Genomic DNA, 72,089 nt, shown 5'->3' on the forward strand with positions numbered 1-72,089 from the left:
ATTGTCTCAGCCTGCCATAGAGATTTGTACTTGCTTGTGCTTTTCATTTATTAAAAATTGTGTCTTCTATGTCTGTAACATGTTCCAAATGGCCAAAAATTGAAGAAAATTATCATCTACAAGAGATCAAAAATCAACAAATTTCTAAAAAAGTGTGATCAAAAGGATAAAACAAAAAGCATTCCAATGCTTGAAACACCAACTCAAAATCAAAGTATCAAAACATCAAAATATCAAAATAATTCTTGAAGTAGGTTTGTCTCTAAAACATCACGTATTTTCAAAATAGCTCAAACAACTAGGTTGCTAATCCTATAGGTTATTCCCAAAAGGTTCTATAAACATCAACATTCAACAAGCTATTGATTCAAACATCTTAAGTGCAAAAATCAACATCCTTGTCAAGTCTCTCATCAGGATAATCAAATCCTCTATCACGAAGCTTGATCAATCTATACTAGGTTCCTAATCTTGGATATATCTTTCCTATTTTAAACTTAGGTTACATCAAAACCAAAATTGCACCAACATTGGAATCAAACTTGTAAACTGTCAAATGCTTATATGACTTTTAAGTATCACCTTAAGAAAAGAAAACCCAGTTACAAAGCTACTCAGAAGAGAATAAGATTCTTGTATATCAACTGCAAGATCTTGTTGAAACATAGGACATTCCTACATCGTTTTCGTCACTACTGATGTGGCTGCGGTATAGAATTTGACGATAAAACTCTACAAAGATGTGCTTTTCAACAAAGAGACGCTTTATCCCAATGAACAAAAAATAGTGGTAAGATCAATAAATAATACCTTCCTAAACCAATAATCACCTATTGACCCTGTCCTTGGGAACTTTTGACAACTTTCAAATAAGCACATGCCAGTTTGGACTAGAGCCCAACACGAACAACTTAGAAAACAACAACAAATGGAGGAAGAAGATACTCTTGTATTCCACACTATTGGATTTACCGCTATTGACAAAGAAGCAGTCAATAGCACCATTAGAGATCTTGAGCAAGATTTCAAATTTGATAGGCTAAAGGAAAAATTGTTGGAAAAACAAAAAGAAAAATATCTGTTGATGTTGGCAAAATCTAGGGCTAAATTACCACAATACTTTAACATGGAAAGCTTGAAACAAGATGCGGAGACAAGTAACACCCAAAACATAGATGAGCAAAATAATGAAGATGTGAACAAAGAAAGTAATGGAGAAACAAGGAAAGAAAGGGATGATAAAAGAAAAGAGTGTAGTGACAAAAAGACTCATGAAGAAACAAGGAGAGACTATGTAGATAATCCCTTATCAAACCTTACTCAACAAATACAAACTCTTCAACAACAAATACAAGACATGCAAAATGGGACAAGTTCCAAGAAGTATTCATTAGAAGACATATGCCCATATCCCTTTGATAAAAAGTTAAATATGATACCATTTCCGCAACATTGCGAGATCCCTAAATATGACAAATATGATGGAAAATCTGATCCTCAAGATCACATTAGGGAGTTTTGTACTATGAGCATGGAATTTTCTCACGAGGAAACTTACCTTATGCGTCTTTTTCTTAGGAGTTTAAGTGGACAATCAATGGAGTGGTTTTCAAGGTTATCATCCAGAATCAAATCCTTTGAAGAACTTGTGAATAGGTTTATTTCACAATATTCCTACAATATAAGGAATGAAATAACAATGCTAGATCTTTACAACGTTAAACAAAAGAATGGTGAATCCTTTATGATCTTTTTACAATGATGGAAACACATGTTTAATACGTATCCTCAAGATGTACCTGATCAAGAAAAAATGGACATATTCATTGATAATCTTATTAGTGAAATGAGTTATCGACTAAGGATGCAATGTCCTCCCTCTTTTGCCAAAATGATCGAAAATGGTCTAAAAATAGAGAACGCAATGGTAAAGAAAGGAGAACTAAAACTTTACAATAATTCGTACAACAACAACAACAATGACAAACTGAAGTTCTGGTCAAAGAATAGGAATGTCAGCTATGAAGGAAATGATGATAACAATACTGCGAAACAACAACAACCAATTTTCAATCTATCAAGTCAAATCCCAAGCAACAACAATCTAGAAAACAATAAAGCCAAGTCCATTTTCTCTAATCCTCGGAGAAAATTCACAAATATTGGAGAATCTTTAGAATCAGCTCTTAAAACTTTGCTTGCCAATAAATTGATTGTTTTACCCGAAGCAAGAATTTATGAACCACCAGTCAAGCCAAATTGGTGGAATGGCAATCATTTTTGCAATTATCATCGGAATAAAGGACACCTAACAAATGATTGCCAAATATTGAAACACATTATCCAAGATCTAATTGATAATGGAACCATCATGGTGGATAGCCATAAGATGAATGAATCACACTTGGCTTTTAAAACTCTGCTTCCAAACTATGATAAAGGTGAATCATCCCAATTGGAAAATGACAAAGGAAAAACCAAAGTAAATTACACTTATACATACAATGATGTAGTAAATGTGATCATTGTTAACGAAAAATCAATCTTCAGAACCAATCAATGCTATCACAAGAAGCAAAGCAAAGGTTACCTTTCCAGGTATAGAAAAAGACTCAACATCCACATCACAACAATACAATTTAGTAGAGCAATTACAATGAATACCCGCTCAAATATCAATTATGGAACTTCTCAAGATTTCACCTATGCATAAGGAAATTTTGGAGAAAGCTTTAGTGGAAACAACGGTTTCAAAAGATTTGGATATAGATCAGTTCCAAAACATGGTAGGATATCTTATAGCCCCTCATTGCTTACCATTTTCTGAAAATGATGATGCATCCTTACAACATCCTCACAATGCTCCTTTATATGTTGAAGTCTCCATTAATAAAACTCGTGTCAAACATGTACTCATTTATGGAGGAGCTAGCTTAAATATTTGTGCATTAAGTTTGATAAAAGCTTTGGGATATTCAGAGAATGCAGTCGACCCGAAAAAGAAAATAACCATCAAGGCTTACGATGAAGCAAAACGTTCTTCTAAAGGAATTGTCATGCTACCAATAAAGATAAGACCAGTGGAAAAGGATACATTGTGTCAAGTTTTAGACTTGAATCTCTCCTACAACATTCTTCTGGGAAGACCCAGGATTCACAAGATACAAGCAGTCCCTTCTACATATCATCAATGTGTAAAATTTCCTCATGAAGGGCAAGAGATCACTATAATTGCAGATTCTAGTCAATATTGCAATAATTTGAAGCCAACTCAAGATACAAGAATTCCACATAATAGAGAATTAGTATATCCTACTAAAGAAGTTCAAGCAAAGTTATGGGAAACTTTTGAAGAAAAGCTCAAGTTAAATGATGAAGGAATGGGAAAGTATTCTTTGAATAATTTTCCACTCTCCCCTAAGTCATATGGAAATCTTGCAGATATTCAATCACAGACATCAAGCAAATCAAAACACATGTTTAAAGGAACCTTTGTTAGTGCTGGAACCCTTGAAGAGGAAAATGAAGACAAAGAAATTCTTGGTTGGTTATACAAAGATGAAGATAAAACTATAGCAACAGCAGCAAAAATCAATATTCCCATAAAAAAATATGGCAAAGGATATGAAATCATGCAAAAGATGGGATATGAAGGAAAAGGACCAATTGGTAAGCAACATCAGGGTATTTCAGAACCTATTTGTCCACACTCCCAATCCACAAAAGATAAATCCAGTTTGGGATACCAGAAGTCTAATCAAAAGCAACACAATACTCAACAACAAAAATGGAGAAAGAAATCAGTTTCTAAAGGAGACAATTGGCAAGAAAAGCTACATCAAGCAGCTGAAACAGTAACCAGTAAGCAAAAGAAGCAAGAAGAACATGAAAAGAAAGAGGAAGAGATTATCATCCCAGGTAATGAAAAATCTTGTCAACAAGTTTTGAAAATACAAACAAAGAAAAAATCTAAACAAGATATTCCAGAGGCAGTAAAAATATAAATGATAGAAATCAAAGAACTTTTTGCACCATACAACATTCCAGTATGGTATAGTAGAGTAATCTTAGATCAGGATTTAGAAACAGATTCCAATGAGTATGAATGGGGACCAGATGACTTATCTACTACATCAAGTAAAGAACACAATGAAGATCAAGCAACTATCACAAAAGAAGACTTGTCTATTACAGAACAAAAGATAAAATTAGAAAGAAGACAAGAGAAACTCAGAATTCAGAGAAAAGAAGTGTATACAAAAAGAAAAGAGAATGACAAAAATGGTGACACAATACCACAAGAAGCACAAACAAGGATCAGATATGCAAGAACCATAGAAGAAATAAGAGATGGTTAAGTTGGATTAACTATTAGTCCAGAAGAAGCCGAGTTTGAAAGGAGACAAAATCTATTAAAAGAATCCTCTTTATCATGTACACAAGTATATCAACTCCAAAATGCAAATGAAGTCAATCAAGAAGAAATTTGCAGTACCAAAGATGTGTGTGTTGATATAATCCATTCATTTAAGGGACAAATGTCAATTGAAGAGCCACTTGAGTGTGAACTACAAAATGCTAATATTAATCTTGTTAAGACTAATTCGGAAACGCTTGAGAAAGACAATCCTCAAAAACATCTAATCTATTATAATACCTATTCTATGCTAGATTATGATCATTATGTCATGAACATTGAAACACCTAATGATGACAGTGATTATGATTACCCCTTCTTCATCCTGAACTAATTGATTGGGATAATTTAGACAACCTCGAACTAAATGTCTTTTCCAATGATCATGACTTAGTTGTGTACCTTAACGCTGTTGAACCCATCCATCCTAAGATATCTTCCACTACAAAATCAAGTGATGTTTCCCATAGTCAGGAGAATGCCAAACTTTTTAGTCACAAAAGTGAAATAAAACAAGGAAAGAGACCTATTGTTGAAAACCATTTCATGGCAACATTAGATCAATCAAAAGAGAAAATAAAGGGCGTATCTGATGGTGAATATCTCCTTGAGGCGCCAGAAGATGAAAAGTTTGACATTTTTCCTACATATTTTCAAGAGAGATCTGCTATCCTGATAGAACCAACAGAAGCAGTAAACATTGATACATCAAAGGATCCTTAAATACTTCATTTTGCTGCCTCATTATCAGAAAGAGAGAGGAAAGAATACATGGAATTCTTTAAGAAAAGACAAACAAATTTTGCTTGGTCTTATGCAGATATGCCAAGGCTTAACCCAGATCTTATCATGCATCATCTTAATGTAGATTTAAAAGCAAAACCTATTAAATAAAAGCTAAGAAAGATGCACCCACATATTGCTCTCCTTGTAAAAACTGAGCTTAAGAAACTATTGGAAGTGGGTTTCATAAGACCAGTGGCTTATCCAGAATGGGTTTCAAGTATTATACCAGTATCAAAACCAAATAAGAGCATAAGAGTCTGCACAGATTTCAGAGATCTGAATAAAGCATGTCCAAAAGATAATTTCCCACTACCAAACATCAATATCATAGTAGAATTATCAGCAGGACATGAGATGTTTTCATTAATGGATGGCTTCTTAGGATATAATCAAATAAGAATCGCACTTGAAGATCAAGAGAAGACAACTTTCACCTATGCATGGGGAACGTACTGCTGGAATGTTATGCCATTTGGGCTTAAGAATGCAGGAGCAACATATCAAAGAGCTATGACGATAATTTTTCATGACATGATGCATACATTCATGGAAGATTATGTTGATGACATACTCGCAAAATCTCACACAAGAAAAGAACATTTGAACATTCTAAGCAATATTTTTGACAGGCTGGAAAGGTATCAATTGAGATTAAATCCAAAGAAATGTGCATTCGGGGTAACCTCTGGAAAGCTCCTTGGGTACATTATATTATCTCGTGGCATTGAAGTTGATCTTGGCAAAGTTAAAGCTATCATGGAGATGTAATCACCTAAAAACATAAGTCAATTGTGATCTTTACAAGGAAGGTTGCAATCAATCAGGAGATTTGTGTCCCAATTGGCTAATAGATGTCTTCCATTTACCCATCTTCTACATAAAAATGTTCCATTAAAATGGGATCTAACATGTGAAGAAGCTTTCTTACAAATAAAAGAATATCTTATGAGTCCTCCAGTACTGATATCACCAACCAAAGGGAAACCATTGTTACTCTATATCTCAGCAACACGTTTATCATTAGGCGCTCTCCTAGCTCAGCATGATGATGAAGGAAAGGAAAGAGCAGTTTATTATATTAGCATAACACTTGTTGGATATGAGTTAAATTATTCATCAATTGAAAAGATATGTCTAGCAGTTGTATTTGCAACTCAGAAGCTACGACATTATATGTTGATTCATTCTGTAAAACTAATAGCAAAGATAGTTCCTCTCAAATATTTGTTGAGCAAGTCAACATTAATGGGAAGACTAGCCAAATGGGTTATGATATTGAGTTAATTTGACATAGAATATGTTGACCAAAAAGCTATCAAGGGACAAGTTATCGTTGATCAATTGGCTGATGCACCTCTACAAAATAACATGCCTTTGCACATCGAATTTCCTGATGCAGATATCTTGACAGTAAGTACAAACTTTTGGGAATTGTACTTTGATGGTTCTTATACTCAATATGGATCAGGTGTAGGAATCTTTTTTATCACACCTCAAGGACATACAATTCTGAAATCGTATAGACTGCGATTTCCATGCACCAATAATACTGCAGAGTATGAAGCATTGGTTATAGGGCTCAAAATGGCCATTGAATGGAATGTTAAAGAACTATATGCCTATGGTGACTCACAACTTGTCATTTATCAAATAAATGATGAATATCAAATAAAGGATGATAACCTTATGCCATACAAATAGCTAGTGGAGGAATTTAAAGGACATTTTAAAGAAATCACATTCACCTAGATTCCTAGAAATGAGAATAAAGCAGCAGATGCAATGGCTACAATAGCATCTCTCTTGCAAAATAAAGAGAATCAACAACATTACGAATTTCTTGTGGAAGCTATCTTAACCCCTACCATTCAATCCCAGTATACCTATCGAATTTGCCATATATCAGGAACCAGTCAATCTTTATACGGTCAAACCTACCAATATTTGAAAGATCATATCCTTCCTTTGGAATTATCTCATAATCAATGAAGAAACTTTATCCGTCAGTCCTCTCGCTATACCATTATTGCTGATATCCTATATAGGCATGGTCTAGATAGTACATTATTGAGATGTCTTGAAAAAGATGAATCTGAGAGAGTTCTTAATGGCATTCATGTGGGTATTTGAGGTACACACTCAAGTGGTTTAACATTGGCTAAGAAACTTATTCGTATGGGTTACTTTTGGCCTACTATGGAAAGAGATTCATTCATCTATGCTAGAAAGTGTAAACAATGTCAAATTCATGGAAATCTAATTCATGCACCAGCACAAGAGTTATATCCTATGGCAGGATCATGGCCATTTTCATAGTGGGGCCTGGATTTGGTAGGAAAGATAAATCCCTCATCTTCTAATGGACATAAGTTTATTTTGGTTGCTACTGAATATTTTACTAATTGGATTGAAGCAGTGCCTTTAACAACAGTGACAGGAAAACAAATATCATCATTTATTCTAAATTATATAATCTGTCGCTATGGAGTTCCAATGACCATTATCACTAATAATGGAAGACCATTCAAAAATCAAGATGCAAAAGAGCTATGTGAAAAGTTTCATATCCAACATAGGTTCTCTACTCCATATTATCCACAAGCTAATGGTCAAGCTGAGGCATCAAACAAAACTATTTTAAAAATCTTGAAGAAAATAGTCAATGAAGCTGGAAAAGACTGGCACTTTCAGCTAAATCCTGCTCTTTGGGCATATCGAACTAGTGTCCGCACTCCAACAAGGGCAACTCCATATTGTTTGGTCTATGGATCAGAAGCTATATTACCTATAGAAGTAGAGATACCTTCTCTATGAGTATCCTTACATGGTCTTATACCAGAAGAAGAACAAGGAGTCTCTCGACTCTAGGAACTAGAACTGATTCAAGAACATCGCCAAAATGCAACAGATCATTTAAAAGTATATCAACAAAGAATGGCAAGAAGCTATAACCACAAATTCAAGTTGTGCATTTTCCAGATTGGAGACATAGTTCTAAGGGAAAATCCAAGAAATCAGCAAGATCAGGAAAAGAAGGGCAAATTTGAACCAAATTGGCTAGGACCTTTTGTCATAGTAGCAACATATGGATCAAGAGCATACAAATTATCTACACCAGAAGGTGATTGGTTTGATGAACCTATCAATTCTATCCATCTCAAGAAATTCTATGCTTGAGATATAAAGTCCTGAAAAAATCAATAAAAAGCATATAAAGTCTTGAAAAAGTCAATAAAAAGCATATAAAGTACTTAAAAAATCAATAAAAAGCATATAAAGTCCTAAAAAAAATCAATAAAAAGCATATAAAATCTAGCAAAAATGCAATAAATTTAGATGGTGAAAACCTGGTAAACAGGCACTATCTTAAAAGTGAGTTCCTCCATCTATGAGATCGCTTTACGCACCTATCCGCTCCATCCTATCGCATCTATCGCTTCCATATATCCTAGCTTATCCATTTCTCTGAACCATTTAGCAAGAAAAATGCAGCTTACCAACAGTTATCAATCTTTGACATACTTGCCGTAGTCACTGTCAACATCTATCAATCTGCATTTCTATCCTGTCATGGTTTGGATCTTGATCATTTCATATATCCATAATAATTTTTGTTTCCGCTGGGGGAAAAATCCTAATTCCTTTTGCTAAGGTGATCTTTTGAATCTTTGAAAAATCCAAAACATTCAGAAAACTTAGAAAAAACCAAAAACACCTAGGGTTTTGAAACAGATAACGAGCAACAAAGCAACAAAAATCAAGGCATTTCATCAACAACTGAATCATGCAACTCAAAAACCAAAGAATCAACTAACAAGTAACAAAGGGTTATCAAAGATCATTCATCAAGATGATTATATCAGTTAATGACCATAAGAACATGTGAATGATATACAAGGTTCAATGTTTATATCTTGATTTTATTGTTAATCATGTACTCTATGCAACTCAAGGATGTCCATGACTAGAGAAGCTATGATGGGGAATGATTATTTTCTTTGATTGTTGTCTGTGGTTTATCTCTTACTACGGTATGAACTTGTCTCAAGATATGATCAACAAAAGATCAAGGAGGACATTCCAAGTCATGCATGAAAGGGGATAATCCTTGTCTGTTATGCAAGCAATACTCAAGTCAACTTGATCCATTATATCAAGTTACTTGTATTAGCTTGCTATATCAAAATCCATGTAAGAAATACTCAGGTCATCTTGAATCATTATGTCAAGTTGCTTGTATTATCTTACAACATTTTAAAGCTCAATGATGAAATCAAGCACTATTACAAGATAGCATATGAAGACTAGCAGTATCATTTTTAGTTAGATCATTCCATTAGCTCATTAATCATTTGCATTATAAGCATTCATTTGGCAGTTGCATTATAAGCATATCATTTCATTAACAGATCAACGGTCATAAATAAAGATTGAGTATAATTGGACAAACAAAAACAATTTGCATTTAATCATTGTAGGTGCATTCATTTTAATCATTATCCATTTCATTTTAGTTGCATTTTATCATTACATTAATTGCATTCAATTAAGTGCATTTCATAAACCATGTAAAGTATCATCATTATTATCTACATTGTCATTTCATAAAGATCATTTAGTTGCATCTTTTTCACTTAGATTCATAATCATTATAAGCATAACATATAAATCAAAAACAAATCAATCATTCATGTGCAAATCCATATAAATCATTGTATTAGTTTGCATTCAAAAAAAGTGCATTTTTATACATCATATAGTAACACCATCATTATTCCATTTATCATTTAGTTACATGCATAAAAATTCAAAGGAAACATTTCATATAGATCATTTGTATGTACATCATCATAAGCATTAAGCAATCATTCATTTGCATTTTCATATAGATCATTTGCATTTGCATCATTTAAGTTAAGTAATCATTTTTATTTGCATCCAGGATAAGTAAAATCAAAAATCAAAAACATTTATCATTTGCATCATATAGATCATAAATCATAAGGCAAGACAATTATCATCATTATTCATCTACTCATTGCATCCATAAAATCAAAGCATATAAGCATATAGAACATCATCAAATAGAATAAAAACCATCATCATATAGAGTCCATGCCTGCATATAGATCATCATAAAACAATAAAAGTCCAAGTATACAATGATATCAAATAAACAATACAAATGCTCCAAATCAAGTCACAATTGTCTTGTACCACTACCACTTGACTCTGTCCATCTCTGTGGCTGTGGGCGAGAAGATCCTCCAGATGCATGTCTCCCATGCTCACCACTCCTCTGAGGAGGTCCCATGATCCCACCACTGCTAGTGTCCATCAACACGGTGGTTTGATAACTGCCTACTCTCTGGCTCTTTGCAACTGCCTCCTCATATTGTCGTCACCAGTAAGAAGTCTCCTTCCTAGCCCAAAATAATGCTCTAACAGTGTCCGCTGAGAGAGTACCTGATCCAACCTGCTGAATATGATCAATAAGACCCTGAGTATCTTGTTGTCTCCTAATAGTTGTGTCTCTCTCATCATAAGAGTTTGTATCTGTGCTCGAATCTGATCAATCTGTGCTCTCAAACTATCAATAGTATCATGGCCTGGCACATCATGCTCTGGTATAACTACATCTGGCATATCCTACACTGGTGCAACCTACTGTAGTAGATCCTGCTATGGTGCATGAACCCCAATCCCCTCACCACCAACCTATCTAATTGCTGGAGTCTCAGTCTGAGTAACTCTTCGAACCCATCATCTAATCAGGGGAACATGATCCTCGGGATCCTCATCATCACCACCATGAGCTGCAATAACTCTAGGATCTAGCTAAATCTGTCAAAAATCAAGGCCTCTCCCACAACCCCCATCCAAGCCAGTCACCCTACCTCCTGTCAATGTCAATCCTCTAGGTGATCTCATCCCTACCTTGCCAGTATCCCTCTCAATCCGTCCAACATCTCTCCCACCCATAGGACGAGATCTCTCAATCCTGCCAGCCGGTCCAAATGGTCCTCCGCGGACTCTCAATCAATGTCCTCTCTATTCGGGTCTCCTACCACCACCACCATCCCCACCATCATCTCCACCTCCTCCAGCCTCATGAGTAGCTCTAAGCTCTCATCTATGTCTTCGTCTCCTAATAGCAGGATCATCTGAATCATCATCATCATCTCCTGAGCTAGGAGGAGGATCTGTTGGATCCATAATTCGAGGAAATGGATGCGCTAATATATACTGAGCATACTCTACAGTAACCCCAGGATCCAAAATGTGTAATCTCATATCATATGCCACTCTCGGAGTAGTAATAAACTCTGCACAAGCAATCTCAAATTACAAAGACAGTCCCCAATCTCGCCTATCTCTGTATCACCATGCATATACCATCACACCAGTAGGCATAGGCTGAATGATACCAAACTGTCTCAAAATCCAACCAATCAATTGTCGCTCAACAATGAAAGGTGTCTAACCAATAAGATATCTACTCTGCATAATAAGTGATAATGTCTGTGCATCATCCATCCATGGCTCACAATCAACATATGGTCTCCAAGTAATGCTATCTAAAGAATCAAGCACCCAATGCCAATACTCCATCTTACCCAGCTTATGCTGAGTAAGGATACCTGCATAAAAATAAACATATGGTTGTCTCTCTCCATAAACTCTATGATGGATAGGCCGTGTAATAGAAATGTGCTCCCAACACCAGATCAGTAATAAAGTGCATCATGTAGATAAACTAGCACTCTCATCATACACAACCTAGTGAAGATCATGATATAAATGTGCCAACATGCAAACACCCCAAGCATATCATGTCTGATGCTGCATCATGCTCAGAAGAACCTCACCCCATCCAATAGAAAAACCTCATGATTGCCTATCAGGACATATGAATCCTCTAAACAAACCAGCCAGAATAACAGGAAGAGTCTCATAGTACATCACCATATCTACCCATCAGATCTCTCCTCTATCGATTCTCTCATCAACAAACATGACTCTGCAAGCCTCTATCCCAACTCGATCCTGATAATCATACTACACTAGCTCACTAGTCACCGAGATGTGTAGAATCCTGTAGACATCCTCAAGAGTCACACTAATCTCACCCGTCGGCAGGTGGAAAGTGTTATGCTCATTGTGCCATCTCTCAACTAATGCAATCAACAATCCTCTATTATGTGTAATCTTAGGCATAAATAATAAATGGCATAAACCACAGACATCTATATGTCTAATCTCAACCTGGGACAACTTTGGAACTAAATGACGTATGGCCGGTAATTTCTCCCGACATTGGAGAACATCAAGTTTCTCCTATTTTTCAAGAGAAATCAATCAATCAAATCAAACTGAAGCAATCATTATCTATCAATCAATCAAATCAAACTGAAGCAATCATTATCTATCAATCAATCAAATCAAACTAAAGAAATCATTATCTATCAATCAATCAAATCTAACTGAATCAATCATCAATTATAAATCAATCAAATCAAATTGAAGCAACTTAAGCTATCAAATCATTTTAAACCTATCAATCTTGGTTTACTATCAATCACTAAGTTTAATCAAAAACTCTATTAAGCTCTTGCATCAGAAACTAAATCGGTTTCTTAGAGCTACTCAATCATCAAATTTATCAATCAAGCTAATCAGAGCTACTCAATCATCAATCTATCAATCAAGCTAATTAGAGCTACTCAATCATCAATTTATCAATCAAGCTAATCAGAGCTACTCAATTATCACATCTATCAATCAAGCTAATCAGAGTTACTTAATCCAGTAATCAAAGCTATCTATCAATCTATCAATCATACAATCACTCAATCATGACTCTATTTCATCATACATGCATATCAAACATGTTAAATCTAAACATCAAAGTGATTTTTAGCTTTTGTATCAATTAACAATCTCAAATTTAAGCAAAAGCGCTATCTTTTTTTTTATCATATGCTCTAATCAACGATGCATATGCACTGCTTTAAGCAAAAGCACTATCTTTTAGAGCATATGCGCTAACCAACCATGCATATGCGCTGCTTTATGCATTTGCGCTATCCTATTGAGCATAAGCGCTACCAAATGAAACATAAGCGCTATCATAAGTGTTTGCGCTAACATTCTATGCAAATGCGCTAACATACAAAGCATATGTGCTAAACAATTCATTTGTGCTAAACAAAATTGCATACACGCTAAACCAAACTACAAAAGCGCTAATCTAAAATCAAAAAAATCAAAAATTTCAAAAATTCAAAAAAAGCGCCTAAAACATGAAATTTTGAACGAAAACTTGAAAACAAAGGTCAGGATAAGATACATACCAGTTAACCATACTCGACTAGCCACTGATATCGTCGAACTCGCTCAAATCGATGACACTCTGCTGGAATCACCATTTTGCCACCTCAGTAAGAATATTCTCTCCAAAAGCTGACAAGGATAACAATGAAGTTAAAATTAGCCTTGGTTAATTTTATATTTACTATTTGAAGAGTAATTAATTTCAAAAATGGGGCAATTTAATTTTTATTTTTTTTTACAAATGAATTTAATTGACTGAAATTTTTATCACATTATCATGAGATTAATCATTCAAACTAAAATTTTTGACAATTTCATGATCAATCTCCTGAGGGGGCACACAATCAAGATTTTCAATCTCTATCTGGCGCACTATCAAGACTTGATTTAATCTTTGAAACAATGTTGTCTTGACATTATTTCAAAGAGGGGCAAAATGTATACACATAAAAATTGGCTATGAGCAATTAAATAAATGTTTAATATTTATTTAATAATTATTCTTCTATTAAATAGTTAATTTGAAAAGATTAATTTCTTTAATTCATTTTCATGTCTTTCTATTAATTAATATTTTATTAATTAATTCATTTATCCTATTCTTCTAATTTAATTAAATATCTAATATTTAATTATTCCTTCTAACCAAGTTAATTAAATATCTAATATTTAATTATCTCCTCTAAACAATTAAATATTTAATATTTAATAGTTATTCTCCTATCCTATAGTCTCAAAAATTAAATAATTCTTAAATTATTTAATCCCTTTTCCAACTCATCCCTCCATCTCCACTTCATCTTCCCTTTGCCAACTCATCAAACATGTGGCTAAGGAAATTAATATTTCTTAATATTAATTCATGATTTATCTCCAACTTCCAAATTCAATGAAAATTGTGTACGTACACATATTTCATAACCATTTCCTATATTCTCTCCAACACCCCCTACATCTTAGGAAGGACTTGAGTCCACTTGTCCTCTCATGCCTAAATTTCCTCCAACCATCCCTAGATTCTCTCAGTCAGCAACCCAGTCAAGGTGAGATGAGTGACACTTGTCTTGTCCTTCCCCCTTTCTCTCAACCTTCACCTTTGCTCATAGCCATTCAAATCTGTAGATCTGATCATGACCGTTGATTTGAGCCACATCATCTTATCCTCTCAAAATCTGTAAAATCAAGAGCTTTAGTTGAGAGAGAAAAATCTTCAAGTTAATCTTCAAAATAGTTTTCAATCAGTCACATACATCCGTGAGTTTTTGAAGCAAATAGCAAATATCATTTTAGCAATATAATCATATAGCATTATCATTTTAGCATAACCATGTATCTTTGCATGTCATGCTATCAGTTGACTACAAGTTATCAGTCCATTCTTCATATGCCATCTTGGAAGCCAACAGTGCATTGTCTCAGAGCACACCATCTACAACTAGGAATAGTGGAGTTAGGACACAATGAGACATAAGCCATGAAGGTAAAATAATGATTTATTTTAGTATGTATTTCATGCAGTTTCATTGGTTGATTTTGGATTTCCTGTATGCATTTTCATTGTATTTTGTGAAACTAACTTATTACAAGTAATATTCTAAGTATGAAATTCATGCTCACACAGTATGTTCATTTTCTTTATTTTCTCTAGGGTATTTTGGTGGGCATTACATTGCGAGGAGTAGATAGCCAGGTTACCCGGGGTCTGGATCACTTGAATATCTCATTGGGAGTTTACCTTGTAATAAAGTGATAATTTGATTAATTGATTTTAGGAGGGTTGGGTAAAAGTAATTCACCATAATAAGATAAGAAATGGTTATGGTGGCCCCAATGCCTTTCCCAAGTGTGGTAATCCGAGATATGATGGGGAAGGCCTTGGTGAATCAGGTAAGCTAATCTCCCTTACTCCTTCAAGGTTGAGAGAAGGATCCACATGTCTATCATGGTGTTGCATTATCCCCTTCTATGTGAGGATAGCGTGTGATAACACACTTTCCCTACATGTAGGTCCTAGCACCTTGAGTCTTAATTTTGTTGAGTATCCTCTAGAGGTCTTATGATTCTTGAGTCTTGACTTAGCCACGTAATGTGTGGAGTTTTATCCCTTGGTTGTTAAGTGTCAACTTAGATCTAGAGTATGTGTGGGATCTTGTGTCATCTCCTAGCATGAGGGTTGGTTTCTTATGGTTCCACATGGTCGGGTGGTTTGATGCCTTCTTACATTGGGATGTTCTTCATTGGATGCTCTTGTGCATGGATGTGGATTCTTATCTCTTCAGCTATGGATGGAAACTTGTACCGAATGGATGCATATAATTCATATGGCATATATATGTGTAGAATTCATGATGTATTTGTATTGGTAGTTGAGAGCTATGCTCCTTGAGGTAAAATGGTTGATGTATAAGTAATGGTTGATGATATATTAGGTGAAAATATTGATGTATCTTGTTGTATCTTGGATAATGCCCATTAATGGAGTTGCTTCTATGGATATGAATTTAGTGTTATGTGAATGTCTATGATGATTAAGTAAAAGGATTAGTAATGTGGTAATTAGCATTTGAAAAGGAGTAGTGATGCTAGGATGTTGAATAAGTGATTGGGATTAGGAACATTTGGAATTGGTGCTTTAAAATGAATCTAAGGGATTATTGGAATTTTCATTATTATGAATGGAATCATGATGGATAGTCTAGAAAAAAAATCATATGTATGCATGAAAAAAGATAATGATAGTTGAGTTAAAATGCATTAGATGATGGTAGTAATTATGACGATGTTATTCTTATGATGATATATTCTTGATATGATTATGCTTTATGGATAGATTAGGTACTGGCTTTGAGATTCCCTAGGAAAGATTAATTGGAGAGTTGTATTTATTTCCACTTGTGTCTAATTATTTTTTGGTTGTTCTCATTATGAATATGTGTGTACCTTGTAAATGGATGTTAAATGTATATGAGTAGTTAGTTGTATATGTTGCATTAGTAGATGTTTAAAAAAAAAAATTATCTCTATTTGCATATTAGATGGTTAGTTTCTCTAGGGTATTTTGATGGGAATTATAAGAAGTATGATGATGATGGTGATTATAATGAGCATGCTATGAACTATAATTCTATCTCTCTTGTTTTCTCCTAAGTAAAAAATCGTTGTTACAAAGATGTTTTGGTCTCTACATATTGTTGAAGGAATAACAATGCAAGATATTGTACTGCTAACTATATAGGATAATGCTTTGTATTTCTCTACAATTTAAGATATGGACTTGCATTATAGTAATTAGATTTTATGTGTTGGGAATGATGTGTATTTCTCTTTTTAGGATATTAGAGTTATCGTAGATGATTCTAGTAGTTGTAGTATGTAGATAGTTAGGTTTAAGGTTTGACCAATTTGAGAAATGACCTTCATTTGTCTACTCTTTTATGTTTCCTACTACCAATTGGTGGGCATTCTTATGTTGTATTTATAATGCCTCAATTCAATTTTCAAGTGTTGAAGTGTATTGTGTTGTTATTTGATGAACGGGTATGTTGGCACATGATGATATGATAATAATGTATGTTGTCATTAATGTCAATAAGTATAGGTCAACTGGTATGAAGATTGGAAGAAGTTGTTATTGATGATCAAGTTGAAGAACCAATATGAAGAGATGTAGTGAACCGATGTTGGGATTTCACTAAGTGTGACTACCGGTTGGTAGTCTCAGCTCTAGGGTTTCCGATTTGGCAATCTAGCTTGTACGCTGAAACTGATGATATTCTGTGATGAGTTAGCTAAGAAATGAGGATGAGATCAAGATGCCACGTTAGTTTTATGCACATGAAGGATTTCCTTGAGGATCTTGAAAGTGAAGGATTGACTGCATTAAATGTCTACCTCAGGAATGAACATTCTTCTTAGCGGTATGAGAAGAAAGCGTGATGGGTTACTGATTTTTATGTGTGGTGAAGAATGGATGATGTAGAATGACTTGTGATCTAGTTGAGATTGTTTCATTCTATGAAAAGTATTTGGACGGTCAGGATTGGACCGCCTGTAATTGTAAACCTAAATGATTAGGGTTTAGGGTTTATGCTACTGACCTAATTTTTTGTATGATGTTTGTTATTGTAAGTTGTTGGCAAAAGTTCTGTATGTATCCGAGTGATGAGATACTTGCCAGACCAATGAGAGAAAATTGTAGAGTGTGATTGCAGAGTAGAGGAACTGAAAAGGATCTGCCTTAGCATATAGTGTTGTTATCAGATTAGAGTTTTACCTATTGTCTTCTAATCATTTCAACAGAAGGAAAATCCCTTTGTCGGGTAGCTTTAACAAGCTTACTGTAAATCCTCTAACCAGGTGACTCAAGTTCATTGAGTTCTTTAAATCCTCTAGCAAGGTAACCTTTAATAGGGTTTCAACCTTTAACAGGGTATATAGCCATCCCTTAACTGGGTGATCTTTAACAGGATCAGTTCCTAGCAGAACCTTATTGCAAAGTCTTTAACCGAACTAGACTCCTAATAGAGCGAGCTTCAAAAGAGTTCAAAACAAGCTTGTGGGTATTCATCCCCACTGTGGTTTTTCCCATTTTGGTTTCTACGTGAAAAATCTGTGTGTCATGAGTTGTGCATTTTCATGTGATGATTAAGTATTCTTTGTTTAAGTGATTATGCATGCAGAGCTAATAGTTATGGTATTGCTGATATACCACATGCATATATTTATGGCTGAAATAGTAATCAAGTATTGAATGTATTTGAAGTATTCAGTTTTACCTATTTATGTTGTCTGAAGTATTACTGTGTTTAACCAGTATTGCCATGGTTAAGTTCAGTAATGAAGACAACTGGTTAAGATTGTTTTAACTTGATAAGTTGCGGAGAAGTTTTTGTATGTACTTATTCACGCCCCACCTCTCAGTACTAGTTAGGGTATCTATTGTTCATTATTATTCATCAATTGGTATCAGAGCAACTCTAGGTTCTCGGTGATATAAGCTTAACCGTTTGAGGAAAAAGATCTCGCCTTAATGATGAAGAGGGAAGGTCCTAAGTTCAATAGAGATAACTTCAAAAGATGGAAGGACAGAATGAAGATCTATATCAAGAGTTTGGGTGCTCAACACTGGAGCTATGTTGAGAATGTCTATGTAATCCCCACTAACACTTTAACCGATGATAAGAAAAGAGAGATTCAAGAAAATGGGCAAGTTATGGAAGCTCTTATTAGCAGTTTGTCCGATATTGAGTTCATTGATGTACAAGATAAGGACACTCCTAAGGATGTATGGGAGACTTTGGAAACTATTTATGGTGGTGATGAGCATGTCAAGAAAGATAAGGAAGAGAGCCTTAGAGGAAAATTTGAAGACATGAGGATGGTTGAAGGTGAAACCATTCAACAATATGGCATAAGGTTCAAGACTATTGTTGGAGATATTAAAAGCATCGGTGGAACAATTGATGATGCCACCATTGTCAGTAAAATTTTGAGATCATTATTATCGGTCTATGCAATCAGAGTTGTTGTTATTCAGGAACTAAGGTCTATTGACAAAACCAAGGTATCCTTAGACTCTATCATTGCAAATTTGACTGCATATGAGTTGAATAGCTATGATGGCAGTGTTCAGAAGACTGAGTCAACTTTTAGAGCATCCGTTGCACCAACCAAAAAAGGAAAAGAAGTAAGTACCAGTTATGAATCCATGCAAAGCAGAGGTATGGAGGATGAAGAGATTCTGATGGAGTTTGAAGCTCTTCTTTCCAAGAGACTTCCAAAAGGCACTAGAAAATACAGAGGTAAGCTTCCTTTAAAATGTTTTTCTTGTAATAAGATAGGACATATAGCTTTAAACTGTCCTAACAATGACAATAAGGATAAACCGGAGAGGTTTAGAAAGTATAAAGGAGGAAATAGAAGAAATTGTCTTGTAGCAGTGGATGAAGGTGTTACTGATGAAGAATTAGAGAATGAAGAGAATGAGGACATAGTGTTTGTAGCTGTAAAGGAAGAAGTGTCTGACAAGAAAGCACTTGTCTCTCGCATTGACAACTCTAATGAGTGGATTATTGATAGTGGTTGTTCTCACCACATGACTTGTGATCGGAGAAAGTTTCTGTCTCTAGAAGAATATGATGGAGGTGTTGTTAGATTTGGCAATGATGCACCATGTTTGGTAAAAGGAAAAGGATCCATCTCACTGAATGGAAAGAGTAGTGCAAATGATGTCTACTGGGTAGAAGGTCTTAAGTGTAATATGTTGAGTGTTGCTCAGCTAAATGATAAAGGACTCATTCTGGAGTTCAAAGGTGGAGTCTATAGTATAATTGGAAAGAGTGGTCAACTTATTGCCACCGGTAAGCAGACCAGAGGTAACTTGTTTCAGCTAAATGCCAAGATAAGTCGGTGTCTGATGGTGAAGTTTGATGACAGTTGGATATGGTATAGGAGACTTTGTCATATGAACTTTGATAATATTGTAAAGGTGATTAAGATCAAGGAAGTAAGAGGATTGCCTTTGCTGAACAAACCAGAGAATTCTTTGTGTAGAGAATGTCAACTTGGGAAGATGTCTTCCTCAACTTTCAAAGGTAAGTATTTTTCAGCAAAAAACCTACTTGATCTTGTGCATACTGATTTGTGTGGTCCTATGAAAACTAGAAGTATTCAGCGAGATAGGTATTTTATGATTCTCACTTATGACTTCTCAAGAATGATGTGGGTCACATTCTTGAAAGACAAGTCTAAGGCATTTGGAAAGTTCAAAGCCTTTAGAGTATTAGTAGAGAAGGAAAGTGGTCAAAAGATAAAACGCCTAAGAACTAATCAAGGAGGTGAATTCACTTCTAATGAATGCAACAAGTACTATGAAGATAGCGGTATCAAGAGGTAGTTGTCTGCCCCAAGGACACCACAACAGAATGGCATAGCAGAAAGGAATAATAGGATTGTAGTTGAAGTGGCCAGAACAATGCTGATCCAAGGAAAGGTTGCTCACACTTTTTGGAGATAAGTGGTGAGCACTGTAGTCTATACTATGAACCGGGTACTCATCAAGAAAGGTAGAGTTAAAACCCCTTATGAGTATTGGACCGTGAAGACTCCCACTATGAGTTATTTTAAAGTATTTGGTAGTAAGTGTTACATCAAGAGAGGTGAGCATCTGACCAAGTTTGATGCTAAATGTGATGAAGGAATATTTATGGGGTATTCCACTAAGAGTAAAGCTCTCAAGTGCTACAACAATAGAACACATAAAATTGTTGAGAGTATCAATGTCAGGGTTGATGAATCCCCTGAGGAATCTGAGGAAACCTATAGCGAGGAAGTGGAAGATGAACCGGGTGTAGCCTTCTGGGAACCAGTTAAGAAAGAAACAAGTAAAGATCTCAGTGTTCCTGTACCGGTAGAAGCTACAGTAGGTGAAGAAGAAGATGTAAGTGAAGAAGAAGAAGAAGAAAAGAAAGCACCAACTAGAGTCATTCCTAGATATGTGAAACTACATCATGATCCAAAGCAGATCATAGGAGATAAAGATGCAGGGATACTCACAAGAAGAAAGGTGAAAGAAAACTCTTGCATGATTTTTGAATTGGAGCCCAAGACTTCCAGAGAAGCACTTACAGATGAAGACTGGATTAAGGCAATGGAAGAGGAGCTAGACCAGATAGAAAATAATGTAACATGGTCCTTGGTACCCAGACCAGACCATAAGAATATCATAGGTACCAAATGGGTTTTCGGGAATAAGCTAAATGTGTAGGCATAGTTGTAAGAAACAAGGCAAGACTTGTATGCAAGGGATGCACTCAGGAAGAGGGAGAGGACTATGGAGAAACCTTTGCTCCTATGGTTAGACTGGAAGGTGTCTGAATGCTACTTGCATTTGTAGCATTCAAGGGATTTAAGGTATACCAGATGGATGTGAAGTGTGTGTTCTTAAATGGAATCTTAGAAGAGGAAGTGTATATTGAGCAACCAGATGGGTTTTCCTTATCAGAAGATAGTAACATGGTGTGTAGATTACACAAAGCCTTGTATGGATTGAAACAAGCACCTAGGGAATGGTATGAATGATTACATTCCCATCTTGTGAAAATAGGATTTCAGAGAACAAGTGAGGATAGCAACATCTACCTGAAATCTAAAGGTGATCAGATTCTGATCTGTGAAGTATTTGTAGATGACATAATCTTTGGAGGAGATGATGAAATGAGTCATGATTTTGTAGATGAAATGAAGAAAGAGTTTGAGATGTCTCTTATTGGGGAGATAAAGTTCTTCATTGGTTTACAAATTCAACAAATGAAAGAGGGTATCTTTATTACCTAGTCCAAGTATGTCAAAGAGGTATTGAAGACCTTTGGCATGGAGGAGAGAAAACCGGTTGGCACATCGATGGTGACCGGCTATAAATTGACTAAGGAAGATGATTCAGCATTAGTGAATGAGAAGGAGTATCAGACAATGATTGGTAACATGCACTATGTGGTGCACAACAGACCAAATATTGCTCATGCATTGGGCATTGTAGCTCATTTTCAAAAAAGTCTGAGAGAATCCCACTTGGTAGTAGTCAAGAGGATTCTTAGATACGTGAAAGGGACTGTTGACTATAGATTGTGGTATCCATATAATGGTGATTTTAATCTCAAGGTATTTAGTGATGCAGATTGGGGAGGTAATATGGAAGACCAGAAAAGAACAAGCGGTGGAGCATTCTTTCTTGGTGGAAGACTAGTCTCATGGACAAGTAAAAAGTAGAGCTTTACTTCTCAGTCTACAGCTGAAGCGGAGTATGTGGTAGCATTTATGAACTGCACTCAGGCAATCTGGATGAAACATGTATTAGATGGTTTCAAAGTACCTATATATGAACCGGTGACTATATTTTGTGACAATACTAGTGCAATCAATATTTCCAAACATCCGGTATTGCATGCTAGAACTAAGCACATTGAGCTCAAGTATCATTTCTTGAGAGAGAAGGTTCAAAATAGAGAGGTTGTATTACAACATGTTTCTAGTAAGGAGCAACTAGCAGACATATTCACTAAGCCCTTACCAAAGACTATATTTACTTATTTGAGAGGTGAATTAGGGGTTTTGCCCCTTCATGAAGTAAACTAAAGATGTGTGCTCCACATCAGTCAGGTATTATAGTGACAAATCTTTCAGGATTGATGTGTTGAAGAATGCTACTTCATAGGGGGAGCAACATAGTGGAGTATGGGAGCTTGTGCCTCCACTTTGGCATTGTTGTCAAAGGGGGAGAAGATATATAATAAGGAGAGAAGATATGAGATAGGGGAGAAGATATTTGTTGTATGATATCTGATGAAGATATTTTTTGTTGGCAGTGGTCTATGATGTTTCTCGTTGCAATGCTATGCTAAGTAAGTATTGGCATCAATTCCAAAGGGGGAGATTGTTGGTATTTGATGAACCGGTATGTTGGCACATGATGATATGATAATAATGTATGTTGTCATTGATGTCAATAAGTATAGGTCAACCGGTATGAAGATTGGAAGAAGTTGTTATTGATGATCAAGTTGAAGAACTGGTATGAAGAGATGTAGCGAACTGGTGTCGAGGTTTCACTAAGCATGACTACCGGTTGGTAGTCTCACCTCTAGGGTTTTTGGTTTGGAAATATAGCTTGTACAATGCAACCAATGATATTTTGTGATGAGTTAGCTAAGAAATGAGGATGAGATTGAGATGCCACATCAGTTTTGTGCACATGAAGGATTTCCTTGAGGATCTTGCATGTGAAGGATCGACTGCATTAAATGTCTACCTCGAGAATGAACATTCTTCTTAGCGGTATGAGAAGAAAGTGTGATGGGTTACTGATTTCTATGTGTGGTGAAGAATGGACGATGCAAAATGACTTGTGATCTATTTGAGATTGTTTCGTTCTATGAAAAGTATTTGGACGGTCAGGATTGGACCGCCTGTAATTGTAAACCTAAATGATTAGGGTTTAGGGTTTATGCTACCGACCTAATTGTTTGTCTATAAGGTCGATGATGTTTGTTATTGTAAGTTGTTGGTAAAAGTTTTGTATGTATCTGAGTGATGAGATACTTTCCAAACCAGTGAGAGAAAACTACAGAGTGTGATTGCAGAGTAGAGGAACTAAAAAGGATCTACCTTAGCATATAATGTTGTTATCATATTAGAGTTTTACCTATTGTCTTCTAATCATTTCAAAAGAAGGAAAATCCCTTTGTCGGGTAGCTTTAACAGGCTTACTGTAAATCCTCTAACTAGGTGACTCGAGTTCATTGAGTTCCTTAAATCCTCTAGCAAGGTAACTTTTAACAGGGTTTCAAAATTTAACAGGGTATATAGCTATCCCTTAACCGGGTGATATTTAACAGGATCAGTTCCTAGCAAAACCTTATTGTAAAGTCTTTAACCCAACTAGGCTCCTAACGGAGCGAGCTTCAAAAGAGTTTAAAACAAGCTTTTGGGTATTCATCCCCACCGTGGTTTTTCCCATTTGGGTTTCCATGTGAAAAATCTGTGTCATGAGTTGTGCATTTTCATGTGATGATTAAGTATTCTTTGTTTAAGTGATTATGCATCCAGAGCTAATAGTTATGGTATTGTTGATATACCACATGCATATGTTTATGGGTGAAATAGTTATCAAGTATTGAATGTATTTGAAGTATTCAGTTTTACATGTTTATATTGTCTGAAGTCTTACTATGTTTAACCGGTATTGCCATGGTTAAGTTCGGTAATGAAGACAACTGGTTAAGATTGTTTTAACTTGATAAGTTGCGGAGAAGTTTTTGTATGTACTGATTCACCCCCCCTCTCAGTACCAGTTAGGGTATCTGTTGTTCATCATTATTCATCATATTGCAAGTATTATTATCAATTTTCTATCTCAAGATTGTGTTTTCTAGCTTACTAGGGATGAAGTGTACTATATATTCTTGTTTGCACCAACTTAAATTTGTGTGACGTTATGAAATAATGGTAAAAAATTTATGTTAAAAGACATATGATGAATTTGTGTTCTCTGCATTGGTTTTCCTGATCATTTTGAAGCTAGTTGGTGATTGGAGTAGATGTGTTTGAAGGATAAATGGTTGTTTGGCCAACCTAGGATACTTGCGCTTATGAATTGTGCTTTATGATCGCATGGAGAACTGCGATAAGGTGTTTTGGGTCCAATCTATGTCTTGCCCCAGTTCACATTTACTTCCTTTCCACTGTGGAAATGTTTGAGACCAACCTTCTTGTGGGATACACATTTCATGCTCATATTTGACTCAGATGAATTCGAGTATCTGTGCCACTACTGTGATGTTTTTGCAAGCTAGGAGATATTTTCTAATATTGAATTAGGTCTTAAGATTGGATTGTAGTTGTTCTCCTTTCTTCATTGATGTTGTTTGGGCCGACCCTTGGATAGTGCATTCTTCATCATACTTGGTCGACTTGGTGAAGGTTATTGATGCTTACAAAGGATATAAATGAAATGTCAAATTAGTTGCAATTTAGGGATTGTATGTAAGTGTGTGGAATTTGTAGAAGTTGTAAAGTGTGTGCAAATACTTTAAGCCTTGTAGAAGCAGTGAGCTAAAGGTATCTAAATTTGGATTATTCTAGTTGATGGTACAAAAGTGTTGTGGTGGAAACTCATCAATCGTTTATTATTTTTGTAGGCCATTTCCTCTTTTGTAAGTGTGTAATTTTCAGGGAGTTGTAGCTTCCTTGGGTTGTAACCCTAAAACAAAGTTGTAAATCTATTTTATTTTTTGAGGCTAGATTTGGATAGTATCTCCAAGCAACTCTTCTCATCATGGTTTTTCCATTGTGGGGATTTCCATGTGTATTTGGTGTTCTTGTGTGCAATTGTGTTGATTTATTTATCATTCGTTGGTTTTGACCAAGTTTTAAAATCTAATTAATAGTTGGAACTAGAAAAGGTTAAGTTTTAAGGGATATTGATTCACCCTCCCTCAGTATCTGGTGTGTTGAATAGTTCTCGCATTGATCTTGAACCTTTCTATGTTTAAGATTATTTTGATGATCGGCCTCACAATCATGGAGTTGACTCTTTCAAATTTAAATTTTGTTGACTTGCAACTATACTCTTCTTACTAAGGATCAACTAAATACAAACTTGTGTAATATGTTGGTATGTCTAAGAAGTTAAAGAAACTCAATTTATTCATTCTCATAATCTTCATGTATTTATCCATTTGTGTTACAACATTTCGATCAAGCACAATAAAAGTAATTAAAAACTACATGAGCATCAATAGGAGCATATGCATGTATGAAGAGTCTCATTTTTAATAAATATGTATTTCTATGAATTTCCTTAGGAGAACATGTCCACTTCTAGCACAATAACGAGCTTATCAAGATATAAATAAATACCAATAGTCCATAAACATTTTAAAAAAGGACAAAAGAAAACCAATTTAACAAAAGCAAAAAAATTAAATCTATTAATGATTATAAACTTAACCCTAATCTCCAAACTCAACCCTACATAAAAGAAAAATATATATATTCAAATCTCAAAACTAATATCAAATTGAAATTTCCTATTTAAAATCTTAATAATTATTTTAATTTCATAATATTTATATATTCATTCATTCTACTATAACTAAATATCAACATTTACTACAATTTCCATTTCTTAATTTTTTTTTTATACTTTGATCTTACTCCCTACATCTCAATAATCTCACCTTTAGCTTATGATGGTATATCTCATGGTAAAATTAAACTTCTCCTCCTTGTTTTGTTTTAAGAGAAAGAATCGAATAAATGGCTTTTTAAAAAGAGAAGACAAGTCACAACCATGATAATCCATGCACATGCTAAGACCCACCATGTTACAAATCATTAATTCAATGCTCAATTATTTCCATACGCTTTATTGAAGGTAGATGATTATTATTATTATTGATTTATTTCAAATTGACATTTTAATAATTTAGAACACGCCCTCTTGTTTAAATTGAGGAAAAATCTAGGTAATCAATGTGTTTTAAGAGGTGACTAGAGTATTTCCACATATGGGTCTATAGTACAAGTTGATTTTTATCCCTTAATGGATAATATTGAAGGAAAAATGTGAATGGGATTTTTCTTATTCATATCATTTTCAATCTTTTCTTATTTGGACAATAGCTTCCAACATTTCAATCTTTTCTAATTATTATTTGGACAATAGCCTCCAACATTTATTGACATGTAATAATTGAGATGTGTTCATATTTTTGATAAATTTATTAGGAAAGATTCAACTATTAAATTTGATAATCTACTCATCTCCTTTTTTAGATTTCTCAATTTGAAGGTCTAAATTATTCAGTGTTCTAACCCTCAACCCTTATCTTTAGACTTCTTAGTCTTTTTTAGCCTCACAATTGATGTGCTCAATAATAATTTGAGATTTTAATGTAGTGGCAACTAATATGCATTAACATTATTGAAATTAGATATTTTGGGTTCAGTTCTTAAGAGTGCCATCAAGAATGTTAACTCGGCCTAGTTCAATTGTTATCACACAAAGAGTTCAAATTGTTAGCGAGTGCACTATCAATGAAGTCAGATGACTAGGGAGCTCAAATATAAGAGTTGATGGTCATATCACTCAACAATTTCATTAGTATACTGCATGTTAAGATTTTGTTACAAAATATTTTTTGTATAACTATATTTTTCACTACTGAAAATTTGTTACCACAAAAATTTCAACATATACCTTAAACCTCGCCATCTTTAAATTATCTATTTTTTAATAAAATTTACAATTGAACTGCACATCTTAATTTTGAATCAAAATTTTAAACCTCACTATCATTTAATTTTTGAATTGAGATATACTTTAATCAAATTGTTAAACATTTAACTTAATTGAAATCAACCTATGTCTAAAAGTGGACAAAAATATTTAATTTGATTTTCTATAAACAATTTTCTTTTAACTAAAACATCTTATGTTGAAAGTATGGATTCAAAATTATAAGTGTTAATTTTAAATATAGCCAACTTTCCTGTTCGATCATTTCCATAATGGTATTCATCTAGATAATTAGACTGAAATTAAACAAAACCTTGAGCTTACAATTTAAGAATTAAGTTCAGGACCATTTTAAAGGGAAATATATCTTACATATATTTGTAATTAAATAATGAGTTAAGATAAATGATTTGATAATTAGACTGAAATTAAATAAAATCTTGATTTTGATTTAAAAATTAAGTTTTAGAGCATTTCGAAGGGAAATATATTTTGCATATATATATATGTAATCAAAAGAGTTACGATAAATGATTTGATAAGTTGTAATAATTAAATGTGGGATTATAAACATAAATTATAGTATTTAATTTTATGATTCATAATGATGTGATTTAAATGAATGTTCTAGTGGTTGGGTTATGTGTGGCATTTATCTTGTAATTCTTATCATTTCATTTTAGTTTAACTAGAATAAATATCTTAAATACATCAATATAGACACTAAAAATGTCAATCTTTAAGTGCTTATGCTACATATCTCAATATTTTTTAGTTAGATGCATTTAAGATACCTATACAAGTTTAAAGTATACATATGTAATATATTTCATCATCTGAGATTGTTTTTTTTTTGTTGGTAAATTTTGATATTTTATTAATTTTAGAAAGTTTCTACATACTTTCATCTTCACCAAAGTCTCCAAAAAAATCCATACCACCTTGCCCATTTCCCTACCCTTTCCACAAATGTAATCATTTCTACCCATATTCCTTATCAGAATAAAACTATTAGTCCAAAATATTCACCATACACGAGCGGATATTATCGGAATTGTAGTACGATTTCAAAAAAGAGCACCCCCCCTCACCCACCTGGTTTGTCTGCGTCCCATCATCTCGCCTCAGCCTCTTACCGAAACTTTGGCCACTCGTTGTGATTCCCCTTCGTGCTCGACCTCTTCCATGCCCACGCCACTGTTCATCTCGCCAATAGTCGACCAACTTGAATTTAAGTTTAGTCAAGTCCATCCTATCCTGCAAAAGGCTTGAAGCCACAACCAACTCTCAATCATTTACATAGTCGCAAACTGCTCGCCAACCAGTCACAACTTCATGCCTCCTCGTGTTTCTATCTTCAAGATCTTGCCACAATATGAAAGGATGGACATGCAGAGGATATCCCGGTACAACAACCCAATCCCCAAGTGTCATTACAAACCCTCAATCTGTCTTTGCATATTCTAGGAGTGTATCCAATCCTTGATGCCATTCAGGTTTCACACATTGCTCCATAACCCTTTTCACAACTTGGATGGTGTCACATTCTAACCCCCATCCATGGAACATTGAGGAAATGTCTTTGTTCATTCAATATTTCTAGCTTGCAAGGATGTAATCATACCCAAGCATCGAATGCACCTACAATAGAAAGAAGGGATCATCTATGGTGAAAATAATATCCAAGCGCTCCATGGTGACTTTCCCTCAGAACGACATCTGCTACTTGGAGGCTTTCAAACTAAAATTTGCCTCCATCTTCAGAGGACGCATCTATTCTGGCTCCAAAAGTGACATGTCGTACCAACGACATGCATCGCGGACATGTTCGAGACATGCATAGCCCATGCATACCATAGCCCATACCATGCCCATTTGGTGCAGGCGCTGGACCCACCGAAAATGATGTGGAGCTATCCTGGAGTCGGCTGTTTCAAACGTCGGGCCCACATGAAACTACGTGGACATGCTAGAAAACGGCAGATCGTGGGCCGCGGCTCGGGCCGATGTGTTGTGCCTAACACGCACATTAAAAGCCATAGAAAACAAACATCCGGCAGCAAGTGTTGATGTCCATGTTCGGATGTCAAAACGATGGGAAAAAGAGGTCGTGGGATTCCAAACCGCAGTGGTTGTCTCGCATGTGCTATTGATAGGTGGGTCCTTACTCAGTCAATCCGTCAACGCAACCGTTCAGTGAAAACCGACACCATAGCTCCAAAACAGACCTTTCGTACATCATGTTAGTCCGTAATAGGTTAGTCAATCGCAACTGCTAACTGCAAAATCGACAGTGTAAAACGCGAGACAAACATGCGTGTTAGTCAAATCGTACTGTGGAGCCAGAATAGATGCGTCTCGCCATTTTCTGCGTTGAAAAATGGGATGATGTCGAACCCACGCGTGTTAGGTGGCTAGGTGGAACGTATGACCGGAGCTCCTGCCATTTTCTGCGTGTTGTGGAAAAAAGGGGACAAAGGGACGGACTAATGCGCAATTAGATAAAGTCCAAAGCCCTCATTTGTTCAAGTGTTATGTTGTTTTTGAAGGCATTTTTTAAGGCAAAGAATGGTTTGAAGGAGGCAGCGTTTTTGAAGGCAAAGAAGGCAGCGAGGACTTAGTTTTCAATGGCAGCCTACGTTCATTTCTGAAGGTTAACAGGTATGTTGAGTAGCCATTTTTCTGGTTGTATACATTTGGAAAATTTGCATGTTTTATTGTTTTGTTAAGTAGCCGTTCTTTCAGATTTGTATACGTTGTGCGAAAATCATATTGATTTTTTTTGCTTTGGTTTTTCTTCTTTTTTTGTAGCTTGAAATTATTCGCATTAGGGTTAGATATAGCGCTTGACGCGTGTTTGCTGGCTCCAAAAAGTCGTTGTAAAATGCGTGTTAGTATGTCTGTACTGTCGTTTTGCTAGGTACTTGGTGTCTGTTAGTATCTCTGTACTGTCATTTTCATTTGTCATTTCTATTGCGCTTTTCGGTTATCGGCAAGACAATATTATGTTTTTGCCGGTTCTTCGATGTAACCGTCGTTGCCTTATTAATTTAATCAGCGAGAGTAATGCCGATAGGTCCGACCTTGGATTTTCATGCGTTGTTATCGGTTTTACCACTGCTCCAATGGATTTCCATGCATTATTAGTCGCGCAATAGCCGCGGCCTTGCCGAGTCCACCGTACGCACTAAGTAACACGCAATTACTCCTTGGGCGATTAACAATTAACAGTAATATTGAAATTATCTTCAAATGATTCAAATGAATATGTCAAAATACCCATATAAATTTGTAGTCAATTTTACACAGGGTTTTTTGTCTTCTTTTTTTCATATGATTTACTATTTATTGCATAAAATAGTCTAAAATAACAAAAAAAGTGTTTGTTTTGGAGCTGTGGCCGAACGCGTAACCTATTTTGCAATTAGCGGCTGTGATTGAGTAACCTATCGCTAACATGCTGTTTCATTTTTGGTCCCTGTTTCCCTCTCGATAGCCGAAACATAGACCAATATGTCCCATCGGGTATCGACATAGTTTAATTTATGTCCCTCCAATGCCCCGATGGGTTCGCATTGTGACCAAGTCCCCCGCGTTATCGGCATAAATTACCCTGAAGAACTCTTAGGAACTCTCCATCCGCCTACATAGTCCTATCGGGACTCGGCATAGCATAAAATTGCTTCTTTTGATGTCTCGATGAGTCCTAATGCATGTTTACTTTATCGGTATAGTTTACACTGATATCCCCGCAGGTGCTTTTTATCTTCATCGGGGGTCGGAATAGTCATTTTCTATTCCTCCCGAAGTCCTGATCAGTCTCTGATGCACTTTTATGCTTTATGCTTCAGAGTTTGTTTTGTGCATGACTGACCGGGTATCGGTATAGCAGACCGAGACCGCTCCCGATAGTCGAAACATAGTCCGATATGTCCCATCGAGTATCGGCATAGTTCAATTTATGTCCCTCTAATGCCCCGATGATCTCAATATACTAGTCCGCATTGTGAGTAAGTCCCCCGCATTGTCGGCATAAATCACCCCGAAGAACTCCTAGCAACTCTCCATCCGGCTACATAGTCCTATCGGGACTCGACATAGCATAAAATTGCTTCTTCCGATGTCCCGATGAGTCCTAATGCATGTTTACTTTATCGGTATACTTTACACCGATATCCCCACAGGTGCTTTTATCTTCATTGGGGGTCGGAATAGCCTTTTCCTAGTCCTCCCGAAGTCCCGATCAGTCTCTGATGCACTTTTATGCTTTATGCTTCGGAGTTTGTTTTGCGCATGATTGAGTGGGTATCGGTATAGCAGACCAAGACCGCTCCCGATAGCCGAAACATAGTCCGATATGTCCCATCGAGTATCGACATAGTTCAATTTATGTCCCTCTAATGCCCCGATGATCTCAATATTCCAGTCCGCATTGTGAGTAACTCCCCCACGTTGTCGACATAAATCACCCCGAAGAACTCCTAGCAACTCTCCATCCGGCTACATAGTCCTATCGAGACTCGGCATAGCATAAAATTGCTTCTTTCGATGTCCTGATGAGTCCTAATGCATGTTTACTTTATCGGTATACTTTACACCGATATCCCTGCAGGTGCTTTTATCGGAATAACCTTTTTCTAGTCCTCCAGAAGTCCCGATCAGTCTCCGATGCACTTTTATGCTTTATGCTTCAGAGTTTGTTTTACGCATGAATGACCGGGTATCGGTATAGCAAACCAAGACCGCTCCTGATAGTCGAAACATAGTCTGATATGTCCCATCGAGTATCGGCATAGTTCAATTTATGTCCCTCTAATGCCCCAATGATCTTAGTATATCAGTCTGCATTGTGAGTAAGTCCCCCGCATTGTCAGCATAAATCACCCCGAAGAACTCCTAGCGACTCTCCACCCAACTACATAGTCCTATCGGGACTCGGCATAGCATAAAATTGCTTCTTCCAATGTCCCAATGAGTCCTAATGCATGTTTACTTTATCGGTATACTTTACACCAATATCCCTGCAGGTGCTTTTATCTTCATCGAGGGTCGGAATAGCCTTTTTCTAGTCCTCCCGAAGTCCCGATCAGTCTCTGATGCACTTTTATGCTTTATGCTTCAGAGTTTGTTTTGCGCATGATTGACCGGGTATCGGTATAGCAGACCGAGACCGCTCCCGATAGTCGAAACATAGTCCGATATGTCCCATCAAGTATCGGCATAGTTCAATTTATGTCCCTCTAATGCCCCGATGATCTCAATATACTAGTCCGCATTGTGAGTAAGTCCCCCGCGTTGTCAGCATAAATCACCCCGAAGAACTCCTAGCAACTCTCCATCCACCTACATAGTCCTATCAGGTCTCGGCATAGCATGAAATTGCTTCTTTCGATGTCTCGATGAGTCTTAATGCATGTTTACTTTATCAGTATACTTTACACCGATATCCCCGCAGGTGCTTTTATCTTCATTGGGGGTTGGAATAGCCTTTTTCTAGTCCTCCCAAAGTCCCGATCAGTCTCCAATGCACTTTTATACTTTATGCTTTAGAGTTTGTTTTATCGATATAGGTAATACCGATGGTTTCGCCTTTCCGCTTCTCCATGTGATACAGTGTCTTAGCAACAGGTTAGTCAATCGCGAGCGTGCATTACCAACAGGTTAGACAATCGCAGAATGTTTGTCGCAATATGGACGGTGTAAAACGGACTAATACCATGCCTTAATAGTACTATCGGGACTCGGCATAGCATAAAATTTCTTCTTCCGATGTCCCGATGAGTCCTAATGCATGTTTACTTTATCGGTATAATTTACACCGATATCCTCGCAGGCGCTTTTATCTTCATCGGGGGTCGGAATAGCCATTTTCTATTCCTCCCGAAGTCCCGATCAGTCTCCGATGCACTTTCATGTTTTATGCTTCCGAGTTTGATTAATCAGTTTAGGTAATACCGATGGTTCTGCCTTCTGATTCTCCATGTCATCAGGAATCGATCTAACTATTTTTTGCACTATCCTGATATGGTCTTTTTCTCCGATATGGTCATTTTTAAAAAAAAGAAGGACTAGTCTGAAATGTTGGGCCCACCATCCTTTCGTTGCTTCGCGAAAGATAAACTTCGTGCTATTTCACCCACCGAAATAACGCAGACGGTCGGATCCTTTTCAAGATGCACCTCCTTTACTTTCCATGTCATCCTCACACTGGGCCCACTTTCCTTTCGCTATTTTGCCACAGGTTAGTCAATCGCAACCACTAACTGCAGAATCGATGGTGTCAAATGCGCGACTAACACATGTGTTACTCATTACTGACCGGGTATCAGTATAGCAGACCGAGACCGCTCCTGATAGCCGAAACATAGTCCGATATTTCCCATCGGATATCAACATAGTTCAATTTATGTCCCTCCAGTGCCACAATGATCTCAATGGGATACCAGTTCGCATTGTGAGTAAGTCCCCGACGTTATCGGCATAAATCACCTCGAAGAACTCCTAGCAATTCTCCATCCACTTACATAGTCCTATCGGGACTCGGCATAGCATAAAATTGCTTCTTCCGATGTCCCGATGAGTCCTATTGCATGTTTACTTTATCAGTATAGTTTACACTGATATCCCCGTAGGTGCTTTTATCTTCATCGGTGGTCGAAATAGCCATTTTCTATTCCTCCCAAAGTCCCGATCAATCTCCGATGCACCTTTATGCTTTAAGCTTCCGAGTTTGTTTTATCGGTATAGGTAATACCGATGGTTCCGCCTTCCCATTCTCCTTTTGATACAGTGTCTTAGCAACAGGTTAGTCAATCGCAACCGTGCATTACCGACAGGTTAGTCAATCGCAAGCACGCGTTATCGATAGGTTAGACAACCACAGAATGTTGGTCGCCTTGTTAATCGAAGAAATTTTTTATTAGCTCTGTGCATCATATGGAAATGTGTAAGTCTACAAAAACGTCCATAGACTATTGTGCAGAAACTTAGATTGTAAAATAACATGGAACATGTGGTGGATGAACTTAGTTATTAGAAAGCACTAAAAAATTAAGGCACGGTTTGATAAAAATTGAAATAATTTATAGACGTTGCCTTTAGTCTGACATATTTGCATGTTCATTTTGGAATAACAGGTGTCTTGATTTGAAATATGGAGGCTAACTTTTCTTTACGAACAAGCAAAACACAGGTCGCATTTTAGGGACAAATAAGAGATGATAGGTTGATGAACCTGTTTATCTATGAAGACACCGCATTCCTGTCTGCGGTGAAGTTGATCCTTGGGCCTGAGTATGTAGAAGGTGGATGGAAGTACAGAACGAATGCGAACATAGTGTCTCTATTTATGACATGGTGTCTAGAGCTCCGACCTGTTCTGAAAGTCAGAGAAATCATGAACAGGTGTGTGAAGAAGGAATGGCTAGGCAGAATGGAAGCTTTATTAGGATTGGCACAAGACATGGATAGCTTTGAAAGTGTGGGTGGAGTGTGGATTCACGTGAGTGAATTCAGTCCTCCCTTGCGACCGTTCTTGCTCTGGAGTGCGACATTAGATAAAGAGGCCAAAAGAAGTGGGTGTGGAGATGGCAAAATGGGGACCTTGGTCGGAATATAGAGCACTTGTGCAACGAATGGTTCCTGCACGCACAAAATGACGGGGTCGACCTTGTGGAAGAACAACTAAGAAGGGTCGTGTGCTGTAGTTCAGTGAAGGCTCCATCAGGGAGACATAAATTAACCAAGTTAGGAACATGGAAGTGTTGGACGTGGAAGAGGGCACGGTCACTGTTCATGTGGTGTAGCGAGATGGCACATACAACCTTTTTTGAAGCAAGGACTGTGTTTTTTTTTTTTAAATGTTTTTGAATGTGTTATGTATGGACTGTTATGTATAGCGTCCACCGACTTTGATGGTCTAGTCAGCTAGCCATCAAAGTTTATCTTGCAGAATGTAAACATCTTCAGAATTAATATAAAATATAGCTTTACCGGATAAATAAAAACTTTCTTGACACCAATTGGTACTCTTATCTTCTCTGTTTTGAAATTGTTGTTAACATTTTATTATATATGGTGGAAAAACAAATGTTTTTTATTGTATGTGCATGAAATTGTTGTATAACATCAAAGTCAAGCATTTCAATATATATGTCTACAAATAAAATAAAATTCTTGTAGCACAATTGAGTTTCTATTCTAGTCATCTTGGTCATTCTTAGAGCATTTTATATGCCATTTTGGTCATAACCAATACTTCATCAGTTGCCCAACCACCGATTTGCTAAAAAAATGCAAAGTTTCTCAAAAAGTTGCAAAAAGTTGTCAAGCAATAATGACAACTTTTTGTCAAATGTGCATTTTTGCCTTTTATGCATTTTTACTTATACTGAACCTCCTAGCATGACTTCCTAACATTAAACCGATATGCCTAAATGCCTAGTGAGGCTTTAGAAGTCATTTCAGATCTATACAATAAGAACCCAATTCTTAAACAGAATGTAACCCAATTTAATGTAACAGAACGTGATTCACATTACAGCAAATTCTTAAACAGATTTATGAAGAGGAAAAAGCATGTTTCATCAACAAAAAAAGTAATCAGTACATTTGAAGTAGAAACAGTGAATCTTGTATATTAATGTCTGAGAAATGACAGTACACAGAAGCTACCCACTTGGAGATACTTCATTGCAATTTTCTTACACAAAATGACACTTTTGCTTCCTATAAAATTTAATAATACATATGAATTTTAGTCCTTACAGCAATGATGTTCCAAAACCCCCCCAAAAAAAACTCCCTTTGTTACCCAAGATGACTCAATACAAAGACAAATGCTAAAAGACAGGAATGAAAGGACACACCCTTTCACTATCTTAACAACTATGTGAATAGAAATTGTAGCGTCGTAAATTGTACGCACTTGCTAGGGTGGTACAATTTCACACCTAGTTTAGCACCCGCCTTGGTGCATTTTGCATTTTGCATTGCATTTCCCCTTTAGCACTTAATTAATTAAATTAATTAGGTCTAAGGTTCTATTTTATCATCTCCCATATCATAAAGTTGGGCTCTTTTCATTAAAGTGTGCCCCTTTCATTTTATTCCTCTAATACATCATTTAATCAAAAACCCTAATTAGATCCTATTTTGAACTTGGGGGCTTGATTTCAAGGGTCAAAACATCTCGAAATCACCTGTAACTTCGGGATTCTCTCTAAAATCATCATATCCGACGGCCCTGAAAATTTGGTGAAAAGTTGTCGAGACCATGGCACCCGGAGTGCACACGGTCTCGGATATTTTTCCCGAAATTTTAGGAGCGCAATCCAATCATAAAATAAAGCTTAACCCCAAGAAATTGGTGGGAGATTCAATCTCTAGGTCGGCCAAAAGTTGAAATTAAGACCTAGGGTTTCATATATAAGAGCTCTCTTTCTTCATTGGAAAGGATGGGAATTTTTGGTTTCAAGGGCCTTCTATGCAGCGAAAGAGCAGATCTTTGAAGACTTCAACAACATTCAACATCCACACATCAAGCATTCATCAATTTCATTCATCCATTTAGGGCTTTGAAGATATTGAAGAGCAATAAGGGATCACCGACTGAAGATTGGCTTGTACCCCTCCCTTGGGGTTGGGTATGATTTCATGTTGTTTTCATGTCTTTGCATAAGCCTCATCATATCATTTGTATTCATGCTTTAGATCACTTTGTATCTTGATTTGGAGCATTTACATTATCATTTACAAGCAATTAGGGTTTACTTTCTAGGTTGCTCTAGTTTGCTTACTTGCATTTTAGGATCTTGCACACACACAAGGTCTGCACACACATTAATTTTACAATACAACTTGGCTATTCATGGAGGTGGAAATCACCAAAGCAGGGGTTTGACTAAGGCAAAACCCTATATAGCCACCATACAACCCCTTTTCAGATATAAGTGCAGATTTCCGAATTCGAAGGACGCCACAAGTTGCAAATCCGACGGAAGCAGACTGAGATGTGACAACACACCAAATTGCAGAGCAGAAACCTAGGACAGGGGCATGGGGCGCCCTGGTCCTGATAGGACAGGGGTGCTAGGCGCCCTGGTCCCTGGGACAGGGGCGCTGGGTGCCCTGGTCCCTCAGACAACAGCAGTTTTCAGCACTTTTCGACACCTTTTCAGGTTGCAGAACAACAGTTTCAGGAGAAGAATCAGGACAGTGGCGCCCGCGCCCCCATCCCGAACATTTTCACTCAGATTTTAACTCTGGGTACGCATCTGTACTCTTGTTTTGTCCTGGTGTTTACAGCTTTCCATTGTTTAATCTCAATTCTGCAATCTTGTTATTAGTTCATACTTGCACTTTGGGGTTAGGAATTGAACTTGCATCATTCTACCTATCATTTGCAACAAAGGAATAGAAATCCTAATAGGTAGCCCGTGGCTCTCTCTTCCACAAAAAGAAGTAGCCAATTGTGTGATACCTCTAGGCTCTTTCGTATTCCAAGAGTGTGTGATTGAAAGTGAGATTAGGGCATGTTTGCTTAGTGTCACTTTTTCCCCTACACATTTTGGTGAACCCGACGTGAACCTTATTATTGCTTTCTCTTGCATTACATTTGTTAGATCTAAATCTAGATTTAGCGTGTTTCATTTAAGTTTCATAAAAAAAAAAAAATTTAAAAAAAAAGGAAAAGAAAAGAGTGTGTTTCTTTGTTTCTTTGCATTGTGTGCTTAGGTTTTATGCAATTTTTATTTCAAAATGTCAGATTTTTATTTGCAAGATGTTCATATTTGTGATGATTATGAGTTAGATGAAGCTTTAGATGAGTTTTTGAAACCTAAAGATACCAAACCTTCATTTTACCAAAAACTCATAAACATTATTACTATGCCATTTCGTTGTGATGAGAAAGATAAGTCGAATGATTCCTCTCAAGGGTACATTCCTATCAACTCTTCCACTAAATCTAGTAACATGGTTGTTTTCAATGATCCCCTCTATGAAGAGATACCTTTTGAATCAAAAGATAAACCTTTCAATAGATATGATCATGCTTTGTTGGATGATGCCCTTGATGACCTTGTGGCTCCTAAAAAACACTCCCTTCATGAGGATCCTTTTGTGCAAGAAGATGACATTATCCCTATGTTTCCTAGTGATGGCATTTCCTTTTCCAACAAAATTTCCACTAGAGATGATGAATTAATGATAAATGCTTACCCTTCTCCTAAAGTTTGTCTTACCCATAAGCATCCCTTAGAGAAAGAAGATGAAATAAAAAGCAATTTCCTTAATTCTCTCTCCCCTAAAGATCATATTGAACATATTTTGAGGAAAGAGGATGAGTTTAACACATCTATTGATGCTCTCCCTCCTAAGGATGAGGAATTAATAAACAATGTTATCTCCTCTCCCGAAATTGACAATACTTCAAACACTCCTTTCAACAACCTCACTATTTGGGATGAACCATTAGAAGAAGGTGTAGATTATTCTCTTCCCCATGAGATAACCCTAGCCAAAGGGGATGAAATCAAGATTGAAAACTCCCTTGATAGTTTCTCACCTTCCTTGAATCTCAATCATTCTCCCTCTAAAAATAAAGCATCTCCCTCTCCTCAACTTGGTTCTACTCATAAGGAAACCCTGGTTCAAAACAAGATGGTTAACATCTCTTTCAAAGATCTCCATCTCAAAAGTGAGACTTTAGAGAGTAATGTTGATCCTTCTCCTAGAGAGTTTATTCCCCATGTAGATCCTTTGATGATAGAGGATGATATGACCTTTCCTAGTATTACTCTTCCTACTGGAACATCAATTCCTACCCCTTGTCTCTCTCCTAAAATTGATTTAATCCGTGATAAGATTTTAGTGCAAGAGAAGACTATCAATAATTCTTCCAACACTTTTGTTCATTCCTCTAAACCATCCTCAATTAATTTGATACGTGTGAATGAAACACCTAACAAACCTCTCTTCACTGTCCAAGGTGCCTGTCCTTCTCAAAATTCTCAACCTTTAAATAAGCCTATCTTAGTGGTCCAAGGTGGTTATGCTAATGATTCTTTTTGCACTCCTAAGAAACCTATTATTACTGTGCAAGGAGGTTATTCTACTAAGAGCCCTTATGAGTATGCTAAGCAACTGACTAGAGAGAGTTATAATGCGGTTGCTTATACCTATAACACAAGAAATAATAGGCAACCTAATCCTCCTCCAGTTATCCCAACTTCACTTCCTCCTTCCCAGCCTATTCTTCCTCAAGCTCCTCGTATTTCACAAATGCTTAGTAAGGAATATGATCTCATAGAACAACTTAAAGCTACCCCTGCTAAGATATCCCTTTGGGATTTGATCCAAACTTCTTCCGCTCATCATGGAATGTTACAAGATGCCTTGAAAGATTTGAATGTTCCTCCACCTAATACATCTAGTAATATAGTGTCTTTGGTTAACTCTGTGATGAATCCTAAAGCTCAAATTGTGTTTACTCAAGATGAGTTGCCTACTAGTGAAATTCAACATCAATATGATCCCTTGATGATTGTGGTTATCATAAATGACACTGCTATAAGACGAACACTGGTAGATAATGGTTCTGGCCTTAATGTGTGTAGCATTAATCTATTGCATAAGATGAATGTGGATACATCCCTTATTGAGCCTGACTCTCGTCCCATTCGAGGCTTTGATAATGTGGCTAAGTCTTCATTAGGTATTATCACCTTACCCATCACAGTGGGACTTGTTACTTTGCCTACTCCTATCCATGTTATGTCGAGAAATCTAACATACAACTTGTTATTAGAGAGACCTTGGATTCACAGTATGCAAGTTGTCCCCTCTACATTGCATAGACAAGTTAAATTTATTTATAATAATAAGACATATACCTTGATAGGTGATACTAATTTTCAAGCTTGTTTGCAAACATCTACTTCCAAAGGGAGTTCTTCTAAGCCTTCCTCTTCTAGTGATGACTCGTTAAACAAGATACCTATGGATGAATCATCACCCTCTGATAATCAAAATTCTTTGGATGAGTCTGAAGTTCCTGAAGAAGATTCTTCTCAATTTGAGAAGGCTTTTGATCCTGAGAAGGTTCTCGCAGAAGATGATTGGGGATCTCTTGACTTTAATCCCACCTTTGTAGATGAGTATAGGGTTCCTCCTAGAGAGCTTAAAGTTAAAAAGAAGGAAGAAACTAGAGATCAGTCAGTCTTACCTGAACCTATGAGCAATAATTTTGTGGCCGCTCCTCAAACTTCTTTTCCTCACACCTCTAATTCTGAAGAATTTGATTCTTTGTCTTATGAAAAACCACCTTCTCTTTCTGGAATGGCTAATCTTTATGGTCGTGGTTTTCACATTTTGGCTAAGAGTGGCTATAGTGGAAATGGTTGTGGCGCAAATGAACAAGGAATTAAAGTTCCTTTAGAACATAACATGCATGAATATTCATTTGGACTTGGATATAATCTTTCTAAGCCCACCAAAGCATCTAAAAGACCATCTCTCAATGTGAATGCTATATTTAGTAGTGATGATGATCTCACTTCAACTAAATCATCTTCTACTTCTATCAACTCTCATTCCCCTCATAAAGAAATCTTGGTGATGAACAAATCTCTTTATGACTCCCCTCAAATTTCTAAATCCACTTATGAATCTTTATCTCCTATTCATCATAAAGTCCTTTCCTCCAAGGATAAGGCTCTAATAAATTACACTCATCCCTCTTCTAAGATTTCTTGTAACTTTTTCTTCTTCAATTTTTATCATTTTATGCATGTTTTTGATCTCACTTATAGTTGAGCATTTAGCATGTCATATTCAAATACCTCATTTAGTCTATCATGTCTTTAAATAACATTAATGGCTATTATGTTGCTCATCATTATGTGACATTGGTAGCTCATTTACTGGGGGCTTATTGTCATTCATGATGGTACAATTTCAAGTGCAATCATATTTTTGAAGCAACATAATAGCCTAAATTTTCTATGTTATCTCTTGTTCATATGGGGACAAGAGTGATTTCATACATCTCCTCTTTTTATGGTTAAAATTTCCCTTTGGGGTAATAGTGTGGAAATATTGATCATCTTTTCCTAGATATGGGAGAAGATGTGTATTCTCTTTCTTATCCTACCCACTTCTTGTGAGGAGCATTTTACATACACTAATGTCTTGCTTGCATGAACTCCTGTGAGTATGTAGTACATTTTGCTTATGTCTAAATCTCTCCCTAGAAGATTGTGTAAGTCCTTCTCATTATCCTTATCCTTGGGAGGCAATGATCTTTCCTTATTTTTATCTAAGGATCCACTTTTTCCTATTTTGTGGATGGTGTGAACTTTATTACTTGATGTTATTCCTTGTATGCATTTGTTGTTGTTTGTTCAAAGGTTCTCTCTCACAAGAGGTGTAAGTCCTTGACTACAACCTCTTTTGCACTTGGTAAAATACATCCATAATGAATTCACTCTCCCAATTGGGTTAAAAAGAGCGTCATCCTTCATTAAGAATCACTTTCACCTCGCAAAAGAAGGAAGTATTGCATTCTTATTCTCTTCCTTGTCTTATTCTAGAAGATGTTATATTTGTCTAAGACAATTCCTCTCGAGGATAGGTGTCTTTTGTACAAAGATCTCTTCTCCTCTAAGGATCTCCTTTACACATACTACAAGATATCCCTTTTCAACTATCTTATCCTGGCTTAAAGAGTGCAAAACTCTCTTGCTTGGATCTATGACATTGTTGCATTTTTGGGGTATCTTCTTTTGTGATGAAGGTAGGTATCCTTGTTATACTTTGCTTATGACATAAACATTACACTTTTTGAGCAATGGGTCATTCTCGGATTCAGAGCATAGACTCTTAGAGCGAGATGTCTCCATTTTTTCTTTTATGCAAGGTGATTATTCTCGGAACCAGAGCACAGACTCTTAGAGCAAGATGTCACGCTTTTGTACTATACATATATAGGTTGTAGCATACTCGAGCATAGACTCCTATGAGGTGCTTCTAACCTCCCTTACAGACACATGCACGAGGTTGAGTGGAACTAGCGGCATAAGGCTAGACTTTCTCACTCTCCTCCCTTACATGGATCACCTAGACAGACTCTAGGGGCTAGTTTTCCATGTCCTTTTCCCATGGATCACCTAGACAAGATCTAGGGGCGAGAAGTCCATGTTTTCTCTCTCACTATTCTTTTCATGGATCACCAATGTGTGTATTCATGCTTTTTTCCTTTCTTTTCTTCTCTTTGCATTTTGTTTCAATTTACATCCTTCATCTTGTGTTAGAGAACTCTCAAATCCTCACACTCTTTGTTGCGTTGGAATTGAGATTTAGTCCTCTTTCTTACCAAATGATTCTCCATTAGTTTTTTATCTCATATCAAATCTTCTTGTGAGCATTTGTCATCAATATTCTTTAACAATTCGAAGTGGTAAACATGATACCCTGTTTCAACTCACTAAAATTAGCAAGCCGAAACAGAGGGGGGCATATAGCTACCCCCAAATTTTCATCACCTTCCTTAGTAAGCATTAGGTGATTTTGTGATCTAACGTGTGTTTTGTAGGGTGTGGTTCCTAACTGAGTACTGCAGATACCGCTAGGGGCTTCGTCCAACAACTTATGGATATATCATTTTTCAAATAATGTTTACTTTTCTGTACTTTAGCTTGCATATGCACGTAGTGTTCATATGACCGCTAAAGTGGGGGCTAAATGTAGTGTCGTAAATTGTACGCACTTGCTAGGGTGGTACAATTTCACACCTAGTTTAGCACCCGCCTTGGCGCATTTTGCATTTTGCATTGCATTTCCCCTTTAGCACTTAATTAATTAAATTAATTAGGTCTAAGGTTCTATTTTATCATCTCCCATATCATAAAGTTGGGCTCTTTTCATTAAAGTGTGCCCCTTTCATTTTATTCCTCTAATACATCATTTAATCAAAAACCCTAATTAGGTCCTATTTTGAACTTGGGGGCTTGATTTCGGGGGTCAAAACATCTCAAAATCACCTGTAACTTCGGGATTCTCTCTAAAATCATCATATCCAATGGCCCTGAAAATTTGGTGAAAAGTTGTCGAGACCATGGCACCCGGAGTGCACACGGTCCTAGACATTTTTCCCAAAATTTTAGGAGCGCAATCCAATCATAAAATAAAGCTTAACCCCAAGAAATTGGCGGGAGATTCAATCTCTAGGTCGGCCAAAAGTTGAAATTAAGACCTAGGGTTTCATATATAAGAGCTCTCTTTCTTCATTGGAAAGGATGGGAATTTTTGGTTTTAAGGGCCTTCTATGCAGCGAAAGAGTAGATCTTTGAAGACTTCAACAACATTCAACATCCACACATCAAGCATTCATCAATTTCATTCATCCATTTAGGGCTTTGAAAATATTGAAGAGCAATAAGGGATCACTAACTGAAGATTGGCTTGTACCCCTCCCTTGGGGTTGGGTATGATTTCATGTTGTTTTCATGTCTTTGCATAAGCCTCATCATATCATTTCTATTCATGCTTTAGATCACTTTGCATCTTGATTTGGAGCATTTACATTATCATTTACAAGCAATTAGGGTTTACTTTCTAGGTTGCTCTAGTTTGCTTACTTGCATTTTAGGATCTTGCACACACACAAGGTCTGCACACACATTACTTTTACGATACAACTTGGCTATTCGTGGATGTGGAAATCACCAAAGCAGGGGTTTGATTAAGGCAAAACCCTATATAGCTGCCCTACAACCCCTTTTCAGATATAAGTGCAGATTTTCGGATTCGAAGGACGCCGCAAGTTGCAGATCCGACGGAAGCAGACTGAGACGGGACAACACACCAAATTGCAGAGCAGAAACCTAGGACAGGGGCGCTGGGCGCCCTGGTCCCTCAGACAACAACAGTTTTCAGCGCTTTTCGATAGCTTTTCAGGTTGCAGAACAACAGTTTCGGGAGCAGAATCAGGACAGTGGCACCCGTGCCCCCGTCCCAAACATTTTCACTTAGATTTTAACTCTGGGTACGCATCTGCACTCTTGTTTTTTCCTGGTGTTTATAGCTTTCCATTGTTTAATCTCAATTCTGCAATCTTGTTATTAGTTCATACTTGCACTTTGGGGTTAGGAATTGAACTTACATCATTCTATCTATCATTTGCAACAAAGGAATAGAAATCCTAATAGGTAGCCCATGGCTCTCTCTTCCACAAAAAGAAGTAGCCAATTGTGTGATACCTCTAGGCTCTTTCGTATTCCACAAGTGTGTGATTGAAAGTGAGATTAGGGCATGTTTGCTTAGTGTCACTTTTTCCCCTACACAGAAATTAAAACGCCTAACCAAGATATCAATTACATTACATAAAGTCAAACACCACACTAGGACTTTCGATCCAGCTACCGTCCACATTTTTTAATATGCCCCAAGTAGGTTGGATCCTTATATGTTGTAGCGTTGAAGATGGCATCCTTGGCTGCATTCTCAATCGCATAAATTTTTTCCAATTGATCAACCGTGTCATTCATGTCAAGGACATCTGCTCTGGCGATAGCTTGGCTGCATTAAGCATAGACTTGCACTCAGCGATCCATACAGTTTTGTCTTTGATCACACGTGCATCATCTACCAGACTGGGAACCCCATGCTCAACAATCTGCTAGCATTCATCAAATTCAGACTTTAATGCCTCTGTAACTCCCTCATGTGTAACAAGCAGACCCTGCAGCTTCTTTTTTTCTTTCTCTTTCGTCATTGCATCCTGTAACATCATGTCGAGTCTATCTCGAATTCTGGTGTGTGAAATAATATTGTCCATGTTCCTCCGATATTCACCCCAGAATTCATTCAATGCTTTCTCCATATTGTCGTACCTCCTACTTAGCAACACGCAAGCCGTATTGGCCCTAACACTCTTCATCTATTTTTTCAACTTGTTATGTTCATAAGATAGCTTTTCAAATTTTTTATTCCATTCGCCTCCTGAATCTGTAATCTGGGGAACAGGGTGCCCACTCCTCTTAAGGGTCTCTTCATACAAAGCCTTATACTTATTCTTCTCTACTATCTCATGTTTCGTTTGGGCCTTATTAAACTTTGAAATATTGATACCCATGTCAGCTGTGACTATAGGATCTACTTCCCCAACCTTCAAGGTCATCATGTGACCAAAAACTTTATCTACATCAATAATTTTTGGCCTCTTATTAGGAGGATATAAGGCCCACAATAACATTTCTTCCTCCTTTGGATCATATCTTGATCCAATAAAAATATCTTGCACTCCTTGGATGTTTAACTTCATATCCTTATTATCTGAATGTAACAAAGAATCAAAAATAAATGAAGCACTCAGGTCCCATCCTGGAAACACAATTATTCCTACGTCTAAATTATTGAGTGTTCTAACCCTCAACCCCTATCTTTAGACTTCTTAGTCTTTTTTAGCCTCACAATTGATGTACTCAATAATACTTTGAGATTTTAATGTAGTGGCAACTAATATACATTAACATTCTTGAAATTAGATATTTTGAGTTCAGTTCTTAATAGTGCCATCAAGAACGTTAACTCGGCCTAGTTCAATTGTTATCACACAGAGAGTTCAAATTATTAGCGAGTGCACTATCAATGAAGTCAAAGATGACTAGGGAGCTCAAATTTAAGAGTTGATGGTCACATCACTCAACAATTTCATTAGCATACTGTAAGTTAAGATTTTGTTACAATATAGTTTTTGTATAACTATATTTTTCACTACTGAAAATTTGTTACCACAAAAATTTCAACATATACCTTAAACCTCGCCATCTTTAAATTATCTATTTTTTTAATAAATATAATAAAATTTACAATTGAACTACACATCTTAATTTTGAATCAAAATTTTAAACCTCGCTATCATTTAATTTTTGAATTGAGATATACTTTAATCAAATTGTTAAACATTTAACTTAATTGAAATTAACCTATGTCTAAAAGTGGACAAAAATATTTAATTTGATTTTCTATAAACAATTTTTTTTAACTAAAACATCTTATGTTGAAAGTACAGATTCAAAATTATAAGTGTTAATTTTAAATATAGCCAACTTTCATGTTCGGTCATTTCCATAATGGTAATCATCTAGATAATTAGACTAAAATTAAACAAAACCTTGAGCTTACAATTTAAGAATTAAGTTCAGGACCATTTTAAAGGGAAATATATCTTACATATATTTGTAATTAAATAATGAGTTAAGATAAATGATTTGATAATTAGACTAAAATTAAATAAAATCTTGATTTTGATTTAAAAATTAAGTTTTAGAGCATTTCGAAGGGAAATATATTTTGCATATATATATGTAATCAAAAGAGTTATGATAAATGATTTGATAAGTTGTAATAATTAAATGTGGGATTATAAACATAAATTATAGTATTTAATTTTATGATTCATAATGATGTGATTTAAATGAATGTTCTAGTGGTTGGGTTATGTGTGGCATTTATCTTGTAATTCTTATCTTTTCATTTAGTTTAACTAAATAAATATCTTAAATACATCCATATAGACACTAGAAAATGTCAATCTTTAAGTGCTTATGCTACATATCTCAATATTTTTTAGTTAGATGCATTTAAGATACCTATACAAGTTTAAAATATACATATGTTATATATTTCATCATCTAATTTTATTTTTTTTTGTTGGTAAATTTTGATATTTTATTAATTTTAGAAAGTTTCTACATACTTTCATGTTCACCAAAGTCTCCAAAAAAATCCATACCACCTTGCCCATTTCCCTACCCTTTCCACAAATGTAATCATTTCTACCCATATTCCCTATCAGAATAAAACTATTAGTCCAAAATATACACCATACACAAGAGCGGATGTTATCGGAATTGTAGTACGATTTCAAAAAAGAGCACCCCCCCTCACCCACCTGGTTTGTCTGCGTCCCATCATCTCGCCTCAGCCTCTTACCGAAACTTTGGCCACTCGTGATTCCCCTTCGTGCTCGACCTCTTCCATGCCCACGCCACTCTTCATCTCGCCAATAGTCGACCAACTTGAATTTAAGTTTAGTCAGGTCCATCCTATCCTGCAAAAGGCTTGAAGCCAGAACCAACTCTCAATCATATACATAGTCGCAAACTGCTCGCCAACCCGTCACAACTTCATGCCTCCTCGTGTTTCTATCTTCAAGATCTTGCCACAATATGAAAGGATGGACATGCAGAGGATATCCCGGCACAACAACCCAATCCCCAAGTGTCGTTACAAACCCTCGACCTGTCTTTGCATATTCCAGGAGTGTATCCAACCCTTGATGCCATTCAGGTTTCACACATTGCTCCATAACCCTTTTCACCCATTGGATGGTGTCACATTCCAGCCCCCATCCATGGAACATTGAGGAAATGTCTTTGTTCGTTCAATATTTCTGGCTTGCAAGGATGTAATCATACCCAAGCATCGAATGCACCTGCGATAGAAAGAAGGGATCAGCTATGGTGAAAATAATATTCAAGCGCTCCAGGGTGACTTTCCCCCAGAACGACATCTGCTACTTGGAGGCTTTCAAACTGAAATTTGCCTCCATCTTCAGACACCCCCTTCTCTTTGATGGACATCAAAAATGAGACCATCCAAACAATATATCAACTGGAAAGAAAACACAACTCCCACAGCATCCATAAATGGCAATAAAGGCTGGCGTACTCGTATCATTCGAAACATAAATACAAGTCACCATTAGTCGCCACCTAGCCACATATCGTCCCTTCTCATACTTCGATGGACGCCAAAAATGAGTGGGAGTAAATGCATCCCCTCACATCACCAACTCATCCACCCCCATCAACTACCATCTTGGACAGTGAGTTAGCCAAAACATTTTCCTCCTAGTAGATGTGGGATATTTTGAAATTTTTCAAACCCTCGAGTTTTTTTCCTGATAATTTGAATAATTTTATTCAATATCCATACCTTCACTTCCCCATTTGTTTTGCGTTGATGATAATTTGAGAATCACCTTCTAAATGTAAATTATCCACTTTGAGTCTATTTGCCAAATCCACTGCCAGCAAAGCAACTTTCACTTCTGGTTCATTATTAGTTCCTGATTCCAAATGTTTTGATTCAATTGCAATAATATATCATGTCAAATCCCAAGAAAGACATCTGACCTCGGAGGGTCCCAAAGGCACCATCAAAATTCACTTTCACCCATCCATGCTCTGAGCTAGTCCATCGCACCCCTTCTCTTCTAGCCCTAGGATCAACCCTAGCAGGCCCATTAAAAGACATCATTTGAAATTGTTATGTATTAATGAATACTGAAAAATTGAATAATTAAAAGGAATTCCTTTAATTAACTTAGAATATTATAAAGAAAATATTTTCTTCACAATATTTTTATAAATATTATCTTATAGTATCTATCTAAACTACTACTACATACATAAATAGATAAGTAAAAGAAAAATAAAAAATGACATATCTTATTTTTACTTAAGAGTTACATTTTTATTTTTAATAATAATGCAAATAAGATATAAAGTTAAAATATTTACTTTTACTTTTTTATTTTAAAACTATTTTATTTTATAAATAATGTTTTTATATGAGTGTGGGTGTGTGTAGACTTTTTATTTTAATATTTTTAAAAATATATATGTATTTTATTTTAGACATCATTTATTATATTATTTATATTTTAAAATTACATTTGTTTTATTTATCAAATATATTTTTAGTTTAATAAGACATTATTAATAATATGTTTATTATTATTTATTAATAATTTGATATGTAAATAGGTGTCAAATTTTAGTTAAAGGGTTTGTGTTAACAAACTCATGCCATTACAATTTGCTCTTTCTTATCACTTCTAGTTACACTTCTTGACATAATTATGTAGATGATAAATAATATCTAGTCTTCAAACATTATATTGTTGGAAATTTGAGTTATGTTCAGTTGTGTTGTCATTGATGTCACTATATGTTGTAGATGGTCCAGAAGTGAGTGTTGTGTTATTGTTATGTGGTTTGGCAGTGATGTTGTGTAAGTATGAGGTGTTTCTAGAAGGTTGTTGTAGTGGAAGGTTCAATATGCAAGAAACAACATTCATGTAGGAAAGAGTATTTAATTTCTCAGTGGAAGAATGTTTTGCATTCATCTGATATGTGAAGAGTATAGAGTGCAATTCTAGATATAATATCTATGATCAATGTGTATTGCACTGTCAAGTTTGCAGGTCCTTTATTGCTTAAATCTTGCAGTTGTTCATTACTATTTTTGACAATGGGGTGTCTGTCAGAACTAGTCCAAAGGATGCTTGGTGGTTCTTTGATATGTGGAATTAAGTGTTGTAGCTTGGAGAACATGTTCATTTGGTTGTGTAGTGTTCCAATTCAATTTTATAGTGATGGTTTGATTGGGAAGTGAAATTATGTTGTTTTTAGTTCAATATTGTTAGTTGGTCTAGGTTTTACCTGATTGGGGTGATGTGTCTTATCTAGATCATACCCTTTTGATCTAAATATTCTCTGGTGGATGAGTTTGGATGTTGATATGAGCCTCACTGTGGCGTGTGTAGATCTGCATTGTGTTTTGTATATTGAAGGATGGTTTTGGATTGACCGGTTAGCATGATTTATTGTTCACCTACATATTTTATTTGATATTGACCATGGAGGATGTGGTAGTGTGTGTGGTTCATTGGAATCATTTGGAAAGGATGTGTTGTGATTTTTTTGGGTTCCCTTTATCTCCTAGAGTGGATCACAATGGATGTTATGGATTTGGGTGACCTAATTTAAGCATTATTTCTTATTCTATCTGCGGTTGTCTTAATTGAAAATTTTAAAGAATTATCGTGTATATATAGGAGTGTGAATGTATGAGGTCTATGGGGTGCATATGAATTGATATGAAGTGGATGTGAATGATGCACAATCAAATTTGATATAGAAAAATTATGAAAGACAGTTGTGAAGAGTGATGAGACAGTGTTTGAGGTCAAATGTGTTTGCCATGATATTGGTCTCTTGATACAATGGTTCAAGGATAATTTTATGAATAGGAGATCTTGCTCATTTTAGTTCATTGATCCTCTGTAATTGCTGAAAGAAGGTGTGCTCCTTTTGATAGCTTGTGCAACCCTTTGTATTGTTGGAAATGTAAAATTGGTTTTAATTGTGCCCTACTTGCTTGTTGAAACTTAGGGTTTTAGGGTTTTCAAAAAGGGTTTTTACCCTACTGCATTTTCCCTTTGTTCTCCCGGGCCATGTTTTACTTTGTAGTTCACCTACGTTTGCCAGTGATCTAGTTTTAAGTCATGGTTAGGAGGCCTTTCTATCATTTTTTTACCGGCCCTGCACGTTAGAGGTCACTGATCATAGAAGGTCTTTTAATTTTTTTGATATATTCCTAATTGCTACGAAATCATTGTGACAAAAGGTTTTAAAATCCCCTAGGAAGGCCCCCATGCACGATCACTTTACCATGGCTAATTTTCACGTGCTTAAAGGATCCACTTAAGTGTTTGCCTTAGTGTCACTGTTGTCAAGGATAATCATGTTAGAGGGAAGGCAAGGGGGTGTTATCCCACGACACATTTTCAGCAATGGTAGAGCATCACAGGATAAGGAGTCTAAAGTAGATACAAAGGAATCCCTATCCCACATTAATTTCATAAAAGAAAAAGGATCGCACAGGATAAGAGGCATTCACAAGGGTGACAACAGTTTTTAGTATGCGTTGTGACCATGCGGGATAAGGGAAGATAAGAAGCATAGATGAAAGTCTTATCCTGTGGTGTCTTAGGGACACCAAGATGAGTCTGGGAGATAAGAAATAATTCAAAGACACAAAGGAAATATTATCCTGCAAGGTCTCCAAGTCATCAAAGTGGTAGCACGGAATAAGATATAGTGGAAAAGGTAACAAGTATAAAGGCTTGTCCCGCTGTATTCTGCATCTGCAAAGATTGGTCCTATGGGATAAGGAATATCAAAGGATTATCAAGAAAAGCCTCATCCTGCATGGAATTCTTCCCATTCAAAAGTGGTCGTGGGATAAGAATTACAAGCCAAATGCAAAGGATCTCTTATCTCGTGCATTCCTGGGGGGTTAAGAGATGGGTTGCGAGATAAGAGAGAATAGGTTTAAAAGGCTTATCCCGCATGGAGTAAGCACACAAGGAAAAATGTTGTCAAGTGAGAAATAGATTGGGAGCTATGAGCAACATGGGATAAGGAGATTCTTAGAAGACATGCATTAAAACCTTATTCATGAGGAAAAACAAAGAGGACTGATGTGCTGCGGGATAAGAAGAGATGGATGCTGACAGAGGAAGGATGATGAAGCCTTATCTCGCGAAGGTGAAAAGGATGCTCCTGGGTGCTGCGGGATAAAAAAGAAAAGTAAATACATATGAACCTTATCCCGCGAGGATAGTCAAGGTAACAAAAGATGGTGTGGGATAAGAAAACAAGAGGGATCTAAGGAAGGCTTATCTCGCAGAGATGGTAAAAATCATAGGAGGGTAAAAGCAGGTCAAGTGATATAATTTTTGAAAAGTATAAGGTGGCCGAGAGAGTCTTATGAATGTCATGTCATCATTCGAGAGTTGTCAAAAAGCAATCTTGACCATTTATCTCCTTATCAATGGATAAAATTTAATTTTGGCACCAACGACTAACTCTATCCGGCACAGATGAATTAATGGCGACATCATAAAAGAGAAATTCATCAATTTGTTGGTAGTATGGATGACTTTGTCATGTGTTGCATTGGTTTTGTCATTGATGTCAACACTTTTCTTCTTGAAGGAGTACATTATGTTCACGAGTATGGTTAGTGGCTTATACACAGTCACCGGTATGTGTTCACCAGCAGGTTATATTGTTCACCAGCAATGATGATGACTTGTTATCATCTGGAGATCATTTGGTTATGTCGAAGACATGGACTGGAAGTTTGGTTTTGGTGTTTTTCTTATTGGTCTAATCGGGTTGACATATTTGCCTTTACTGATAGATAGGTCTAAGTTATGGACCGACACTCTAGATCAGCACGACACGTTATGTAGATGATTTATTGATTGGTAAATGTATTGAGCCGACATGTTATATTGCATCAAGACTTATTTGTAATTGATTTAATTGTAGTATCCTTAGTGAGCCGACCTATACATTTGGTCTTAGGTTTTATATAAATGATTGTAAAATCTTATTGAAGATCGGGGATATGGTTATGGTATGAGTGTATTTGAATATTGAAGAGTGAAAATAAGCAGATCCTTTGCGCGAATCACGTAGACATTATTCGAAGGTTGAAGGAAGGTTATGAAGGTGTTTTGACACTCATGTTCAGAGCTTAACCAGTACTGAATCCTGCATTGGAGATGCTATTTTGAGCAATACATCATCATTGGATTTAACCATCCAATTGTGTAGTTAGTGTGACTCCTATTTTGTGATTGAGCAGTGAGCTCTAGGCAGTTGGCCTTTCTGCATGTGCAGACCCCATTTGTATACACATACTATCTGTAGTAGTATCATCTGATTGTGGGTAAGGTTTCCCATCATGGTTTTTCCCTTACTGGGTTTCCACGTCAAAATCTTTATGTTATGTGTTGTGGATGTTGTTTCTATTTATGTTTTATGCATTAAGTTAAACCAGTATTGCTATATCTATTAATCTATTTTACCGGTACCTAAGTTTGGTTTACCAACATTTAAGTTTAAGTTGGAATAATTTGCATTTGGATTACAATTTATTAACAACTGGTTCACAATTGATTCACCCCCCCTCTCAGTTGTCCTTACCGGGACCTAACAATTAGTATCAGAGCATAGTTCTCTTTTTGCAAAAGCCTAACAGCTTGAGGAGATCCTATGGCAACAAATATTTTTAGGAAGGACAGTTTGAAGCTTGATGGAACTAACTATGGCATATTGAAGATCAGAATGGAAACACATCTGAATTGCACTGGAAGAGATATATGAGATGTTACAAAGAATGGCTATGTTGCTCCTATTCTAAATCAACCTCATCCACCAACATTGGCTAAGGACATAGACAATGATTGCAAAGAAAGAGAAGCACTTCTGAGCGCATTATTAGAACAACAAATCATGGAATTATCAGACCGATCTACTACTATTTAAAGCTATTTGGGATAAACTGGAAACACTGAATGAAGGAGATACCACTGTCAAGATTGCAAAATTAGAATATTACCGGGCCAAGTATAAAAATTTGAAAATGGAAGAAGATGAAAGAATTTTTGCATTTATGGAAAGAGTTAATGAAATTGTTTTAGGAATACAATGTTGTGGAGGATCCTTAAGTGAAGATGAAATTGTGTCTAAAGTCTTAAGAGCATTTCCACTGGCTTACAAAATGAAAGTGACTGCTATTAATGAAATGAGAACAATGCCTAATACTTTAGTTTCTAGAGATACTTTGGTTGGAAAACTTTCAGCATTTGAGCTTGAAGAGTTTGGTCATGTTGTTATTGTAAAGACTGATTTAGCTTTCAAAGCATCATCATCATCATCTGAAAAAATTGATTGGAAAGCACTTTATGCAAAAGAACTTGAATATATGAGGAGAGAAAATGGAGAAATTGAAGAACTTGAAGCCCTATTTGTAAGGAAAATTCCTAAAGGTCCAACAGGGAGTAACTATGAAGGTAAAGCACCTTTCAAATGTTTTAACTGCAATAAAGTTGGTCATATGACATCTAGATGTCCTGATAGACATGCAAGATTAAGGGAGGAAACAAAAAGATCATATAAGCCTAACCTTGAATATCAGAGATATAGATTCAAGAAAAATAGAGATAAGTCATGTTACTATGCAGATGAAGGTGTTATAGATGACTCAGATGAAGATCTAGCAGATAACGGATGGGCTTTTGTTGCAATAAAGGAAGATCAACTGACACCTATTGTCAAACCGATAGAGCAAGCACTGGAAGCAAAAATTGAAGAAAAGGATGAATGGATATAGATTTTGGATGCTCACATCATATGACTGGTGATAAAAGCAAATTCTTATCATTTTAAGAAATTCATGGAGGTCTAGTAAGGTTTGGAGATGATAAAGCTTGTTTAATCAAAGGAAAAGGCACTATATCTTTGGATGGTAAGCACAATACTAACAATGTTTATTATGTAGAAGGTTTAAAGCATAATATTTTGAGTGTTGGTTAGTTAGTGGAAAAAGGATTTCAGTTACAATTCAAGAATGGGAAATGCAAAATCATAACAAAACTGGATTGGAGATTGCAACCGGAAATCAGACTAAAGGTAATATCTTTCACTTGAATACTAGTGATAAAACATGTTTGATTGCACACATTGATGAAAGTTGGTTATGACATAAAAGACTCTGTCATGTGAATTTTGATTGAATTGTAAAGATCAGTTCAACTAAGGCAGTAAGGGATTTACCTAAGATTGTGAAACCTCAAAATCCAGTATGTAAGGAATGTTAAATGGGAAAGAAAGTTAGAACAACATTTAAGATAATTACTGAGAAGTCCAATAGTATTCTTGATTTAATTCATACTAATTTGTGTGGACCAACAATAACAAGAAGTCTACAAGGAGATAGATACTTTATGCTAATAATTGATGATTGTTCTAGAATGTGTTGGGTTACTTTTCTCAAGGAGAAATCAGAAGCTTTTGGAAGATTTAAGATATTCAAGGCAATGGTAGAGAATGAAACTGGCAAGAAAATCAAATGTTTAAGATTAGATCAAGGAGGAGAATTTACATCTAGGAAATTTAATGCATTCTATGAAGTGAATGGAATCAAAAGACAACTATCAATACCCCGGACACCCCAACAGAATGGAGTTGTGGAAAGAAAGTGTTAGGCCCAATATGGAAAGCTAATGTACTGAGAGGGGAGGGGTGAATCAGTACTTCTAAACTTTTCTTCAACAATAACTTTACTGTTAAGCATAAACTAAATAGTGCAGTAACATAATATAATGCTAAAACAAATAAATAACAATCATACATGATTCGCTCTATAATACATATATTTTGGTTATGCAGAAACTCTTGGTTAGAGAGAAAAACTGTGATGGGGATGACAGCCACAACTTCACTACTGCAATAATAAAGGTTGCTCAGTTAGAGCTACATGTTTAGCTATTTCTGATAGCTTACCCTGTTAGGAGTATCAAGAACAGTTAGATCTACCTTGCTAAAGGATTTTACAACACTTATTCTAAATGTTGCACCTGGTTAGAGGCTTTACAATTTATAGACTTAGAGTCTTTTACATTGTTAGAGGTTTTTCTTACAACTCAAAATATTACAATCAAATCTTTACAAATTATCTGCAACTTTACATCTAAAATGTTATAGCAGATTCTATGTGCTCAAAATGATATTACCTTGCTTATAGCATACCTTGGTAATCCATATATTAACTCGGTAAACCCTTCTGTTTACTCTGTTCCTTGACTGTTCTCTAAATCCTTCTCAGTAACCTCTATGTTTCTCTGTCAACTATAACAATCATAACACTCTATGATATCTCATGATATTTCTTTTTGTATATGTCTTGCTTCACACACACATGCACATATATCTAATCCCCAATTCATGCTGTATAAATAGATCTCTTATGTCGATGATCTGGTCCATGCTTCGATCTTACAAACATGATTTCTCGAATGAATAACCATGCAAAATATTTCATTGGTTAGATGACCTCAAAATCATATACAATCTTTAAGTTCAATTTCCAATGTGATAAGGGTTACTTGTTCCTCGATCTTTGTAACATGTTTCCCATATGTGTCCAGGTTCAGTGAATCTGGTAACACGTTTCACTCAGTGTGTGTTCACTTGGTATATCATTCTTGCTACTTGGTAGACATAGAGTGTTACTCAATAGAGTGTTCGGTGTATACTGCACTCTGAGACTACTTTCTTCTATAACCGATTGCACTGTGCTTACCGACAGTTCTGTGATTACTGACTGAAAGATTCGATAGAAGTAACCGACTAGAATATATAGAATAACTTTGAACATAAGACTAATGGCAATCTTAGTAAGTAGTAATAGAAAGAACAAAACTATTCTGGATGCAGCAAGAACAATGTTAATGGAAGCAAATCTACCTCATGTGTACTTGAGAGAAGCAGTGAATACAACGGTTTATACTTTCAACAGAGTTCACATCAAAAGTGAAACCGGTAAGACCCCTTATGAACTATGGTTTGGTCATATTCCTTTTCTTAAGTATTTCAGAATATTTGGAAGCAAATATTATATTAGAAGAGATGAGTATATTGACAAATTTGATCCTAGAAGTGATGAAGGAATATTTCTTGGTTATTCATCTAAAAGAAAGGCATATAGATGTTATAATAAAAGGTTACAAAAAATCATTAAGAGTACTAATGTGAAGATAGACGAACACTTTAGAGGAGATTCAAGATCCGTAGAACTGGTAGTTGAAATGATCATAGATCTACCAGCATAGACTGCATGGGTACCAAATGAAGACCTTGTCACACCAGCATCATTGAAAAACTCAATTGTGACTGAAGAACAACCTATGAATGTTAATCAGAAAAAAACCCAAGTATGTAAGATTGAATCATTCAGAGAATCAGATAATTGGAAACAAGAATCAAGGTGTCATGACTAGAGGAAGACTGGAAAATGAAGAGGTATGTTTAATTTCTCAAGTTGAACTAGCATCTGTTATTGAAGCATGTAAGGATGAACATTGGATAAAAGCAATGGAAGATGAATTAGAACAAATTGAAAAGAACAACACTTGGACATTAGTTCCCCGGCCTAAAGACAAAATGTAATTGGAATTAAATGGGTATTCAGGAATAAACTTAATGAAGATGTAGAAGTAATTGGAAACAAAGAAAGATTAGTTTGTAAAGGTTATTCATAGAAAGAAGGAATTGATTATAATGAAACCTTTGCACCGATAGCCAGAATTGAGGCAGTTAGACTATTTCTTGCATTTGCAGCTCATAAGAACTATAAAGTTTATCAAATGGATGTAAAATGTGCATTTCTGAATGAAAATCTTGAGGAGGAAGTTTACATTGAACAACCTGATGGATTTTCTTTGACATATAATAAGAATATGGTTTTCAGGTTAGAGAAAGCTTTATATGGATTAAAGAAAGGTCCCAGAGCTTGGTATGCTAGATTGGATAAATATCTTTTGAAGCTTGGTTACACAAAAGGTAATGTTGACAACAATTTGTATTACAAAGTTACCAATGATGATATTTTGGTTATTGAAGCCTTTGTAGATGATATCATTTTTGGAGGTGAAGATGGATTATGTAAGGACTTTACTAACGAGATGCAAAAAGAATTTGAAATGTCTATGGTTGGATAGATAAAAAATTTTCTAGGTTTGTAGATTTCACAAACAGATAAAGGTATATTCATATGTCAAACAAAGTACTTCAAGGAACTTTTGAAGAAATTTGGTATGGAAAATTCCAAACCGGTAAGTACTCCTATGACTACAACTGATAAATTAACATTGAAGGATGATTCAACTCCTATTAATTTGACAAGGTACAAATCTATGATTGGAAGTTTACTATATTTGACACAAACAAGACTTGATATAATGAATGCTATGTATTGTTTCAAGATTTTAAAAATCCTAAAAACAATCACGAATCAATAGTTAAAAGGATTTTCTGATACCTACAAGGCACAACAAATCTTGGTTTATGGTATCCTAAAGATGAAAATTTTGATTTATGTGCATACACCGATGCAAATTGGGTAGGAGATGTAGATGACAAAAAGAGTACCTATAGTACCCCTGCCCTAATCAATTTCTAATCTCAGTTTAATCTTGGTTAGTTTATCATAATGTAATGTTATAGTCAGATGTTTTATTAAGTGCATACCTGTTAGTGTGGGTTTTGTGCCATTTCGTATGCAAGTTGATTAGTTTCCCTAGTTCGTGTTACTATCTCGGACTAACGCTTTCATTAAATTTATATATGTATGCATGTATGACTCCTGGTTGCAGGAGATTTCAGGTACAACGCTGCATGAGTGTGAGGTTTGTCTTCATCTAGATTTGCAGGTTTGAGTGTACCTCTTTAATCCTTAGAGTTGGATTAGGTGGTCAGGAGTTTCTCGTTTGACCATAGTCGTGCTCAAGTGAGCGTCGTTAGTCATCGTCGGTATTCCCTTTTTGTTTGGGTTTGCGAGTCGTCTATCTGGTTGACCTTCTTGGTTTGCGTGTTTGGTGTGTACGGTTAAATTGAGTAATTTAGTCCCTAGTATTTAATTTGATTAAATATGTGTTTGTGCATTAAAGATTAATGGACTAAATTAAATAGGATTTCTTTATGTGATTTATCGTTAATTTGAATTGCTCGATTTAAATTGGGAGCAAGTTCAATTAAATGGTTAAATTTTAATATTAAATGTATTATGTTTATGCTTAAGAAAAGAAAGACTTAATTTTAAGTGAAATGGAATTAATTTTATCTTATTGGCATTTTGGAAATAGAAAGGTTAAATTGAATTAATTGAGAAAATCAATTTTGAATTGAAAAGCAATTTAATTTATTGATATAGTTGGAAAATAAAGATTTTTGTGATTTATTTTAAATAAAAATTTTAAATCCAAAAATGAGATTTTTGGTCAAACTTTTCCATATAACCTAGACTTTTGGAAAATATTGGGGAATGAATTTTTTGGAAAAATATTTTGGATGAAATTTGGGGGTTTTGGGGAGGAAGAAGGTTTTCAGGAGCTTGCAGGTTGGGCTCTCCTTCAAATCTCTTCCAGGATTGCGTATGGAGGTAGGAATTATTTTATTTGTCTTCCTTGTTGCCAAAGAAATGTGTTGTTGGTTGAAAGAAAAATGCTTGTTGTTAAAGACAAATCTTTCAAATTGATTCTAGATTTAATTTGGGTTTGTGATTTAAAACTATGCATATTAGTTTGTGCTCTTACAATATTGGCTGAATCCTGTGTGAGAATTGATTCATTTTGCCCAAATATGGCTTTGTTTGAAAAAAAATTAAGTTCCAAATAAATACCTTCAATTTCACGCTTTAAATCAGAGATATCTGCCTATGGTTGGATGATAATCAATCTTGTTTGGCCAATATGCTATTGGTTTTAGAGAAATTTTCCCCTTCCCTGATCTGGGTATTCTCAAAAATTGCAAATGAGAAAAAAAAAATTAAAAAAAAATTAATTATATTTAAAGTCTCTGTGAGACTGTGGGTTATTTTGTTATGTATGAAGTTTTTATTAACAACAAATTTTATTTAAAAAAAAAGGAAAATATTAAAAAAATATATATATAAACAAAAATGTTTAAACCCCATCCACGTGGAGAGTTTTCCCCACCACGTGGAGGGGTGCTGCGTGTCCCTTTGGGCAGCATCGCTTCCCATGGGGGCTGCGTGCTCCCTTTGGGAATAGCAGCGCTCCCATGGGGGTTGCGTGCTCCCATTGGGAAGCAGCGCTTCCCCAAGGGGAAGCGTGAGCTCCCAAGTGGGGGGCCCATGTGGGTACCCTTCCCCAATTTTTTTGTATTTTATATATATATATATTTAAAAATATATGATATTTTAATATAATTTGATATTAATTGTTAATTAAGTTCTTTTTTTAAATTATGAATAAATAAATGGCATTAATTCATATTTCATGGATAAATTTGTTATTAATTATTGTTTATTTATCATTATACAATTAATTAATAACAAATTTATCCATGAAATATGAATTAATGCCATTTATTTATTCATAATTAAAAAAAGAACTTAATTAACAATTAATATCAAATTATATTAAAATATTATATATATATATTTTTAAATATATATAAAAAAATACAAAAAAAATTGGGGAAGGGTACCCACGTGGAACCCCACGTGGGCCCCCCCATTGGGAGCTCACGCTTCCCCTTGGGGAAGCGCTGCTTCCTAATGGGAGCATGTATCCCCCATGGGAGCGCTACTGTTCCCAAAGGGAGCATGTAACCCCCATGGGAAGCGCTGCTGCCCAAAGGGACACGCAGCACCCCTCCACATGGTGGGGAAAACTCTCCACATGGATGGGGTTTAACATTTTTATTTATATATATATTTTTTTAAAAAAAATATAATATTTTAATATAATTTGATATTAATTGTTAATTAAGTTCTTTTTTTTAATTATGAATAAATAAATGGCATTAATTCATATTTCATAACAAAATTATCCATGAAATATGAATTAATGCCATTTATTTATTCATAATTAAAAAAAAGAACTTAATTAACAATTAATATCAAATTATATTAAAATATTATACCCACTTGGAACCCCACGTGGGCCCCCCCCTTGGGAGCTCACGCTTGCCCTTGGGGAAGTGCTGCTTCCCAATGGGAGCACGCAGCCCCCATGGGAGCGTTGTTTTTCCCAAAGGGAGCACGCAGCTCCCATGGGAAGCGCTGATGCCCAAAGGGACACGCAGCACCCCTCCACGTGGTGGGGAAAACTCTCCACGTGGATGGGGTTTAAACATTTTTATCTATATATATATTTTTTTAATATTTTCCTTTTTTAAAAAATAAAATTTGTTGTTAATAAAAAATTCATACACAGCAAAATAACCCACAGTCTCACAGAGACTTTAAATATAATTAATTTTTTTTTAATTTTATTTTCTCATTTGTAATTTTTGAGAATACCCAGATCAGGAAAGGGGAAAATTTCTCCAAAACCAATAGCATATTGGCCAAACAAGATTGATTATCATCCAACCACAGGTAGATATCTCTGATTTAAAGCATGAAATTGAAGGTATTTATTTGGAACTTAATTTTTTTTCAAACAATGCCATATTTGGGCAAAATGAATCAAGTCTCACATAGGATTCAACCAATATTGTAAGAACACAAACTAATATGCATAGTTTTAAATCACAAACCCAAATTAAATCTAGAATCAATTTGAAAGATTTGTCTTTAACAACAAGCATTTTTCTTTCAACCAACAACACATTTCTTTGGCAACAAGGAAGACAAATAAAATAATTCCTACCTCCATACGCAATCCTGGAAGAGATTTGAATGAGAGCCCAACCTACAAGCTCCAGAAAACCTTCTTCCTCCCCAAAACCCCCAAATTTCATCCAAAATATTTTTCTCCAAAAAATTCAATCCCCAATATTATCCAAAAGTCTAGGTTATATGGAAATGTTTGACCAAAAATCTCATTTTTGGATTTAAAATTTTTATTTAAAATAAATCACAAAAATCTTTATTTTCCAACTATATCAATAAATTAAATTGCTTTTCAATTCAAAATTGATTTTCTCAATTAATTCAATTTAACCTTTCTATTTCCAAAATGCCAATAAGATAAAATTAATTCTATTTCAATTAAAATTAAATCTTTCTTTTCTTAAGCATAAACATAATACATTTAATATTTAAATTTAACCATTTAATTGAACTTGCTCCCAATTTAAATCAAGCAATTCAAATTAACGATAAATCACATAAAGAAATCCTGTTTAATTTAGTCCATTAATCTTTAATGCACAAACACATATTTAATCAAATTAAATACTAGGGACTAAATTACTCAATTTAACCATACACACCAAACACGCAAACCAAGAAGGTCAACCAGATAGACGACTCGCAAACCCAAACAAAAAGGGAATACTGACGACGACTAACGACACTCACTTGAGCATGACTATGGTCAAACGAGAAACTCTCGACCACCTAATCCAACTCTAAGGATTAAAGAGGTACACTCAAACCTGCAAATCTAGGTGAAGATGAACCTCGCACTCATGCGGCGTTGTACTTGAAATCTCCTGCAACCAGGAGTCATACATGCATACATATATAAATTTAATGAAAGCGTTAGTCTGAGATAGTAACACGAACTAGGGAAACTAATCAACTTGCATACGAAATGGCGCAAAACCCACATTAACAGGTATGCACTTAATAAAACATCTGACTATAACATTACATTATGATAAACTAACCAAGATTAAACCAAGATTAGAAATTGATTAGGGCAGCGGTACTACATTCTCCCCCCCTAGGTTCCGACTTACTCCTGGAAGTCATAAAGCTAGATGGAGAACATGTCGCACGCATAAGCCCTAAAACTCATTCAACAAATATCAAATTGCACATAGGAATCTTTCCATAAATAAATGAAATATTATTGCTAAATCCTTTACCAATGCCATTACCCATTGGTAAGATACATCTAAATCCATATATTGCTTATAACATTCTAGAAATTATCCACAATCATAGTATCCACAATCATAGTAGAGATACAAGAATTTTCTCCCTTTCATTACACCAAGTTAATGCATTACAAAGAGGTAAACAACAATTAACATACTCATGTACCAAATATGACAATAAAACATGCCATCATGATCAATTTCTTTACCAATGCATCTTTATCATAAAATTTTATCGCATAGAACCAGCTTCAAAATTCAAATTCTACAATCAAGTTAACTTCCATGAAATAAGAGCAACACAAATAACTCAATTGATTACACTTGCCAGGAATATAAAAACATTTCCAAAGACTATGTCCCATAACATAGTGACAAGTTAACACAATTTACTCCATGATACACATAATAACCATCCACATAACTGGAATGCAAACTCAAAGGCCACATGTGAGCATGTCTAATGCTCGGTCAAAGATAACATGCACGATCAACATCTCTATGCCTGATCTCAGAACAACAATATGATCATAAATATCCAATATCTCACTCAAAGCTCAATGGTGCTAGGCACACCATAGCGGTGCTACCTTCCATACAAGACCTTTGTGAATATCCCTTGTTGAGAAAGGTGGTTAGCCTCCAAGAGATAGTCACCACACATAGGTAGGTAGTGGATCCTAGTTGCATCACAACCTCACATACCCCCATCCTCAAGGTTCCTTACGTCCACTTCCTCGTACACACTCTACCAAGTCCGTATCATACGTCCTTGGAGAGGAATTTCACATTTCAACACAAGACTAGCATACGAAAACAATAAGGATAAATCAATTTAGCCACCAAAGTACAGATGAATAAAGATAATCAATCATCAATTCCAATAGTAAGGCAAGAAAATAATCCAGAATTGCAACACCAAATCAAAAGTGCAAAAGATCACAAGATTGTGGCTAAACCTTCAAAGTCAAAGTAAAATAAATTGCTGGTCCCCAAAGAAATAATAAGAATACCACAACTGCACATAACATCACTGTGTGACTAGCATCTAGCCACCAACGAGGAAGGAAGGAACAGTTGTCTAGCTATTACAGTAGCTCATCATGTGGTGCGACATAGTCACACTACCCACATGGCATGGCGGTGTGCACCTCGACATCACCCCGCATCATGTCATCACATGGCATGGCAATACCCCAAGCGGAGAAAACACGCAATGGACGTATCCCACATGGTAGTGTACCTCATGGAAAAAGCACGCACAAGTCACATCCCACATAGCGACATATCTAGAAGGATACTCGCCGTAAGTCAGAGGTATACATGACTAAGGTCCACCCACATGCCCACCAACACATACTAACTGGTAGCTCATGTGTGGATAAACCTACCTTTCATGAAGACAAGGCAAAGGATCCTCCAAAATACACCATCACTATGCTCAAGAAATGCCATCAAAATGCTCAAATAAAGGAAGGAATAGGCTGTCACACATAAACCTATAAATAGATTCATCAAAAAGGGAAAATATTGAGTACACCTTTGATATAGTTCTATAGTATAACTATATCATTCCTTAAAATAGAGAAGCTAAAGTCGCTTCGCGCCGACATTACTCGTACGCCAATCCATACTATTCAAGGAATGGTGACTTCGAATACTACCCCTTAACATACTGAATTACCCACAACCCGAGGTTTGGTACTCAGTAGGGAAACAAATAAGCAACATCACATAAACAATATGGTTTCCCATACTCATAAGCAACATATCCTCCATGGTTGATTACTTCACCAATCCATGGGCACATATAATAAGTACTGGTTTCTTACACTACACACGAATACACCAGTACTGGTTTAGTCACATTTACGGGGAGTACTTTCTAGTACACTATCATCTACACAAGGAAGATTTTAATTATGCTTCCCACATGAACAACTGAATAAAGTTTATTCTAGATACAAGTACTGAAATTATTAACAATTCACAATTATACAAGGAGATAACATCATTCCTAGATCTTTCTCAAATTTCACTAAGCATCCGTATTCATATGCTTAATAAACATTCTATTTAAATCAATGCATTCTTTAATACCATTTCTAAAAATCTGATACTCTAGCAAAGAGAAGGGAAAGGGAGTTTGATAACCAAACTATTTCCTACAAAGACACAAGATCAACAAGATCACACTATATGCTAAAATTTCTCACTATAAGCCTATCATTTTAATTGCATGGTTTTCATTTCGCTACCGTTATAGAAGGATGCCAAAACAATCTAACATGACATTTCCAATAATTATGGTTGCAACAGAATGTTCTAGTTTTCCAAACAATAGAGATCAAAATAGGTAATCTTATCGATGATGCAAGGTCTCTTGAGAACATTCACTGCTCTAATACAATACAGACACATGACATAATTTTGCAACCTATCATTAAAATCAAATTATGATCAGAAGGTAAGTGAGGAGCTATCACCAAAATAATACATATTAATTCATGCACATCAGACAAGCTTTTCATTCACGCTTTCTAAACATAATAAGGTAATTGCATATACCCAAAAGCAATTTCAATGGAGCATTATTAAAATAGATCCTCAATTGAACTGGTTTAATGAAACACATAAAACAATCTTTCGTGGAACACATTATCACTCTCGAAGCTACTATAACATGTTCCCTTTAACACTTCTTTTACAAACAACGCAGTTTCACATAACAACTATTCACATATTAATGCACCTTACTTAAGATAGAATTTAATTATGTTACTCCTACATTACACATGGAGAATTCCTTAATGTAAACATACAGTTTTCTCCCAATAACCAATATGAACTTTAAAACCCATAGCCCCTTTATTATCTAATCACATAAGCGTCACAGGGTTCACACAAGGGTTCAATAAGTCATAGCCTTTCTCTTGCAAAAAGAAACCTCATATAAGAGATCATTACACACATCAAAAACATTTTAATTTCTAGAAGGAGAGAGAGAGGAGTGGTCATACTCATTCAATTTGCTACAAGATAAGCATTCAATATTTACCATACTAGTCCTTCAAGTGGACAACACTAAGCTATATCATACTCTTAAACAAGCACACTTCGCACTTTCAGATTCCAGACAAACATTGACCAACCCAAATGGATTAGTCTAAAGAGTACAACAATCGATGAGGAAGATACATATGACTCTCTTGCAGAATATGAGTAATCGTAGACCAAGACATCGATAAGCACATAAAGTACATATAATCATTCAGAACACCAACATCAAGAAGGTGAGAACAAGGCATGAACACACAAGTTAAGGTCTACTCAATTACTCACATACACAAGGGAGGACAAGCATGCACGTAAGGTCGATACACCTCACAACAAATAAGGGCACAACGAAACCAGAGATCCCAGTGTTTGCAACATGGGCTCTGATACCAAATGTAATGCACCGCCAGTAAACCCTGAAGGGATTAAGCCATAACACAAGAATAGAGCGCAATAATTTTTTTTTTTAAAGTTACACAACATTAAGATACAACAAGATATCAAAGATTCAGATTACATAGCGGAAGACATCAACTAACACCTAAAGAGTTTCCCAATGTGATTACTTAATTACACCTTTCACTTAACACTCACAATTAATCCAATAAGTTGATTGTCTTATAACGAGATAATTCTTAAACAAGGATAATCTCTTTCAGATAGATGAAAATATATAATTCACAAGATAAGGTTCATCCATTTAGATTTATCTATATCCTTCATTCATACTTTTCATTAGAATAAAAGCCATGCATCTAATATTCTAACACACAATAATTTCATCATAAACATATGAGATCTTTCCATGCATACTTAATTTCCTTTACAACAACTGAATAGATTCCATTACTCTAAGTTACATTCTTTCATATTCCAATTTACTACATTCAAGAAAGGACTGCATATAAGCATTTAAAGTTAATTCCATCTTATCCACTTATACATTCTATCAAAATGCCATTCATACATGCTAACACTAAACATGAAACATAAGAGAATAAGAATCACATAACACCAAGATGATCTCGGAGTTCACCCCTAAAGGGCTACATCTCCGGGTCTGCTCAACTACAAGACCCCTCTGATAATTAATAAAGTTAAGAATACATGAGGTTCTCATAATTTATAATCCTGCCATCAAGGCAAAACATAATCAATATACAATGACCACTTCGGTCAATAAATACATAAACGATCCCTAAAAAGGAAAGGATCTAGCTGAACATAATCAAAGCTAATACAAAGGTCCATTGGAGCATCCACAAAACTGATTCATCACCACCCAAGGTCTAACATGAAACCAAGTACTTACAAGGGCATAGACAAAAGGACGACCCACAAAGGTGCTCCTATCAAACAATACAACAACACACTAGCATATGTAGGGACAAGTGTCATCACACAAACTGGTATGGTTATCATGGCAGGTCTTCATAGGTCCCGAACCCATACCTTGGGTTACCCTGGCAACCTAATCCGAACCTCCGACCCATCCAAGCCTCATGTGGACCCACACATCCTTTCGTGAAGACAAGGATGATGGTTTGCCATTTCAGGCCTTCTCACAGCATGTCAAGTCTGTGTTAGCACTCATCCCATGTGTGAGGCACAATTATCTTACTTAGAGATTAACTTTCTAATCTACTGTTAGGTTATCACTTATTAGACTCACTTTTGATGGGTTACCCAGCAGCCACTTTGGGCGCGACCCCCAATCGAAAGCCACTTTCCCATACGACACTAGACTATACTCAGATGAACTCAAAACCAAGACATACACATGGTCAAACGAACGGAGTTCAAAATGGAAGGAAAAATCATTTGGTCAAACATGACTTCATAAGAGATGCACTGATAGATGATACTCTAACTAGAGACTTGACTGACTAAGGTCAACCATGAATCATCATTCGACACCCACATAGAGGATATGACCAAATATGACACTACCACAAAACAATAGTCAAACTCAAAACTGAGGACTGTAACAGGTACCCAAATCAATCCATACGACAGGATCCAATTGAACAAATCAAAACTTGCCATTACTTAAGCAAAAGCGAATACAGAAATTAAACTTGCATAGGCAATAACCAGAGGATACAATCTTTCTCCAAATTAATTTAGACATTAAATGCCGATCAAGTTTTCTAAATGATCTAAGTCAGATTGTAGTTATCTACCTCATCTAGGTACAGGTTATTCTTGGTTTTCTAACTCACTGATGTTCATTTGCATCGAACATACATAAATACGCCACTAAGAGTTATTAATCCAATTACACATGAATATAATTAAACAACCATTTAACCAACTAAATATGATATTTAATCTTCAATTAAAATATCATTAACATACTGGTTCAAAATAAATCCTACAAATTTGTCTTTTCCAGAACCAATTTACACTATACAGATCAAGGAAATATACCTATTTAAGGAAGCCAAATAAAGAAAATCCATTCCCTTAGAGGGAAGTTTGAAGATAGCCAGATGGTTGAAGGTGAGACCATTCAATAGTATGGAATAAGAATCAAAATCATTGTTGGAGATATCAAGAGTGCAAGTGGTAAAATAGAAGATGCCACTATGGTAAGCAAAGTCCTGAGATCCCTATTGGCGGTCTATGCAATAAGGGTTGTTGTTATTCAAGAGCTAAGATCAATAGACAAGACTAAGGTATCCCTAGACTCCATCATTGCAAAGTTGACAACCTATGAGCTAAATAGTTTCAATGGCAGTGTTCAAAAGACTGAATCATCTTTTAAAGCTTCTGCAATACCATCCAGAAAAGGAAAAGAAGCTAGCGCTAGTGGTAAACCAAGATAGGGCAGAGAAATGGATGATGAGGATATTCTGATGACATTTGAAGCTCTCCTTTCTAGGAAACTTCCTAAAGGAACCAGCAAATACAAAGGTAAGCTACCTTTGAAATGCTTTTCTTGTAACCGGATAGGACATATTGCTGTAAACTGTCCTAATGGTGACAACAAGGACAAACTAGAAAGGTTCAAGAAATTCAAAGGAGGAAACTGGAGAAACTATTTTGTGGCAGTTGATGAAGGTGTCACAGATGAGGAATCAGAGGATGAAGAAAATGAAGATATTGTGTTTGTTGTTGTCAAGGAAGATGTGTTAGACAAGAAGGCCCTTGTCTCCTGGTTTGATAATTCCAATTAGTGGATCATTGACAGTGGTTGTTCTCACCATATGACTGGTGATCAGAGCAATTTTCTATCATTGGAGGAGTATGATGGTGGTGTGGTTTGCTTTGGTAATGATGCACCATGCATGGTCAAAGGCTGAGGGTCCATCTCTCTGAATGGAAAGAGTAGTGCTGACAATGTGTATTGGGTTGATGGTCTTAGACACAATCTTCTGAGTGTTTCCCAGTTGAATGATAGTGGCCTCACTTTGGAATTCAAGAATGAAGTTTGTAGAATCAAAGGAAACAATGGTGAATTGGTGGCCACTGGCATGCAGACCAAAGGTAACCTATTTCAGTTGAATGCAAATATAAGTACATGTCTTATAGCTAAATTTGATGATAGCTGGATATGGCATAGGAGACTCTGCCATGTAAAGTTTGATAACATTGTGAAGGCTAGTAAGATCAAGGCAATTAGAGGGTTGCCAATGCTAAGCAAACTAGATAATACCTTGTGCAGAGAGTGTCAATTGGGGAAAATGTCTTCCTCAACCTTTAAAGGTAAATCTTTCACTGCTGACAACTTGCTTGATCTTGTGCATACTGATTTGTGTGGTCCTATGAAAACTAGAAGTGTGCAGGGTGATAGGTACTTCATGATTCTCACTGATGACTCCTCAAGAATGATGCGGGTCACATTCTTGAAAGACAAGTCTGAAGCCTTTGTAAAGTTCAAAGCTTTCAGAGCATTAGTGGAGAAGGAAAGCGATAAAAGGATCAAGTGCCTGAGAACTGATCAATGAGGGGAATTCACTTCTGGTGAATTCAACAAGTACTATGAAGAACATGGCATCAAGAGGCAATTGTCTGCCCCCCAGAATCCATAGTAGCATGGCCTACCAGAGAGGAATAACCGAACTATGGTTGAAGCAGCTAGAACCATGTTGATTCAAGGAAAGGTAGCTCACACCTTTTGGAGAGAAGCGGTGAGCACTACAGTCTACACAATGAACCGGGTACTCATCAAGAAAGGTAAGGATAAAAATCCTTATGAGTATTGGATCGGTAAGACACCTGTGGTCAGCTACTTTAGAGTGTTTGGTAGCAAATGTTACATCAAGAGGAGTGAACACCAGAGAAAATTTGATGCGAAATGTGATGAGGGAATATTCCTAGGATATTCCACCAAGAGGAAAGCTCTCAAGTGTTTCAAAAATAGGACTCAGAGAATTATGGAAAGAATCAATGTAAGAGTTGATGAAACCTCTGAGAAAACTGAGGAAACCGGCAGTGAGCAAGCGGTAAATGAACTGGTTGCAACCTTCTGGGAACCGGTTGACAGCCAACCGAGTACCAGTAACAATATTCCTACACTGGTAAATGTAGATGCCGATATTGATGGAGATGAGGATGAAGAAGAAAAGCAAGAGGAATCTATCAAGACCATTCCTCGGTATGTCAAGCTGAATCATGATCCTAAACAGATCATAGGAGATAAGGATGCAGGAATCCTTATAAGAAGAAAGGTCAGAGAAAACTCTTGTATGATCTCTGAATTTGAGCCTAAATCATTCAAAGAGGCACATAAGGATGAAGACTGGATCAAGGCAATGGAAGAGGAACTTGACTAGATAGAGAGAAATGGTACATGGTCTTTGGTACCCAGACCGGAGCACAAAAATGTCATTGGTACTAAATGGGTTTTCAAAAATAAGTTGAATGAGGATGGCATAGTGATTAGGAACAAAGCCGGATTAGTGTGCAAAGGATATGCTCAAGAAGAAGGAGAAGACTATGGAGAAACCTTTGCTCCTATAGCCAAATTGGAAGGGGTCTGTATGCTTCTTGCATATGCAGCTTTTAAAGGCTTCAAAGTATATCAAATGGATGTAAAATTTGCATTCCTAAATGGTGTACTTGAAGAGGAGGTGTATATTGAGCAACTAGATAGGTTTGCCCTATCTGAAGATAGTAACATGGTATGTAGGCTACATAAAGCCTTATATGGACTAAAGCAGGCACCTACAGCATGGTATGAACGTCTGCACTCCCATCTTGTGAAGATTGGATTTGAGAGAACAAGTGAAGATATTAATATCTACTTGAAGTCTAAAGAAGATCAGATCCTGATCTGTGAGGTATTTGTTGATGACATTATCTTTGGTGGAAATGACAAGATGAATCATGAGTTTGCAGATGAGATGAAGAAAGAGTTTGAAATGTCACTCATAGGGGAGATTAAATTCTTCATTGGACTGCAGATCCATCTATGAGATTAAATTATTCATTGGACTGCAGATCCAGCAGATGAAGGATGGAATCTTTATCACTCAGTCCAAGTATGTCAAAGAGGTGTTGAAGACCTTTGGCATGGAAGATAGCAAACCGGTTGGTACTCCGATGGTGACCGGTTGTAAACTATCTAAAGAAGATGACTCAGAATTGGTTGATGAGAAGGAATACCAATCAATGATTGGTAGGTTGCATTATGTAGTGCATAGCAGACTGGATATTTCACATGCAGTTGGCATTACTGCAAGATTCCAGAAAAGCCCAAGAGAATCTTACTTGGTTGTAGTCAAGCGGATTCTTAGGTATTTGAAGGGAACTGTTGACTATGGATTGTGGTATCCTTATAGCAAGGACTTCAACTTGAAAGTATACACAGATGTTGATTGGGCAGGCAATATAGATGACCAGAAAAGCACAACTGGTGGTGCATTCTTTCTTGGTGGTAGACTAGTCTCATGGATGAGTAAGAAGAAGAGTTGTATCTCACAGTCTACAATGGAAGTAGAGTATGTTGCAGCTTTCATGAACTGCACTCAGACAATTTGGATGAAGCATGTATTAAATGGCTTCAAAGTTCTTGTATCTGAACCGGTAAGTATATTTTGTGACAATACTAGTGCAATTAATATCTCTAAGAATCTGGTTTTACATTCTAGAACCAAGCACTTTGAGCTTAAGTATCATTTCTTAAGGGAAAAGGTTCAGAACAAAGAGATTGCACTGGAACATGTTTCCAGTAAGGAGCAGTTAGCAGACATATTCACCAAGCCTCTCCCAAAGACTACATTTATGTACTTAAGAGATGAATTAGGGGTGTTGCCCCTTTAGGAGGTAAACTAAAAGCATATGCTCCACATCAGTCAGGTATTGCATAGTCAAATTTATTTTGGATTGATGTGTTGAAGGATGCTACTCCTCAAGAGGAGCAGCATAATGGAACAGGGAAGTTTGTGCCTCCACTTTGGCATTGTTGTCAAAG

Source organism: Cryptomeria japonica, chromosome 6 (genome assembly GCF_030272615.1).
Source record: "Cryptomeria japonica chromosome 6, Sugi_1.0, whole genome shotgun sequence".
Taxonomy (NCBI): domain Eukaryota; kingdom Viridiplantae; phylum Streptophyta; class Pinopsida; order Cupressales; family Cupressaceae; genus Cryptomeria; species Cryptomeria japonica.